Source organism: Ambystoma mexicanum, chromosome 5p, assembly GCF_040938575.1.
Source record: "Ambystoma mexicanum isolate Mex_15411 chromosome 5p, UKY_AmexF1_1, whole genome shotgun sequence".
NCBI lineage: Eukaryota > Metazoa > Chordata > Amphibia > Caudata > Ambystomatidae > Ambystoma > Ambystoma mexicanum.
In genome coordinates, this window is record NC_090930.1 from 257,935,826 (window position 1) to 258,007,914 (window position 72,089).

Genomic DNA, 72,089 nt, shown 5'->3' on the forward strand with positions numbered 1-72,089 from the left:
GGGCTTTAGAAGGGTAACATCTGTCAGCATGGCAATAGGAATGTATCTATTAAGCAACTCAAGGAAAAGCTTCAGGTCAGGAAAGAATGAGTTAAGAGGGGCAGGAAGTTGATAAAGAGCCAGAACAGTCAGAGGATTAGGGGGCAGGGGTTACATTGTGGCATATACAAAATAGGAAGAGGAAATGTTAGAGGGGGGTAGGGCTGCAGTGTTGAGGGTGTTCATAAGGAATCCCACACTGCCAGCCTTCCCAACCGTTCAAGTGGAGTGGGAGAAGGTAGCAGTTTCCATCTGGAGAGCTGCTACAATAGAAGAGTTAAAAGGAAAGATCAAAATGTTTGTTATAGCAAGAACTGAAAGTTTGCAGGTGATAAGAGTGAATGTGCCAGTGATGTAGAAAGACTTGTTGCAGAGGGACTGTTCCTTCCAGAGGCCAAGTACTTGGGGGAGAGGCACAGGTGTTCTGTGGTAGGCAAGTGGATTAAATGGGGTTGTGATACTAGAAGAACAAGAATATTATGTTTAAAGGGTGTGGGTGCAGGTAGGCAGAGGAAGGAGATGGGGAGGACAAAGAGTGATGTAGACATTAGACTGATTTGAGGCTGAGGGCCATGAGTGAAGGGAAAGAGAAGAGTGACTACAATGATGAAGAGAGCAATTTCACAATGCATGATTCAGGGTAGAGGAAATCGGCAAGTAATGACAGTGATGAAATTGTGCCGCCCAAGATAGCAAGAGGATAGGTTAGAGAACATTAATGGATGGTTTACCTCGTCATGCCATATTCATCGCTGTCCTTCATTATCCTTGCTCTAGCATAGCCCATCCTCATCGCAATATCCCATTACCCATGCCCCAACATTACCCCTCCTTTTCCCAGTACACAATTACCCTTACCCCAGCATCCTCCCTCTTTGTCATAGTCCCTTGTTACCCCACATCCCTTCTTGTCCCTCATTAACCTTACACCGGCATCCTTCTTCCTCATCAAAGTCCCTACTCTGCATTCTCTCCTTCTCATAACAGTCAATCATTACACTCATCCTGGCATCACTCCTCCTCTTCACAGTCCTTGGTTACGCTTTCCTAGAAATCCCTCCTCCTCATCACATGCCCTCATTGACCTCACTATATCACCCCTCCTCCTCGTCACAGTTGATTGTCACCCTTATCCAAGCATTTCTACTCCTCATCACATACCCTCATTATCCTTATGCGGACATCCTTCATCCCTGTCACAGTCCTTCATTTCTCTTACCTTGGTATCACTTCTCCTTGTCATAGTGCCTTGTTACCCTTACCCTGACAAGCCTCCTCCTTGTCAAATTCCCCCATTACCCTTTCCCAGACACACTCCTCATCACAGTCCCTGATTACCCTTACCCAAGCAACTCTCTGACTCATCACTGTTCCTCATTACTTTTACCCTGGCATCCCTCCTCCTTGCAACAGTTCTTTATTACCCTTACCCCCCTTACCCCCCCATCCACCATACTTGACACAGTCCCTAATTACATTGACTCTAGTGTCCTGTATCTTCATCATAGGCCCTCAATGTCCACAGTATCCCTCCACAAAATTCAGCATCACCCCTCCTTGTCACATCCCCTCATTCCCTTTACCTCGCATCCATTCTACTCATCACAGGCTTGTGCTATCCTTTTCATGGCATCTCTCTTGCTCATCAATTTATTTATTTGGTTTTATTTGTTTTCTTTATGTTTGTATAGCGCACACAAACCCTCAGGCATCAGGGCACTTGTGGAAACCAGTTACATGTGGCCCAGTGCAGGTTTGGTAAATATTCAAAAACATAGTAAATCTGCCAAAAAATCCTATTCCATCTGATTAAGAAGGCATAAGCATCAGAAAGAATACAATATCTGGAAATGTCCTGGGGGCTAATCCAGGGATGGAAATGACCACTCCAGAACTCCACTCAGGTATTCCATCAGGCCTCCTTGCTATGATCATTTCCCTTCATGACAACATGAGAGTTAAGGTCAGGATGAGCCAACACTGCAATATCACTGAGTAGTTTCCTACATCTAGAGGACTTAAACACGGTTGCAATTTGGCTCCTCCCACACTTTCTAACCTCTATCTTGCTGCTATGGATAAAGCCCTGCATAACTCTGCATCGATTCCACCAAAACTGGGTACCATAGCGCTGACATGGCTAGGCTACGCTGACGATATTGTCATTCTCGTTCTAACTCCGCGAGGCTTGCAGGCCACCTTGGACAACCTTAAGGCCTATACCGATCTTAACTCATTAAAAGTGAACACAATGAAGACCAAGATCATGATCTTCTGTCCAACTACAAGAAGTCAGAAGAAGGTTAAGTGGGAGATGGATGGTCAAACAATTGAATTGGTGAAAACATATAAATATCTGGGCCTCTTTGTTGATGATAAATTCCAAGGTACAGTTAATTTTGACCAAATTTGCAATAGAACAGCTAATTTAATTGGAATTATTCATTTGTTTGCAAAAAGAGGAGGAGGTTATTCGATTGACACACTGCTCAAAATTTATCAGGCAAAAGTGCCTTCCGTTATTCTCTATGGAGCTGAAACTTGGGCTATTCAAAATCTGGAAATGGTCTATAAACTGGAATGTACCTTGCTTAAGAGACTCCTCAGACTACCAAAACAAGCTTCAGTTGACTTGATCTACCTGGAGTTTAACATGCTACCTATAGCTGAAAATATCCAGCTTAGCAGTATGACCACTCCTTGGAAATTGGTCAACGTGCCAGCCCAGACCATAAGGCACTTATTACATACAGTAATGATAACGCATGCCACGACCATGCCACTGAGTCATCTTGCAAGTATGAATACACTCTTGAATCATTGGACACTGCAGGGTGCCTCTGCCTCTAGGATGATGCAGGCTACCTACAAGCCTCACTGAGGGAGAGTGCATATGAGCACTCTATGGCAAAACTCACTAATAAAAATCAGGCCCTGGAATTTCTCCAGTACATCCAGCATCAGTCTTTATCACCACCAAATGCACAGCAATTCATCGGCAACTCCCTGGTCTGGGATTATGTCAAACTAAAATATAACATTGTGAAAAACAGGGAAATTGTGGGAGCTTGAGAGGGTGTTCCAAGAGAAAACAGGAATGTCGTCTGTGTGGGGGGGGGCATTCATAGAAACAGTGAAACATCTACCCTTTGCTTGGGAGGCTCTGGAGTTATTAAGAGCCTGGACAAAATTGGCTGTGAATATATCAAGCGAAGACACATCGAGTGTAGGGTGGGACCTGTACCTGAGTGGAACGAGTGAATCATGTATCATTACTTCACCCTACTATGGAGGAAGATTTCTATGATATTGGACATTTGATGCCAAAAAATATTCTATTCGGAAAAACAGTAACTTTGTTGATCAGTTGCAGTTTGAAGTATCTGATTTAAAAAATGTTCCTTTCTTTGTAATTTCGTTTTTATCTTCTATTCTCTTTCTCTTTTAAATGCACTTTTTTATTTTTAGTTCTCTTTCTCTCTTTTGTGAAAAGTTTGTGTTAGTCAAAACTATACCACAATAAATAAATAATGAATAATAAAAAAACATAGTGTTACATATATCAGAAACAGTGCATGGGTTTATGGGATGTCTTTGAGCATGATCAGGTTTATGCAAACAGCCAAGTTTTGAGGGCTCTGCTAAAGGCCCAGTAGGATTCTTCTGCTCTCACTGTGGATGTGAGAGAGTTCTACTGTTTTGTGGCAGTGACTGGCAAGCTGGAACATCAAGCTCTAGCATGCTTGAATTTAGGTTGTGCAAGACTATGAGTGTAGGGGGTTCTGGTTGGCCTATTTGTTTGGTGCTTAACAAATACTTGGGACAAATAGGGAGGGGCAGATTTTGAGATGCACCTGCGTATGATGGTAAGTGTCTTGAATAGAATTCTTTGAAGGATAGGGAGCCAATGTACTGTTCTTGGGGCATCAGATATATGTTCTGACCTGGGCAGGTTCAGTGCAGCTTGAAGGGCGTTGTTTTGGATAGTTTGGAGTTGTTGTATGTTGTGTATCAATGTTCATCATTTTCCTTAACCTGTCATCGCTCCTCTTATTCACAGCCCCTATTGACCCTTACCTCTACCTCACTGCTCCTCATCACATTCCCTCATTACTTTTAGCCTGCCATGCCCCTTCTTTGTCAAAATCCATCATTACTCTTGTCCCCCTTCTCCTCGTCACAGTCTTTTGTTAACTTTACACAGCATTGCTCCTCATTGTAGTCCTTGTTACCTTAAACCCTGCCATCCCTCACCCTCATCACTGTCCATCATTACCCTTTGCAAATGTACTCTCATCAGCTATTACCACATCCTTCATTCACACCACAGTTCATTGCCACTGTGTCCATTAACCTTGTCACAGTCCTTCATTAATCGCACTTCCCCATCACTTTCCCCCGACCATATCCTCATCACTGTCTCTCTAATACGGTTCCATCTCCATCCATCCATCCAGTGCATCCCTGTCAGCATCCCTTGTGTGCTTCCCTTTCACTGTGGCTAGTTCGCTTCCCTGTCATCATCTCTCATATACTTCCACATCATTGTCCCTTGCCACAACATGGTCCCTTGTGTACATCCCTGTCACAGTCTTCACATGCATCTCTATCACCACCACTTGCATTCATCCATGTCAGTCACTCAAGCACATCCCTGTCACAGACGCACATGCTCATCCCCATTCAGTCCCTCACAGGCTTACCCATCACATTTCCTTGGGACCAACCCCATCAGAGACCCTTATGCACCAACCTGTCCTTTTGTTCATCACTGTCACAGTACCTTACACACATCCCCATCACACTCCCTAATGCACAACTCTATCATACTGTCTCACACGCATCCTCATCACAGCCCCTCATGTGAATCCCCATCAAAGACCCTTAAGAGCAGTCCTATCACAATCTCTTCCGCAGATCCCCATCACAGTATCTTGTGTGCAATCTCATCATAGTCCCTCTCATGAATCCTCATCACAATCCCACTTCCTCTTCATAGTCTTCATAGTCTCTCTTTCTCCTCCTAGTCCCTACGCCCTCTTAATCTTTCTTGTTTCACCTTCTTAGGTTTTACCTCATTGGGTGGCAAGGCAGGGCAAAGGGCACGATTGAAGTTTGGACCACAGGCAGAGCAACCAAAGGTCATGTTCAGATGCCAGAATCCGCGATGGGGGAAAATCAATGTTGTTTAGCTTAGAAACACAATTATAACATTGCATATTTCAGTTACATTATGAAAACAAACATATTTAGTACTACAGGTGGTGTTAAATATAATAAAACAAAAGGAATATTGTTAATTTCACATTATATTCAAGGGGTTCCAACGGACACAGATCGTACTTGCAAGTTGTTAAAAAGTGCTTGCTAGATATAACACAAATAATGCAGGTTTTTCCAGTCCCACCCATAGTTGGATCCAACAGGGTACAGGTAGGTTACAGCTTATCATGCTGTTCTCTATTCAAAGTATGCATATATGGTGACTTATTTGAGAAAATAGTGACAAATGTTGGGAGAAAAGATCACCAGACTATTAACTATACTTATATTTGAACTTGAATGAGCACATTATCTGCCCCTAGATTAATCACCTTGACGGAAGGCCAGTCACAACTTTCAATGGAAGGCCAGTCACAACGTTCATGGACGGCCAGTCGCAACTTCATTGTGTTTGACCATGTTTTTAATTTTAATAAATTTGCCTCATTCACTTGAATGATCCACCCAGAGTTATAACCCCCAAATGCATTCTCAATTATCCTATTCTTAAATATATTTCTATAGTTCTGTTTTTACTTCTTTTTGTATATGCATTCCATATCAGCACAATTAATTTACTGTGTCAAACATTTATTCTATTCCCGTTTTACAAATCTGGTCCTGTAGTGAAAGTGAAATGTAACTGTTTTAAATATTTAATGCCAAAACATTCCAGTAACCATTTACTACTGTAAAAGTCAAATTTGTGCTAGTTTCTGTTTTGCAGAATTGATGTACTGTAATAGAAAACATGTTTCAGTTTTAGCCAATCTTTAAATCATTTTCACGTACCATGTCCTATTTAGTTTATCAACTCTATTTCTTTGAAATGCATTACATCTTCTAAGATTATTGGACAAGCACATTAGCACAGTAGGCAAGCATCACAGAATACTAGCACATTGCTTCTCTCTTTGTTTTAAATAGTACTTAATAGGGATCATTTTATGTGAAGTGTACATTGCATGAAGGGGACCGAATATGTTAGCAATTCTTTTCAAAACAAAGGAGTAAAATCAGAAGAAATTGCACTCATGTCTCATTAGTGCAATGTTTTTTGCAAAAAGTGTCAATTCCCCTGACATTTATTCAAGGCATGCAGGAATCCACCTGCTTTTTACCAGGTGCTAAAGATAGACCATTTCAGAGGGAATCTTTTGGTTTTTACCCCAGCACAGCAATCTAATTTTGGTATATAATTAGGAGGCAGTTGAAGGTGGGAAAGAAAGTACAGTTTAAATGTTAACTCTGTTTCATAGCTAATAATTGTAAGAAATAAATTGCTCATGCCTTGCGTTTACACCATACCTTTTCCTTTTGTGGCTAACAAAATGATCCAAAAAATGTGCATATAACATAATTGACAAAATTTGGTTTAAAGAATGTCCAATTAAAAGGTGTTGTTGGCCACAGTTTAATTTTGTAAGGAAAATGTGGTTCACTAATCTTTATATATATATATATATATATACCTAAACAACTTATTATCTGAGGGTGTCAATGAGGATGAGGATGTTGATATTGAGAAAGACATGTCCACCATCGAGATTGCAGGAAGGAACATAGAAATGGTGATAGAATCTGGTGCCTGCTATGCGTTGATTCCCAAGACTGTTTGTGATGCAAAGATGCAAGGGGGCATTACTCTGAACAAGAAAGACATCAAACCTTTAGCGTATGGTGGCAAACTAATTGAGTTGGTGGGATGTTTCTGCAATTTAAAGACAGATCAGCTAAAGGAAAAGTATACATCTCATAAAGAGAAGGTTATCCACTTTTAAGCTGGTCTCATCAAAAAAGGCTAAACATAATATTTGATCCGAATGCTGAGGAAACAGTCTATGTTGTGGATAGTATGAGCGATAACTTGCCTGGAAAATGTACGCATCATGCAGTTTTCTGAGAAGCAGGAGAGGCTACATGCACAGAATGAGAATGAAGTCTATTCAGTTTAGGTTGTACAGAAAATAAGGAGGCTACTGTCAGTTCTCAGATCTACTGTGAAAGAAGAGCTTGAACTGATGGAGAAGCAGGGAGTTGTAGAGAGAGTTGAATCCTCTGAAAGGCTTTTTCATCGGGTGATTGTGCATAAACCGAATGGGAGATTGAGACTGTGCATCGACTTTAGATCTGTGTATCGTTGCATACTACCAGACAGACACCCATTGCCCAATATAACAGAGATGTCAAGCACTATTAGTGGAGCAAAGATTATGAGTATTTTGGATGTTTAAGTCTGCTTACCATCAGATTGTATTGCATCCGTCCACCAAGAACATTACAGCCTTCATCACTCCAGAAGGCATATTTCAATGCAAACAGATGCCTTTTGGTTTGGTATCTTCTGCAGCAGTATTTCGGTGTGCCATGTATCAGCTTTTTCATGACAAAAAAGGGGTGTTGTGTTTCCAGAGTGATATGTTGGTGTATGGAAAAACTGTTGAGGAACATGATGCAAGGCTGAGAAGGGTGTTGGATATATTCAAATATGCTGGTCTAATGCTTAGTAGAGATACATGCGCATTTCAGGAATCTGTTATACAATATCATGGGACATGAGATTTCAGAACAGGGTATTCAACCAAAAATGGATTTGGTGAATAGTATTCTGAATTTTCCTAGTCCCACTGATAAAGAAAAGATTGCATCGTGTCTTGGAATGGTCAAATATTATTCCAAATTCATTCCAGATTCGGCTATCATATCTGTTAACATAAGGAAAAAAGGGGTGAGGTTCCAATGGAACAGTGAGTGTGAGCAAGAGTTTCAAGGGATTAAGTTAGCTTTGAGCAAAGCTCAAACTTTAAGCAACGTTGATCCTAGTAAGAATCGTGTGTAGACAACAGATGGCAGTAATCAGGAATTAGGTGCAGTTCTGTCTCAGAAGGACGAGGGAAAGGATTGTCCCATTGCATTTGCTTCCAGGGTGTTGAAGGATATAGGAAGACCTGATTCCATGATTCAAAAGGAGTTATTAGTGATCAAATGAGCCATTGATATGTTTTGCCCTTTTTGTGGGGTGTGAGGTTCATTGTTAGGTCAGACCACAAGCCTTTGAGGGAAATATTAACCACAAAATGATTGGGCACAGTTTCTTCGAGGATTCGTAATGGGTTGTGAGTTTGCAGGATTATAATTGGGAAGTAGAATATGTGCCAGGAGTAAAGAATGAAGCAGCAGATTGTATTTCAAGGTTAACTAATGTGGTTGAAGATGAAGAAGAGGGTGATGGGAAAGAGGATCACGTACTAGGAATTACTCAAAAAGTAGTAGCAGAAAGGGAATGGTAGGAGGCAATGTTGACAGATGTTGTTTTGAAGACTGTCAAGGAGTGACTTGAGTATGGTGTCAAAAGTAGTCAGATTAGTAAAAGATGCTTTCCTGATGCTGTAAGGCATGTATTTGACAAACTTCCCAGTAAAGATGGCATGGTTCTAAGGGGAGGGGGCAAGTTGTTTCCTCTAGGTGGAGTTAGAGGAAACATTTTGGATATGGTGCTTGAGGGTCATCAGGGCATGACTAAGACCAAACAATTGATAAGATATGATTACTGGAGGCCTCATAATGATTTGCAAGTTGAAAATCTCATCAGGGATTGTCCAGTGAGTGAGGATGCTGCCAAAGGGTGTGTCACAAGAGTAGAACCAATGACTCTAATTTCTACTCCCTAAGTGCCTTGGGAGCAAGTAGGTTTAGATATTGTAGGGTCAGTAAGAAGTCAAGGAACATTGAGGTATTGTATTGTACTTGTGGATATGTTGTCCCATTGAGTGGTGACATCTTGGATACAGAATATCTGTATCAAGGATGTTATCAAATATTTGGATGGGATATTCAAGAGAGAAGGGTATCCTTCTGTCATTTTTATAGACAATATTTTTCAACTTGTATCAGAGGAAATTGATATGTTTTAAAAGTGGAATGGCATAGAGCACAGAATCAGTTAAATGTATCATCCAGAAACCAATGGTATTGTCGAAATGTTTACTAGGGTCATTAAAAATAGCATTATATCTGCCATTTCAGAAGGTGGAGATGCTGCTGAAGACACAGTGGTAACTTACAGGTTTACCCCTCATTCTATGACAAGGGTTTCACTGTTTGAAATGCTTACAGGAAGAAAACCCAATAGCAGGGCTTGTCCTCCTTAGTTGGGCATAGCGTGCCAGAAGGACATTGATCTGCAATCAGTCAAGGAGAGTATCAATAAGAAGATGATGGGTAATACGATTCACTTTGATGTTTGGAATGCCACGAAGGAACATGTGGTTGAGAAGGGGGAATGGGTGTGCATTAAACTTCCTCAAGGTAGGTGCGATAGGGCATTGAACTAGCCTGAGTCTATGAAAGTTGTGGAGAAGTTACATGCAGCGCTCAAAAATTGATGGGAGAGTTTGGAATATCACTAGGATTTGCAGGTTTGTTAGTGTAAAGTCTGTTGGTGATCATTCTGCAAAGGCGAAGTCTGAGGAGAAATGAGGAGTGCTCGTGAGGACAATTGATTAGGTATGTTGTAGCAAGGTTGTTCCATGGCACATACCAAAAAGACTGTGGTATATCTTTATATTTGAGGGACTATACTGAGTAGACATGCATATGTTCTATTTAGTTCTACAGCAGGTTTAGTAAGTTCTCAGAGTTAGGTTTGGTTCCTGCTGTCATGCATTGTTTTACAGTAAGTTCAATTACAGTAATTTGGTTCACTGTTTAGGATATGTCCGTTATTTCGGTTGTTATGCATAGTTCTTCAGTAGTTCTTGTGAATATGAATTCCTTCTAACTATATTACTTTCATAGTATTCATTTTATTTGTGTGCTTTTATATAGTTTGTTCCATGGTTGTTTTGCAGTTTTGTAAAGAAGGGAGGTGTGTAGCATTCTGTAGGATGTAGTATGAAAATGTCGAATGTGGAGTGTGGAATGGCTTAGGAAAGATGTAGAATAGAAGGGCAGTTAGAGAGAGAATTGTGAGCTGCCAATGAAGTTGTTGGGGCATTACATACATTGTGTAATAAAGACACTTTATAATCTTATCAGGATCTTCCATAATTTCACAATGATTATGCAATTTTGCTGTTTTGTTAGTTCAGTGCCAATGGGAAAACTGGATGTCGTTAATTTCATGTAGTCAGTATTAACCCCTTAAGTGCAGAGGACAAGGTAACTCATCCTTGGGATTACCTCCCTGTTGGCAAGGATGAGATACCTCGTCCTTGGCACTTAAGGGTTTAATGAAAGAGAAAATGTTAGAAGGCATTGAATGTCGAAATACCGAAATCACCAAAAAAGGCCGTGGCAATGGGGGGAAAACCCATGGCAGTTCACAAAAACAACACTGATTAACTGTGCAGAATTCATAACACTTTGAGTGTGAGAGTAGTAAAGGCCTCCGAGCAGACTCAGGTGTCAATAACCATTGGCTTGTCGTATGTTTTCGACTACACTTCCCAGACTCCCTTCCCATTGAATATGCTGTCTAGGATTAATGGGCCTTGGAGTCCAAAACATGAGGATTGCAGAATGTTGCAGACCCGGGATGTACAGGCACGAACGTCATTTCACAAAAATGCCAGGGGTAGCAGAAGTGATATCACATTAAGCCTTGACTCCCTGATGACATCACAGGAAGTGATGTCATTTGACCCTGCCCCCAAGTGACATCACAGGAACTGATGGCACCCAACCTTGAGATTTTTCAGGTGCGTCTAGCACCATTGTTTCCAGGTGCTCTCATTTCAGCCAGATATAAGCACAGAGGCACAGAGGGAGGCATTATTTGTCCACGATTACACATTTGGGGAATGTAATTTGCCATATTCAATGTGGGGTCTATATGGCTGAAATCTCTAACTCAGGCCACAGCTAGTGTATGAAACATCTATAGATCAATGGACACAGAAGAACGTGTCATCTGTGGCATTGCTTTGTTAAACAAGCCAAAAAAGCAATGGCCTCGGGAGGCTTGTGCTGCTGTTTACCCAGGAGAAAAATGCTGCAGGAGCAAGGCCTGAAAATGTAATTATTGACCTGGATTTAGTATCAACAAAATTCCCTGGTTATAAATGTAGCTATGAGTCAGCTACCACTACGATAGAAGAAACCTATTAGACGGGTCTGCATATACAGAGGGGAGTGCACCTGATAATATTATCTTGGCTGCAGTATAATACCTGGGAGAGGTTCTTTCAATATACCCAAGAACCTCCATATTTTTTATAATCTAAGCGTAATACTGGCTACCAGATCGGACTTTAAAAAAAAACATGTAATGCAATATCATTGCTGCACACATAAATCAATGGCACCACACAGTTATTTTAAACGGAAAACACCCATGAGTTGCTTCTCACTGGCAGACTTCAAAGTGTGCACTGAACATTAACCCTTTGCCAGGCCCAGTGGTGCCCAATGGCGTAGCACAATATTTACCAAAAAATTAGAGAGGAACCCCGGGGAGCACTCATAAAGCAAATATCTGAGTGTGGTCGCTATCTGCTATCTATTTCTGGGTGGGGTTAGTTATTAACAATCATGAGATAGAGACCAATCTGACAGCTTAGAACACTGAAAAGATTAAGCAAATAGATCTTTCAGTATCATTAAAAGCAATTCAATCATCAAAATAATAATTCATACAAAAATTCAACACGTGATTTACTAAAACACAAACACCAGGTGTTAATCGCTAGTCTTGTCGTGTACACTTTCCACAGGGCTGACCTGGGCAGCAAAACATACAAGAAATGTAGGTCATTTTTCTAACATGGTTGTCTTGTAGTTCATAATAAAGAAGAACCAGAATGAATACACATGCCTAGTACTTGTATTGATCTCTTGAGACTGTGTGTTGGTTCATAGGTTGTGCTCTCAACATGTTTCAGTTCTTATGTACATAACTGTCGAACATTCTTCAGGAGTAGATCACCCAGTAATTTATAAGACCAGTAATGCACTACAGTGTTTGCAAGTGTTCACACATTGTTTCTCTAAAACATATTCTTAACCGGTCAGATAAAACAAACATAGATAGAGTAAGCTGCTATTGCTAAATGTCTATTGATGCGCTTCATATGAGCTGGAAACATAAGTGGGTTAATGATCACCTGCATCAGTTTCTTTGAGGGCGAACACACTGAGATTAGTGGTTTTCAGGACTAATGCATGTGTCCTTCCTTTGTAGGGATCTAATCCTTTCACCTTGCTCGCAGCATCTCGAAGACGCCATTAGAGGCACGGAATGCGTTTCTCTGTGCATTTTTAAGCACAAACATTTGGTATCAAAGAATATTCGCAATTTTGCATCTACCAGACGAGTTTTTACTCTGTGCCCACACCAAAGGAGATCTATCTCCAAAATTTAATCTGGTTAATTCTGGTCAATTGTGACCAATACATCTGCACTTTGCTACTCGACAGACGCTCTTTGTTATTCCTGACAACAACATCATATGGTATTTACTCTCCATTCCTGACATCAGGGTTCCCAGGAATGCATTGTTAAATTTACCATACCAGGAAAAGTATGTTGAGACTTCCCTCGGAATAAGAGCATTGTATGAAAATCCATCTGCAGGGATCTACAGGGATGGGGCCTCTTGATAACAGTCAAGGGATACTGAAGTAAAATTGACAGACAACACACAAGTGAGTGCTAGTCTACAAACAGCCCTGATGAAAGTGGGACACTAACGTTTCACCACTGAAACCAGTAGGCTATTGCTCTGTGCCCTGGCATACAGAAGCGAGGAAACAAGAAATTGCCAAACAGGTCACAGACTGTTCCTCTCTAAAGAACCAAGAGAAAGAACTATGAATTCACTTACTTTGGGAATAGAGTCAAAGAAACATCCGAAAACTCTTCACCCCAAAGCACAGGAGTCTTGTCCGAGTCAACTCGGTCAAGTGACTTTGTAACTGTGGTCTCTGCAAATCATACCACTTTTAAAGAAAAAGCTGCATTCCATAGATACGGAATAAAATTGGTCTAAGTTTCATTCGGAAAGCAACTAGTATTTGGGAAAAGGGGCAAAAGGAACCACAAACACTTAAAAAGCCAAATTATCCACAAAAAACACAACAATATTCTTCAACTGGGTGAACTCACTCAACCCTCATCTCAAATTTACCATGACAGTTAATAACCAAGCCACCACTTCTGAACCTCACCATTTATCACCAAGAAGGAAAACTCATAGTGAAACCATATCATAAACCTACGGACATGAATTAATTGTTGGATTATAAGATACGTGAGTTTCCCCTGCGCTATATGGCACTTAGTGGCCTTGATAGTGAGGTTAGCCCTTCTCAAGGCCTGCAACACTTTATCCAAGTGAGTCAAATGATCCTCCCAAGTGAAACTGTAGATGACGATGTTGTCTAAGCAGGCCACACAAAAGGCCTCCAGCCCACTGAGTGCATGATTGACTAAACGTTGGAAAGTGGCAGGTGCATTTTTCAACCCAAACGGCATGACTCTAAACTAGTAGAGCCCCTCAGGTGTTGAGAATGCAGTCTTTTCCTTGGCATGATCCGTCAGAGCTATTTGCCAATAGCCTGTGGTAAGGTCAAAGGTGCTCACAAATTTGGCAGCACCTATGGTGTCCACAAGCTCATCAGCCCTGGACAATGGGTGCGTGTCAGTCTTGGTGATGGCATTGACTCCTCTGTAGTCCACACAGAACCTCCAATCCTTGGTACTGGCCTGGGAGCTTGCCTTGGGGACAAGGACCACTGGACTGCAACAGGGACGGGTTGAGGGTTCAATAACACCCAGATCCAACATCTTGGCGACTTGAGCCTGGATGGCGTTCTTAACTATATCTGACATATGGTAGCACCTGCTTTTTACAGGCACATTGTCACCAGTGTCAATGTCGTGCCTACACCACAGTGTAAGGCCTGGCGTCATTGAGAACAGAGAGGCTCACTGCTGGAGCAAAGCCCTGCAGGCCCTCTGCTGCTCTGTCGTCACATCTGGAGAGAGATGCACTCCCTCCACTGAGCTATACTGAGGGTTGCTATGCAGCAAATCAGGAGGGCCTCACTCTCATCCTCTTCTTGCTCTGAAGCCAGCAAGAGACATGAGACTTCGGCTCGCCTATGTAAAAGCTTGAGCTTGTTAACATGGAATACCGGAGGGACTCCCATGTCAACCAGATAATTGACTTTGCCCATCTTGGAGATGATCCTGAAGGTTCCAGTCCACTTATCTGCCAAAGCTCGAGGCTTCGTAGACTCCATCACAAGGATCTCATGTCATGGAGTCCAATCCACTTGCGAGGCTTTAAGGTCATGCCAGTACTTGTTAAATTCCTGGCTCGCTTTTAGATTTGCTGTTTCCTGACCCATCATTTGTGTCATCCTCCGTCTGAAGCCTAACACATAGTCCCTCACTTGCTTGTCAGTACCTGGAGGGGTGGCTTCCGAACCTTCTATGATCAAGGCAAGTGGCCCCCGTACGGGATGTCCAAAGAGTAACTCAAAGGGGCTGAAACCAACACCCTCTTAAGGTACCTCTCTAATACGAACAGCAGGCACAGCAGGAGGAGATCCCATTTCTCCTTCGGGGCTCTTCCAAAGCACCTAGCATGCCCATGAGTGATGTATTAAATCTCTCAACCAGACCATTGGTCTGCGGATGGTGAGAGGTGGAGAACTTGTAGGTTACCCCGCACTCTTTCCAAATGGTTTTTATGTAGATCAACATGAAGTTGGATCCTCTGTCAGAGACCACCTCCTTAGGGAATCCAACATGGGTGAAAATGCCCAGGAGAGCCCTGGCAAACACCTTGACAGTAATAGTCTGAAGGGGTATAGCCTCAGGGTACCTGGTAGTATGATCAACCAACACCAGGATGAACCAATGTACACCTGAAGTGGGAGGGTCAAGGGGGCCAACAATGTCAATGCCCACCCTCTCAAACGGTGTGCCAACCACTGGCAATGGCTGCAGTGGGGCAATGTTTTATCAGATACAAATGAGCAAGTTCTTGGAAACCCAAAAAAAACAAACACTAACTCCTGACAGTTAGTAAGCAAACACATAGTGACGTTGACTGCTACTTTTGATTTTGATTTAATACATAAGAAGCATGTGTTATATATACATAAGAAAACATAGGATACTCAATAAAATACATGGAACGGTCATAACATAGTACATAGATACATATCCCAAATTAAACTCTTTGGGTAAGAATTTGCAGCAATTACATTCACTATGTTCCCTTGTGAGAGATAACATGAGCAACGACAGTGTAATCACGGTACAAGATGTGCAGGTGTACTGAATTGTGTGATGGTGGAGTTTTGTGACACAGAAAAATAGGTCAACACAACTGTGTTTCGGCCTCGAAGCTGTACTTGTGTATCTGTCATTTGGTCGGCAATCATCAGGATGGGGGAATCTGTACACATGAGGTATCCTATGTGATCTGTCAGAAAAATAGACAGAACAGGAGGTCAGGAGTGTGTCGGGTTCAAATGAAATGAGATAATTTACAGAGCAGCAAATGCAATACTTGTAAGTCTCTCAGGGGAGACTGTGTGATCATGGATCTTACCGTAATAAGTTGCACAGGGGCAAACAATCTGAAGGTCCACATCATCAGATGAGAACAGGAAAAAATTCCCAGAACAAGTAAAGTCTGTAAATAATGACCAAGAGAAGAGTGCATGAGATACTAAGTTGATCTGTTTAAATAATGAGCAGGAGGGATGTCTCTTACCAGCTGTAGGCCTGTACACCGGATAAATCGGAGAAAGTAGGCCAAAGGTGGTGGTTCACCCGGAGGTGGACAGCATGTAGGAATCCAATCAGGACTGTGGAAAGGAACGGGGTGGTTGATTAATCTAATGCCCGCTATCCAGTGCACATCATTAGTAAGTCTGAGAAGTAACTGCTGCAGGCTATGAAGAGGGGCAAAATTGCTCCATACTGCAGACTGGAAGTGCCTTTTAGAAGTGCAGCACCGCAAGAAAATGCTGTGTGGTGTGGAGTAGCCCGGTATGGTTCCTATGCATGCGTTTGTTTGAAAACTCAGGTGCGCTATTGCCGAGAAATCACACGATATGATAACTAAGCCCACAAGTACAGTATAAATCCCAATGGGCGCGTCTGCTGAATCCAAACAAATGTATGATCTGTTGACTGAATCCACGTGTGTTTAGCAATCCCACATAGTGCCCTATTTAAAATAGTCAGCTCCTACGAGTACATGTGCCGAGTTCTCATATACCATCATGACATTGCCCACGAGTATTGGGTGGTTTCTTACGTACACGTCTGCTGACCCAAAACATAACACAATGTGGTGACTATGTCAGCGTGCATACATTGTATGGTAGTGATCCCACCGAGTGTGCTCTTCATAACGATCCGACCCCCCTGTGCTAATATGTCAGGGTGTACGATTACCTGGCGCGGCTCTGTGCGAGACCAGAGGCCCGCGGGAGCATCAAACAGCCTCTCATCCTCCATGCAAGTGCAGCGTGCGGTTACTATGGGAATGCAGAGTATTACTAGCAGTGGCCATTTTGAGATGCATACGTGGCAGTCAGTGACTGCGTAACCAAAAATGGATTAATGCCGTCATGATGAGCATTTTTGAACCTCGTAAAACAAAATAGAGGCTTAAATGCACAGTCGCGAAAATTGTAAAGCCAAAATACATAGTTGTTAGGAAGGTTGTCATGGTAACCGATGCTTGAAGTGTGAAGTGTGACCTAGCGGGGCAACCTACATATTAGTACAGCTGGTCCTCTGGTAAATAGGATCCATGGGGACCGTCGTGGGAGTTCGGCTGCCATATGGTGCTAGTGTATAAGCGGGTAATGGGTGTAAGGCAATAACATTGACATGTTTGTTATACAGCCATGATGTAACACCAGGGTGTAACGTCATTTCGTAGGTACCAAAGGAGGTCCTCATGTATAGGTAAGTGATAATGGGCCTCATTACGACTCAGGCGGTAAGGGGTTTACGGCGGCGTAAACAGCGCCGACCCTTACCGCCTGATTCCGAGGTCCCTTAGCGCCATGGAGCTTTTAACACCTGCAGGTGTTAAAATCCATGGCGCTAAGGGACCTTGATGTTAATTACACCACCGTAATTTACGGTGGCGTAATTAACGCCTTCCCCACTCCCATTATGCCCTATGGGGCAAAAATGGGAATGGGGAAGGGTAAATGGGGATTGGGGACTTACCGCCCCGCCAACCTCGGAATGGGGCGGTAAGTCCGCCAACCACCATGGCGTAAACGTAGTTTACGCCATGGTGGTAAAGGTACGACCCAGGCGGTAACTTACCGCCTGGGTCGTAATGAGGCCCAATGTAGTGTGCATACTGCCCCCTTGTTGACGGATCGTCCCTAGTACTTTGGAATGACCGGATCACAAATTATTATACTGGCAACAGTGGCATGTGTTAATGAAACATCGCAAAGTAGTTGGTAATTAACATCACATAAAAAACCGTAGGCACATTCACATTAGTTCTAAGGAGGAGCCTTAGTAATAAATCATGGCATTTGTGAATGACTAAATCTAGAAATCTTATGTACAATGGAACACGTTACATTAAATGCGCTGTGTGCAAGACATGTTACCTAACAAGCCATTGTGTGGTGTGGCTTGTTCAGATGGTCATTCCAGTGGGGCAATGACACTGCCTCCAGTCTTGCCAGACAACTGGCAAGTTGGGCAGGTCCTGCAGTGGGACTCCACTTCTACTCTCATCCAAGGCCAGTAGAAATGGGCAGAGAACCTCTGCTTAGTCTTCTTGGTATCGAGATGACCAGCCAGGGGAACCTCATGCACCAACTGCAGCAGGAAGGGCCTGTAAACCTGGGGTATTACCAACCACTTGAGGGAACAAGGTTCAGGCTTAGTGGGCTCACTAACAAGGAGCTCACCCTCCCAATAGATCCGGAATGTCATAGGCACTTCTCCCTCTGCCTGGGACAGGGCCTGTTTCCTCAGACCCTCGAGAGAGTGGCACTCTCTCTGTCCCCTACAGACGTCCGCCCGGGAGGGTCCCCCTTCAGCCAACAGGCATTGAAGGTCGGAGTGGTCCTCCGGGTTGAGCACCTCTCCTGCAGGAAGGTCTTCTGCCTAGCCTCCCTCAGGCGTTGAGTTTGGGTTTACCACTGGACCCAGCCCATCCATAGCATGAATCCCAATGGGTGCTGTAGAAACAGCAGGAACAGAAGGAGCCCCCTTCACAGAGGTGGCCTCTGGTTCTTCCGTCTTCTTGCCTTAGGTCTCGCGTTTCGCTCGGGTACCTGACTCACAGCCAGACCCGGTGTGACCTGTGATTGGGTGACTGCCGCAGCAGCCATGGGTAGACCATCCGAGATCAGCCCCATTTCCACCAAATTATTTCCTAAAAAAATGTTAGCAGGCACGTTGTCCTGAACCAGGAAAGGAAGTTTTGCTGTCTTGTCTCCAATCGTGATGTTGACTAAGGCTTCAGGCGATAATTTGGGAGGCCCACCAACTAACCTGGTAATTCTCAGAGGAGCACCTACATAGTCCTCTGGCTTGAGCAGGGTCCTGTCCACCATTGTCATGCTCCCCCCAGTGTCTCTCAAACCAGTAGAAGGCTGGCCATTCAAGAGGACACTTCTCATAAACCTACGGGTGTTCTATGGGATGGTCGACAGTACTTCTGCATACTGGTCCCAGGCCCCAAGGGACACTAGAGAAATCTCAACAGGAGCACCAAATGTGATTCCTGTAAAGGAGGGAGTGGCCTCCACCTCAGGCATGGGGTAAGGGTAGGCCAGGCTGACAGCATGGACTCCAAATGCCTTACCTTTACATTTGGGGTCACCCTTTTTGTGATCCAGATCCCCACAATCCCAACAAGTGCCAGGAATGTGGGGTACGGTACTGGAACCACTGGGAGCCTGCTTTGCAGCAGGTGGACCACTACTCAGACTCCCAACCACATACACCTTATCCCCACTAGATGTTTGGGTCTTAGGAGAGGAAGGTTTTGGCTTATTCGACTGTGATTGCTTCTGGGACTCCTCAGCCTTCTGAGAGGTCCCCTTTTCTTTGTCCTTGTCCTTCCCACTGGAGTACTTAGGGGACACCCAGTGGGAGACCCACTTGTCAGCCAGCCTGGCCAGCTTAAAGGGATCCAAAATGTTCTGGTCAGCAACATACTGATGCAGCTCCGGTGAGCAGGCTTCTGAAAAATGGTGTGACAATTCAACAAACGTTTTCACTTTGTAACCATCAATCCACCCCAGCATGTTCATGTGCGCAGTCAACCCAAGACACATTCTCTTGTTTCTTAAATTCCCTGAACCTTTTAAGGTATTGGGTCGGTGTCTTGCCAAACTTGGCAATCAAAGCAGACTTCATGCACTCATACTGAATCCTTTCTTCCACACTCAGTTTCCGAATAAAGTCATATCCACTCTGAAGCACTCCGCTTAACAAACACTTAGCTCAATCTCTTTTATCAACCTCATGAATTGCACAAGCCATCTCAAACGCTTCAATCCATTGGAGGATATCAGAAATTTCTGCATACACACCCACCAAATATTTCATAAACTTGGTGGCTGGGGACGTGACATTCTCAACTGGTTTTGCTGAAGTCTCAACTCTAGCTTTCTTCAGCTCAAGTTTCTGGTGCTCAGTGTCCGTATCCTTGAGTATCACTCTTTCTTCAATTCAGCTTCTCTTGCCAACGTTTTGTATTGAAAGACTAACTGTTCCCATTGTAGCTCCAGTTTTAAAAGTTCAATCTTCAGGGCTTACCCCTGACGAGCAGTGCTGGTGTTGGGAACAGAGGCAGCAGGAATGAAGGCGTTCCCAGAATCAGATTCAGTAACAACCACAGGAGCAGAGTCCTCATTGGTTGCCTTCTGTCAGGTTTTCTGCTATCCGGAGGTCTCTGAGGAGGCAAGGCATTGCCCGAAATGTCATCACCTCAAAACACTGAGTTGCTAGAATGACTACTGCGCTCAGAGAATCACGTTCCCGTCCTGGTCACAACTCGGCAGATGCCGTTCTCTTCCAGTTCACCAAGAAAAAACAAGGGCTACCGCCTTTGTATACACTGGACTCCGTGGACAGAATGCCTGGAGGTTGCCATGGCGACTATGGCATCTGTTGCGGTCACTGAGCAACGTTCAACGCTTTGGAGGCGGATCCACTGGTTACCATGGAAATGCTACTTAAACTTCCGGCTTCCAGAGAATGGCGCTTCTGATTCTGAATTCTGCAAGAACCTACGAAGACCTTAGTGCTTTTGTCTCTTGTCCTTGCCCTTGACCCTTTCCTAGTATCCTATCTTCTGTTCTGTTATTACGATTTGCCTTCCTCAATTCTACGACCATGTAACGAAGACTGCCACGCTGCTTATGCCGCCATTGCTCTTGATTTCTCCATGCACGGTAAACAGACCCGGACTGCTGCTTTGACTTTCCGAACTCTTCCTGATTTTGTCCTCATACTTCCATGCACAGTAAACAGACCTGGATGTTGATCTGACTTACCTGGATTCTTGTGCACTTCACAACAAATCCATCAACTTGCCCGGAATATCTGTTGTTCCTCTCCTGCACCTGGAATCGCCCGATATACACCCATGTGTGTTGCCCAAAAAAAACAGCGCAGGAACTCTAGGTCTTCCACCCATGGCACTGGAACATTGTTAGGCGTCCGCGTTTCGTTGTGACAGGTGGTCCCTGGGGACTAGAGACTGTTGACCACAACCGAATTAGGTGTCCTCGTGCCAGGCGGGATAGTCTCGTTTGCGGGCTAGGCACACTGGGTGTGGTATCTGGATTGCACTACGAAAGTTCCATGCTTGGGTAAGAAACTCTCTGTCATCTCTTGTTTGACTTGTTTAGTTGGGGTTTCTTGTTTCTTACTTTCTTGTTATTTCTTAGGATATCCTCCAAGCCAATTAGGAACATCGGACTAGGAGGGGATTTTCTACCAGTAGGATCCTAAGTGTTGCATGCACAGGTTAGCCCACTTACAGTGTCATCCTTTTCTGATCGTCCCTCTTCCATTCTGTTATTGATCATCCTTGTATTTGTTACAGTATTCCGGAGCTGCTGGTCTCCTCATCACCTTACCATCGTTTCCTGGGGTGCAGCGGGTGTCCATCTCTCTCAACTAATAGATCTCTCTGCATATATAGTCCATACAGAGAGTTACATTGGTAGGGAGAATTCTTCGCCTACACTACGAAGGGCAAGATCTCTCATCTATAACACAAGACCATATCAGGTATCTGACACCTTTCCCCCTTCAAGAGCTTCACAATCAGTCTAGTAGTCCACCATGGCAGCTATCAGCTCAGCCCTAGACTTATCCACAAAGTCTAACTCCATGGCTTTACAAGCACTCTGGAGAGCCTCTAAGCTCATCTGAGTCAATTTACCATTCACAACAGATTCCATTGCTTGTAATTTAGTTATCTCATACACAACTAAACCGAGCTATTTTTTAAGTGGCAAGGTTACACACTGATTCTTAAAACCATAAGCATCCCACCGCTGCCACCAGTGTAAAGCAACCGGAAGGGGGTGTTTGTATTCCTGCTCTCTATATGGCAGAGGAGGGGCACAGAGGACCCCAGCCAAGATTCTATATAGGGTAGCTATGGTCGAGCAGTCAAGGCCTAGCTTCTCAAGAGGTGATTTGGGCTGGTTCTTAAGTACAGTGTAGTCCTCAGGCACCCAAAAAGGAATGTCCACACACTATGTTAGTTAAAACACAGTCTTTATATAAATAAGGTTCAAGGTTATATATACAATCATGATAATACACTTTGTGCTCCGACAATTCTAAAATGGTAATTATATACAGTTCTAGGTGGTACCACGATTATTCTGATTCCATTCAAATGCATCAACTGTACTCAGTTCAAATAACATACAAATCAACACATCAAAACGTATCAACCATAGATTTAGGAGGAAGACAAGTTGGTTAGACAATTGGCAGAATACTGGCCCCTACCACTAGGTACAGTTCTGTATGAGGATCCCCCCACCTGGGCAACCTGTAAATGAATATGCACTACAAACCCAGTCCATATATTGTCTATTAGAGTCTTATTTTCTTCTATAGTTCTGCAACCCATATGTACCTTGTGTTGTAGAGTTCTTTGTCAGGGAATCGACAGGCCCTTCTTGAGTGCACTCCCTTTCAGGCAGGAGCCATGGGTCATCAAAATTCTGATATGAAGAAAAGGTGAACATTGTCATTGAGGCAGCAGCTTCAGTCCTTGCGGTGCTCGTTGATGATCAGTCAAAAACGTCCTGCAACAGGGGATGCGTGCAGTGCACCGCGACGACGATGGTTCGTTGGTGCAAAGAGTCAGTGAAGAACTTTGGCCCAGCAAGGGCGTCGAATCATCAGCGTCTGGAGTTGGCAAACGGGACGTGACCACGGCTGGCTTCAGTGGCTTCGTCTGCGTCTCTGAGGTGTTCGGGAGGCGGGAAACCCACCGGCGGATTCTCCTTGGTCTTCGGCGGCCTTGACTTTCTCTGGCAGGACGAAAGCGGTCGACGAAGATGAACAAGGGAGTCCTTGGATCAAATGTTCTTAGGCAAAGGGAGCACAGCGGCTCCAATCGGTGACGGCGGTCGTCGACGGTGGACGGCTGTCCGATTCTTCTCTTCGTTCTCCTAGGTGGTCCCTTCTGCGGTCGGCAGCCTTTCTGTAGGTCTGTCTACCAGGGAGCTTTGGCAAAGATCAGCTGGTGCATGATGGTCCCTCGTAGCTCAGGAAGAGGTGTCCTAGCCAGGTCCTCTCTTGGATCAGTTCTTGAAGGCACAGCAGCTTTCAGATTGCAAGGAAGGGAACAGCGGTTCACCTTCTTCTTTCACCTCGGCTTCGAGAGTAAGCGTCAAGCTTCAACTTCAGCTTCTAAATGATTTCGAGCAGAGAGAAGCCCCCAGATATACTGTTGATCTCCCATTCATTCTGCTGGGTCACACTCAGGCAACCAATCACTCAGATGGGTATTCAGGCAGCCAGGCAGCCAATTGGCTCACAGTGCATTCAGGCCATTTTTCTCCATCCACACACTTACAACACAGAATGTGGATTTGCACAAGCACTTGGCCATACTGCACAACACACTGCATTCATACCAGTTTCGGGCAGGGCTGTCTCAGTCATTGTGTCAAACACCAGATACTAGACACCCATAACACAGAATGCGTATTCGTCACACACTCCATTTGCCCAGGTCCCACCCCACTGGCGTACCCACAACATACAGTCATTGGGAAGGCTCCAGCCAGTCTGGCCTGGACTTCCCCACAACACCATATATGGAACTTCCACCCAACAGCCAGTCAGGGGGAAGGGACAGAGTCAAGGCTTCGCAAGACTTCAGGAAAAGTAAGGTAACAGGTGATAGAAAGCAAGAGGCCACAGGGGCCAGGGCATCCCAAAAAGGAGGATGCACAGGGCACCTGTCAATGCAGCATGAAGCTGCCACCAGCCCATCCCCTGCTTTGTGGGCCAAACAGAGGTGCCAAAAATAACATACACTAGAAGTAGAGGGTTATACTCCCACCCGTGGGTGCCATAAGGGTATCCAAAGGGTCTGTTCACCAAACCACATTCAGGAAGAGCCGCACCGCCAGGAGAAATTGAGTGGCACGACTTTGAGCCAACTTTGAGGCAACTTTCTAGCTTATCTTTTTTGCCAGATGGCTTTAAAAAAAAAAATACTGAACATATACTGCCCGATTCATGGAATAATCTGCACGCAAAAAGGGGTACTTGCTCATGAAAACACGTACAAGCCCATGTTTACCGATTCATGGAACACATTGCACGTGGCTTACCTGAGACGTGCACGGAATCGGCACAGGCTCAACACATCAGCGCAAAAGCCTTGCGCGAGACACCCAGCAAAGGCGCATACCGCCTAGCGCAGTCAACTTAAAAGGGGGCGGCACACGTGGAATGGAGAACAACAAGCGTAAATGTGGGCATTTCGTGGGAAGAACCACAGCAAAATACTTGCGCTTACAACATGTATTCATGGAATCAAACAGGATTCACCGGCGCGCAGGAAAAGACATGCTAATCCGGAAAGACGTCCGCCAAGCAAAAGCTGGCGTAAGCATCACCGCGCACAAATACAATGCATAAATAGACACGCAAAACACACAGAGGATAGCCTGGGCCTGAATTTTTTTACCGAGGACCAGCCTTTTTGGGATGCCTGATGACCAGTTCTATGGCAGGTATAGGTTTCCACCTCATTTCATCTTAGATCTGGTCAAGGAGTGGGAAGATGACCTCACATCTCCCACCCTGTACTCCCAAGCACTGAACCCCTTGGAAAAGGTGCTCAATGTACTGCAGTTTTTGGCCACTGAGTCATTTCAGCTGACAACTGCCATTGTGCGGGGAATTTCACAGGCCACACAATCACGCTGCCTACACCAGGTGTTGGCAAACATGACTGAGTCTGCAGGCATATACACATGCCCAGAACACCTGCAGAAAGGCAGGCCGTGGTCAAGGACTTACGGGGTGGCACACTTCCCAAAAGTGCTTGGTGCCATTGATTACACACATGTGGCCCTATGTCCACCTAGGGCCACTGAGCACATCTATCGGAATTGCAAGGACTGGAATTCCATCAACGTGCAAGTTGCCTTTGATGCCAAGGGACACATCACCTCTGTATATGCTAACTATCCAGGGTCGACCGACGATAGTTACATATACAGAATGTTACCCCTACACCGGGCCCTGGAAGCTGGGAGGCATGGCAACACATGGCTCATTGGTGAGTACAAATGGCCCTGCAAATGCATGCATGTATCACACAGATTAAAACACACCACTGACAAAACATCTCACCTCCACAGTGGACAGTGCCTACCCACTGAGCACCTACATGATGGCGCCAATACAGAACCCCACCACACCACCCCAGGTAAGATACAACGCAGCCCATATTACAACTAGGGGCATAGTGGAGCGCAGATTCAGAGTGCTAAAGTCACGCTTCTGCTCCCTTTACCACTCTGGTGGAGAGCTACTATATGCATCACCAGTAGTGTGCAGGATCATTGTGGCAGCATGTGTCCTGCACAACATTGCAACACAGCGGGGTGTACCGGTGGAAATAGTGGTGCCCCCACATCCCCAACCACATGCATGGCTGCTGTGCATGGGAGGGGAAAGGGCACGGGGCGAGGCTGCCCGTACCCAGCTTGTGGCAGAATTGTTCACCTAAAATCAAACCCATGGGGAGGGCACACAGGCCTGGCACATTCCAGGTGACAATCGATGATGACAAAGGGACAATCATCTGTCACAAACCTACCACCCTGAGAACCTGTCCTTGGAAGTGCTACATCATGTGCATCCCTTACAACTAAAACAAAACCAATCTGTGTGCACAAAAGGCACACATTGAAGATGCAGTAGGCCACCAACCCCATGGAAGAATACACATCCAAAAGATGGTATGTCACCTAAAGCCTCCCAAACTTCATGTCACCTGTTTGGCACACCATGCCAAGCAACGTCAATAGTGATACATAAATGGCCAATGCATAACAGTACTTTCAAAAAGCGCTGAACGATAAACTGAACCAGTACTGAAATAACTCACTCTCACACATCAAAACCATCATGTACACAGGAACATCAATTAGCCAGTATGACATACCACAAACACAGGACACGATAGTTAATATGACTGACAGTCAACAATCAGAATACCACAAGTTTCTCAATGTGCCCTAACTAACACATGGCACCCTACAATTAGTCGTGTTGGCCTGCCAAATAAAGGTGGCATGGAAGCGCATACATCAGGAAGTCCAACAACAATGGAGAGGAGCAAGAAAATATGAATATGAAGAAGCAACATGAACAAAGGATGTATCTTAATGTCAAAACAAAAATGCATGCCATCCATGCACTGGAAAAACAATCATGAATCCCACTAGGGGTGTATACACATTTTGGACTTGAGACTGCCCACAGATGAAACAGAACCCCAAAGCCTCTGTGTAAGTTACTTTTATGCGCTGCACTCCTTGCAAGCCCATGGAAAGCGAAAGCAGGAGTCGCATATGTGTCTCGACCCTAAGGCACAAACAAGGAGTGTACCAACACGAGACACGCCTGTATGGGCCTAGCTGGAACCTACAGTGGATTCACTTGGATGCCACACAAAGCCACACACTGTTACATAAATGCACAATAGACCAAAAATATAAAAACAAATCAAAAATGCCCATGGTGGACCGGGGGACCGGGGAAAGGGGGTGCTACCCAGGAGGGTGGAGGGGCAGGGTGCACCTCAACACCCACATGTGTTGATGTTGAGAAAAAAAAAACCTCCATGGGTCCGTGATCCACACAGCCATCATGGATTGGGAGAGCTGGCGCTGCTGTCGCCATCCTCTGGTGTAGCAAAAAAGGTGGCTGTGGTAAGGGAGGCATACCAAATGTAGCCTTGGCCTGCTCCTCCATGGCAGCAGCCATGTGGGACTGAGATGTGCACATCTGTAACGTGATGGTACGGAGGTCTGCATGCAACACCTCATGGGATGCATGCAGTTCTGCTTGCAACACCTGACGGGTTGCTCGCATTTCCTCAGAGATGGTGCGTGTGAACAGTTGCTTGTGCTCTTCTGCATGTCTACTACGTGCTGCCTCAAGTGCAGTCAGTATAAATCGCAGTGACCTAGCCTCATCGACAGGGCAGCCCTGTGGGCCCGACCCTCTGCAGCCATGGCTGAGCGCAGAGACCACATTTCTGCCCATCGGCACCTGTTGCTGGCCTTCATGTGGAGACTGTGTGACCGGTATTGGGACCGCAATGCCTGCAGCCGGAGCTCAATCTGTCGTTCAGGGAGAAAGTGAGCTGCTGGGGGAAGGAGGTGAAGGGTAGGATACCTCTGAGGAGGTACAGCTGGCAGGGTGACCTCTTCCAGACATCAAGAGATGAGACAAAACAATACAAGTGTGCATAGGAAGATCATCCCAGGCAATATGCCATAACAGGTTCTAGCTGGAAGAGGGGCAAGTGAGGCTGAACAGAGAATAACATGGAATGAGTGAGCAGGAATGGTGATGAGCATTGACCTACTGTGCAGCACATTGTCCATATGCAGTCTGCTTGACAACAAGCACATATCAGTCCACCATGACACAGTCAACACATGGCAGTCATGTATACCTAGACATAACTGCAAATCAATCATGATACTTCATCAAAGCAACATACACATATCCCAGACACACAGGCCTCACCACTCACCGGCCGATCCCTCATAAATTGGTAGGTCTCGCACATCTTGTATCTGCCCCACATCAATGAGATCACTGACAATCTCTTCATGTGGAGAGAGTTCCTCCTCCTCTGGCTGTGTCCCACCTCCAGTCACCAGAGTAGAAGCGTAGCTGGCACCCAGCTTATCCTTGGTTCTGTGTTTGAGGTCATTCCAATGCTTCATCACCTCCTGAGCTGTGTGCATCTCATGACCCATGGCATTTATACGATCTGTGACGTGCTGCCAGTGTGCCATACGCTGAGCATGTGTATGTGCGCTCCCTGCACTCACAAGCATGTCATGTCTGTGCTCCAACATGTAGTCCACGAGGATGTCAAGTTCCTCATTACAGTAGCTCTTCTTCCTCAATGTGTGGGGCTCCGGTGCCATGCCTTGGGTTGGAGCCTGTACCCCTACTGCACGCTTTTGCTTCTTGCAAGGTGGTGCAGACCAGGAGTGTCTGGAAACATTTAGGTCAGTAGGGGCTGTAGTAGTGGTGGACTGGGCCATAATACCAGCCACTGATGGAACGACAGTAGACTGGCTTTCAGGCAACCGTACCAGGGTGCTGGTGCCAGTGGCTTCTCTGCACATCCCTTGCCCTTATGGACAGGAACATCTGCACCTGAGTCACTCTGAGCCTGGGCTGGGACCACTACAGTCCGGGCTGGGTGACCCTGAGCCTGGGTGGTGGTAGCCTCAGCTGCCTCCTCAGCTTGCACACCCTGGCTGCCCTGGACAGCAGATGACACTGCTGGTCCGGGACCCCGGGTGCTGGGGACATGAGCATCAGCTGCATCTCCCTGACCCTGTTGGGTGAGTGGCATAGCTCGACCTGCACAGGCCTGGACACCTCAGACACCTTGCCTACCTTGCCCACCTCGCCCACCTCTGCCACCTTGGCCACCTTGGCCACCTCAGCCACCTCACCCACCTTGGCCACCTATGCCAGGTCACCCACCTTTGCCTTCCTTCCCACTTGTTGCCCTCCCAGTCATGGCACTGATGGACTAGTGTAATGGGAGGTGCAGCTAACAATAGTCTTGGACAATTGGAGTGAGGGGGCAGGGACGTGATGGAAAACGTACCACTGTGCTTCAGCAAGGCTCTGTGTAACCCATGGGGAAAGTATAATGGGTCGCGTAACGCTCAGGCACCCCAAAAACAAAAATTAACGTGTACGCGACCCCTCGGTAGCCCACGTGTGAAGAAAAAACTTCACACAGTACGCTGTTGCAGCCAGCAACACAGAAAATGCGTACGCAAGGAACACATAGGGTACTATGACCTCGAAAATGGGGTATGTGAAACACATAGGCAATCACAGTATGAAAAAAGTATGCGTGACTCACTGTCTGCCTCGTAAAAAAGAAAGAATTAAACGTGCGTGTGCACATAGATAACTCCCCTGCCAAAAGAAGAAGTACGCACTCGAACAGTAGTGAACAATTCACGTGGGACCCCAAAATACTCCAAAGTCCACACGTCCGTCCACAACAAAATTCACGTACATTGTAATGTTGTCCTATGCAGACCTTTAACCCGATACTGGACGGCAACGCCCAACGTTCAGCATGTGTCATGTAACTTACATTCTTAGGGCCTTTCCCCTGATTACACACTAACACGCTGTTTCCTCACGTGCAGAGTCACTCTGTTTCAAGCTGGCCTTGTGAAGAACACGGAAGACCCACACTCCTGCCTACCAGCCAATGTACCTGCCTCCAACTGCCTCCTATGAGACAACTGCTGTTGCCAGTCTACTCTGTGTGCCTGATGCCCACGTGCCTTGCATTTTTGTGCCTGCTCATCAGCCATTGCCAGTTATCCTGTAATCGTGACCACCTCTGCTGATCCTGAAGACTCCCGACTGTCATACCACCGCTCCACAGCCCAGCCCCAGGACCACCTTGCCCACCCACACCTGCCTCGGGGGTTGCCATGTCTGACCCAACACCATCTGAGGCAAGTGGCGACCCCCCGGCAGAGAGACAGAGGGCTGTCAGCTTCTCACCCAGGGAAGTTGGCATCCTGGTGGAGCAAGTCCTGGGGCATCGTGATGCCCTCTTCCTGGACCATCGAAAGTCAGCAATGAAGGACGGAAGAAGATATGGGTGGACATCGTGGGTGCCATCAACACAGAGGGGGTGGCACCCCGTGACTACCAACATATCCATAAGCGCTGGGAAGACTATATGTCCAGGACCCACAACAAGGCCCAGCGCCTCATCAAGCCTGGTGATGACCAAAGGGGGCGCTGGGGCCGGTTGACCACTGATGAGATGCAGGCCTGGAGTGCATCAACCCAGCACTGCACTCCAAGGTATCCGGTATCATGGGGTGGGTAGACTCAGTTTGTGATGATGTGCAGGCTTCCTATCAGGCGCTTGCATGTCGTCACGAGGAGGTCTGCCGTCTCGTGAACTGGCTGGCACATTTCCTGGTATTGCAATGGGTGCATGGATTGGCCACTTATGTGACCCCCTCCTCGTCTGCCTCCTTTGTGCACCAGTAGTCCTCCCTGCTGTCTTCCAGCCCAGATACCACCCGGGCCCCCTGTGCACCTGTCCTAACCCCGGCGGCCAGTCTGGTGGAGACCACATCCCTGCCAGGAATGGGAGTCGACAGAGGATCAACAGAGGTGGTCACCACCAAGATCCATCTGGCAACAGGACATGTGGCAATGGTGGATGATCAGGCAACAAGCCGCAGGGCACATGCCCGACAGCCCCGGGGGTTGTCATCATCCTGGAGACTGTCCCAGAGGTGTAGGCACTGGGATTTTTGGCAGTGGCAGGCTCGGCATAGGAGACGACAGGACTCTGGCCTCCAATGGAGGTGAGGCAGGTATCGACCATCGGGCAGGAGGCACACGTGGACCTTTCTACAAGGATGTCTTCCGTGTTGGGGTGACTTGGCCAGCAGATCGCAGCACAGTGGCAGCGGACCCAGGGGGCACGACTCACCATCGCCAGGGTGGAGAATTGCCTGAATTGGGCAGAGAGGCGGGCAGAGTTCCTAGAGGAGACTTGCAGGGAGTTTGAGAGGACTACGTTGGAGTCCCTGCAAGCCCTTGAGGGGAGGGCACAAGCCCGCCTAGGGGAAATTGACGCAGAGTTAGATTGAGTCCTGGCCGAGACTTTGGGGGGAAATGGTGAGTCACAGGACTAGCCCACTGCCACTGTACATGGTTGTTTAGGTTTAAGTTTCCTTTTGTTATTTTTTTGTTTTCTTCTTCTCCATATTTGGACATGGTTTCGGACAATGGATACTGGCTTTTTGTAAATAGTTCTCTTTTTGATGCATATTTTTCATTTCACCATGGAGTAATGTTTAACTTTTATTTGTGATTTAATTTTGACTTACTTTATGAACATGGACCACATCTTTGCTTTCATCTTAACTTGTTTGCCTTGGAATTATATTTTCATTATGAGTTTATTTTATTTATTTGCTCATTTGATGATGATTTACTTAATTTGTTTGATATGAGTATGACTTGAATACTGTTATTAATACATATTTTTTTTAATTCAAAAGTGGTGTCTGGTCTCGATGGTTTAGAGCAAGTTTCACACTTTCTTACTCTGATCTGTGTCCATGATGCTGGCCTATGTTGTTTATGTGTGTCCAATGGCATGTGGCATGTTGTGCTGTGCATGAACAATGGATGGGTGTTTAAAGTGCACTTGGAGGGTGCAGTGTGTGGTGGCATTCCATTTCGCATCTGCAGAATTGATGTCTATTGGTCCACAGTGTGTTGGGGGTGTCCCATGAGGCGGGGACTGCCTGCAGGTTGCCGTCACTGGTGGTGTTGGGGGACATGAGGTGGGGCCTGCCTGCAGGTTGCCGTCAGTGGTGGTGGTGGGGGACATGAGCCAGAGCCTGCATGCAGATTGTCGTCACTGGTGGTGGTGGGGGACATGAGGCGGGGCCTGCCTGCAGGTTGCCGTCCCGGGTGGTGGTGGGGAACACAAGCCAGGGCCTGCCTGCAGGTTGCTGTCACAGGTGGGGGGTGGGGACATGAGGAAGGGCATGCCTGCGGGGTATGGTCACAGGTGATGGGGGTCCCATGTGGTGTGGGCTACCTGCAGGGTATGGTCATGGGTGATGGGGGGTCCCATGTGGTGTGGACTGCCTGTGGGGTATGGTCACAGGTGATTGGGGGTTCCCATGTGGTGTGGGCTGCCTGCAGGGTATGGTCACGGGTGATGGGGGTGTCCCATGTGGTGGGGTCTGCCTGCAGGGTGTGGTCACGGGTAATGGGGCGTCCCATGTGGTGTGGGCTGCCTGCAGGGTATGGTCCACTGCTGGGGTCTGGCTGTCCCGTGAGGAGGCGTCTGCTTCCAGGTGAGTTGTGCGTGTATTGCGTGGTATGTGCAGGCCTTTCCACACAATTTAGCTGTTGCGAGTGGGGTACGCGATTTGGCTGGGGTGCGGATGGGGTATGCGCTGGACTTTCCATGCAATTTGGCTGTTGCGAATGTGGTACGTGATTTTGCTGAGGTGCGGACGCGGTACGCGCAGGCCTTTCCACGCAATTTGGCTAGTGCCAGCAGGGTATGCGATTACGCCGGGGTGCGGATGGGGTATGCGCGGGCCTTTCCACATGATTTGGCTGGTGCGAGCGGGGTCCGCGATTTTGCTGGGGTGCGGACGGGCTACGCGTGGGACTTTCCACGCGATTTGGTTGGTGCAAGTGGGGTACGCAATTTGGCTGGGGTCCGGACAGGGTACGTGCTGGCCTTTCCATGCGATTTGGCTGTTGCAAGCGGGGTATGTGATTTTGCTGGGGTGCGGACCAGGTTCGCACAGGCCTTGCTACGCGATTTGGCTGTTGCGAGGGGGGTACGTGATTTCGCTGGGGTGCTGACGGGGTATGCGCAGGCCTTTCCACACAATTTGGCTGTTGCGAGTGGGTATCAAATTTTGCTGAGGTGGGCGTGGGGGACGTTACCGACACTGCTTTGTGTGCATTGCGCCAAGGCTACTGATGCCTTGGAAAATCCATGAATACACGTGCCGCGCAATTGCTGGTTTCCGCCACGGCTGGCGCACGCATAGCAAAGGCTCCTTCTTGTCGCGTGGTGCTTGCGCTACTTCTGTGCTCGATTCTTTGAATTGCTCCCATTGTGTTATAACATGTTCACAAACATGTACATTTTTCTCAATTTCCTTGTCCTGGTCTTCGTCATCCTGTCGAAAGGAACAATGTCACTGTCAACATTGATAGTGAAGGGCTTGTTCATACCCGAGTCACTTTGATTCTAGTAGGCACCCAGCAAGGATTTAGCCTGTGAGTGCTCATCAGCTTAGAGTCTTACAAGCTGATTGTCGCAGAGTCACAGAGCCAAAAGCTGAACAGTTGCAGATGAAATAGTCGAAAGCTAAAGGAGAAGGTTAAGGATGCAGTACATTGCTAAATTCTCGTGCGTGGAAAGCTCTTGATGATCCTCTGACTGGAGCGCGCAGGACCATACTGTGCTGTATTCCTTTATGCAGACTTTGTGTGGACCTGACAATGTTCCTGAAGGGCCTAAAGGCTGTAACCATCTAACAATCCAATGTCATTTCACATGTACTGATACTTGAACACTGCCATCTCTATTGTTCTGTCTGTCAGCAAACTGGATATTCAGACCATTCTGAAACTGAGTTGAGGGTATGGTGTTTTGTTCAAATATTGTTTTGGTTATTGTGATATGGTTTGTACAAGAAAACCTGACACAAATAACTCAGAAGATATTTTTAACACCATTAAGAAAATAATCTCATCACACATGCATTTCATTTTTCATTGATGACAAACATATCTATAAAACAAACAGAGAACCCTAAAATGTCAGCTCGATACTAAAGCAAGTAACTTTCCAGGCCGAAAGCCGACAAAACCCATACATTTACACTTGTTAGACTTCAGAAAACTCCAAAGGATTACTTAATTCCCTCTACTTTTAATTATTATTTTAGCTAATTTGGAAAGCGGCATCATTTCTATTGAGAAGTTCATAGGCAAAACTTCTGTCCATCTATTCAACCATCACATCTGTTTTTCCCTTTTCTTCCAACAGCAAAAATATTTCTTTTAGGAAGGCAACTTACGGAATGTTCAGAGAAAGTTGCCTTTCATTCATAAGTCGAAGCCAAAGCATATTAGACCACTCCCTTTCTCCCGAATAAATAACATTTTAATCGAAAAATAATAATCTTACATACAGTGGTTTACAATGGAGCATTAGGTGTCAGACCGTTTCTAGTTTATTAGAACATATGAAGTATTCTATCTTTGCATTGTATAAGTGCCACCAAAATCAATCCAGTTAAACAAAATTATGGAGTGCACCATGTGCAAGGAAAAAACGGCTTTGTTTACTTTATTCTGCAAAAGTAACGGCTAGGAGAAAGACCAAACAACTATTTCTCAACCCGCCCACATCGAGTCAAAGAATACAAAGCGGAAAACCACATGATTTACATAATTACAAAAAGCAACATTTCATAAAAGTCTAATGTCCTTGGCTACTCTAATCAAGATTGTATAGAACCCTATACATTGGAATCTGCATTGGCTAATCCACTATCTCCAGAACCATCCAAGTTCAACCCACCAGCTATACCATCATCACCATGAACATCATTAACTCATTAATCACTCATCATTAACTCACTGTTTGATTGGCTTGCAGGTTTCATGCTGATAGTGATTTAAAAAAGTATCTGTGCCATTGGTTGGCACTTGTTAGGCTGGCCTTGGATGTTGCATTCCTCCGAATTAGCAATTAATGTGAACAGAGAGATTACAATTTGCCTTCAAGAAAAACAGATACTCCCATCTCACCTCCCATGGTCAAACCTCAATTATGCCAGACTGTACCCTAACCTTGAATAGTTCATAAAGCAACTCCTGTCATGATGCATGTTGCCAATGCAGGTGCACAGTCTTCTAATTAGGTCATGGGATGAATAGCTGTTTTAGAAAAAACATGGTGTGCAGAAATGCATCTCTCGTATATATTGATCTAATCGATACATTGTACCACAGGTGCAATAGCACAATCTAGTCAATCAGGCCACTGTGAACGCAGCTTAGTTTTGAATTATTGGCAGTGCTACTACATGGATCATCATGCATCTGGCGATGACAGCTTTGTGTATTCATGTATCTATCGTCTGGAAGAAAAATAATTGTTGCATATCTAGTTTTGAGTCCTGTGAACAGCCAAGTCTCAGCTAACACCATCATTTTCTCCCTCTATTCCTAGCCTTGGTTGCCTGGTGTTCTTCAGCCGGAAGTGAAAAGAAAAGCTTTTAATACAACTAATACATTGTGCCGCTTTCACTAGGGCCATGTATGCAAGTGGCGATACTTTTGCTCAATGTTACTAACACAATTCAGCAAAACTAATGTTCTAATATATACCCTATCGCATATGTATTCATCAACCTAAGAAGTGCAGCAGAACTAGTTTCCTGAAGTGTGGCAAAACTAACTGTATTCTACTTGTGTCCATAACCTACAAAACAACATGACAGCTATTAAAACTACAAAGGCCTAAACAAACTTCACTAAAGGAGTTTTCTAATTGTATATGTCCACTCTTTCTTGGGGGCGCAAGGGGGTGGTGTGTGACGTTGCATCTGCCCTTTCTGCACCATCACAACAGTGTGGGCATTCTGTTTATTAAAAGTGATGAAATAATAAATATTTTTTTTTTGCGTGTCACACATACACTTCTTGAGTGAGTGGACGATACTTATCTGAGACCACATTCTGCAGCAACTGGTGGTGGACCTCAATGGCACATGAATACAGATATTCCTTCCAACACTGAGGCACCACTGAAACAGCACTGAAATTAGACCGTGCAGGGTATTGCTAACTTTATCCCTGCACTGGAAGTGCCAACCATAATGACAGAATTACCTTTTATGACAATCACAAAAAAAGCTGTTCATTAATATCTAGAAACAGGAACACCTCGCATGTCAGATTTAATGACCATCCAGAGTCATGATTTGGAATTACCTGAAGGTGCTTCTTGCAGTCACATAATACTTCATAGATAATCCATCTCTGTTAGTTTTCTCTGGGTTTAGTTATTATTACAGTCAGCTTGTGAACACAAACCATAGCTTGTCGAGTAGGACTGATGAAGTTGGCAGTATGTGGCTTGTCCTGCTTAATGTGATCTTTCAACTTCATGACCGATTGCTGAGGCAATATCTGCCAGTCTAATTTCATTGTTTGTTGTGCTTCTTTATCTTTAGCCAATGGCACATTTTCCATGTGTGTTTGCTGCGCTTTCCCTCATGCGCACAAGCACAGTGTGGTCTGGTGTGGGGCGCAGTCAAATAGTTCAGAAGGCTTGCCCTTACCATTAAACAACAAACTACAGTTAATACATCTTTGGCATTGTCACCTGGGAAACCATGAGGTTATGGTACTAGGGACATGTATAGTCATATATGGAAGTTGCACTTTGTAAAGGTTTGAGTCTTCATTATACGATACTAATCTCCTGTATGTCTAAGTATGTCTGTGCGCCGGCTCATCCTGTTATTCTAACATTCTGAATCAAATGGATCACAATTGACATATGCCACAGCCGTTTTACACTCACATCCTCATCCTGAGACTATTCAAATACGCATATGTTGTTCATATTTTTGAACTCTGAATTCTTAGTGTTAGTGTTTGGAACAATTAAATGAACACCAAGCCCAGTTTGAATGTGATACTTGCAATTTAAGTATACAACCCTTTTATCACAGGTATTTGTGTCATGTAGAAGTATCTGTGGTTATTCTTCTGTTCACAAAATACTCTTTGACTGTATGCAAAGCAGATATCATCATGGACCTCATTTGGGGGTAACCAGGGGTAGCTGCTAATAGCCCTGGCTTTTAGCTCGCAACCTCTGTTCAATCGGCTGCTACCCCTGTCCAGTCCTCCAATCAGGACGCTGCACAGGGGCATGGTTAATTCAAAATTACTGCGCGCGAGGGGGGCACGTAATTGGCATAGTCCGCTTTGAGCTCCCTCCATTTTGTTTGCAGCCAGGCAGAAGCACGACTGTGTGTCTGTGAGCAGTATAGAAGCCAAAGCGAGCTGTAGGAGAGAGAGGGGGAGGAGGAGGACGAGGACGGAGAGGTCCACCATCGATCAATCAGTCCGGTTTATTAGAATGAGTGATGTTGTTGCTGCTTTTGTTGGTTTCGGTCCCTGGACCAGTCCCTGTGGTCCGGTCTGTGCTGGCTGGCTTGCTACAATGGTCTAGTGGCCTGCATGCAGGCAGGCCCAACGATAATGGCATGCATCCTGCCATTATTTCTATTTCTAGTGCACTGTAAAGTACAGAGTGTGTCAGGCCATCAGGAAATTGCAAACACGCTTGTTGTCCAAGAGACGAGAGACAATGCTCCAAAGTTCCAACAGAAAGGTCTGGCTGCGGCCTTTAGGCACTCATTTTGTTTGTGTGTGTGTGATGTGATATGATGTTCTTTGTTACATAAATATGTGACAGTGGATGGGGAGGCAGAGAATAGGCCTTCCCAACTTCCTCAACAATTATATCGTTTTACAAAAGCTCAAAAGCTAGTTTGCTCACTTGGGAACGTGTCAATCTTCTCTCCCAATGTGCCACCACCGTTACATAGGAAATGCATTAAGAAGGAGCATTAGACATGTTATAGAATGTGGAAAGGTATTGCACTTTTATGGCCAGTTACTTCTGCTCATTGTCTTCTTTATAATAAAAGCAAACACAACTAAGTATCTTGACAAGTTGGCGAACTCCACAAGTGTTTTTATTTTTGGTATTAACTTTTTTTTTAATTGAACTGATCCATTTGTGTGTTTTGGAGTAGAAGTCAGTTCAACACTTCCCAAGTGGTTTGTACTGAAATGAGCACTGCTGTTTTGTGAACACTTTGTTTAAGTCTCTCAACCAACAATCATTGTGTGCACAGTCAGCACAAAAGAGTGGGGTGGGGATGCGAATCAGAAGCAGATAGTGCGGGTGCTGAAAGCAGCCACTCAAGTCATTCATAACCCCCTTCGGCGTCTTCACCCCGCTGTCCATATTCACATTTTGGATAACATTAGACTAGTGTCAAATAGCATTTTAGCACCCACAGAGCACAGAAAACAAACTGTAAGACTGTTCTCTATAAAGGGAATTGAGTTTTCTCCAGTGCCTGCCTAGTATTTGATATGATATGATATGATATATGTTATGAAATGGTATGGCATGTATAACGTGCCTATGCATACGTGTTTCAAGGCATGAGATATTTGTGTGTGATGTTGACAAAGACATACAAAAACCACAATTTGCATACAGATTAACATCAAAACTAACATAACATGTAAGTACACTACAGGAAGTGGCACTCCTTCATACTCAGTACTTTATCACGGTTAGTGATTTTAAAAAGTTGCCATGAGTAAGCCTAGAGAGAGAACTTTGTGGTGTGAAATATATGAATGGTCACTATGATTACATATGGAGCAACTCTATAGTCTGGTAAACTATGAACTAAATTACTTGTAGGACAGATCCATCATGCCACATGATGCCAACTCCAACTGCTAGCGTGCAGGAGCAGGGTCTGCTCACGCGATGCCACGCCAGCCTTGCCTTGGGCTCCCACGCCCTGCCTGTATTCTACTACTCAATATCATGTTTTCTGTCTATTTGTGTTCTCAGACAGAAATACATGATTGCACTCACCTCTGCCCACTGCATTCAGGCGGGATGGGTTTCCATGCAACACTGGGCCCTATTCAACCTCTCAACCCACTTGATTAAGTCCGTTCATGTGCCCATTGGGCGCCCACCGATTCTGGCCAACTCCATTTTCAAGGCATTTGGACTTCAGGTTGTTGGCCACCAGAAATGACAACACATGCGTGTGATTCGCAGGATGCAATCACAAGCACTGCCCAAACAGTAAGTCCCCTATGGCCCATCTATCCCGCTAGTCCCTTGCTTTTCTTGCTCCCTGCTATTGGAAGTCTGCTGCATTATACGAAGATAGCCATGGAAAAGACCTTCAAGACTGCTCTCAAACCCCAGCTCTTGTTCAGGGAGCACCATCCATCCCACCTAACCTCCAACGCGGCCCCTCATGGCCCTGGAGTGCAAGAGATTGGATGGGAGGAATTATATTGTGTGCTATGCGTCTAATGAGACGTTTTCCTCCATCCTCCCTCAATAGTCACCAACCACCAATGTGAAGCTGCCTATCTAGGGTTTGCTTCTGCAGCAATTAATACACACACATATAAATCTGGAAGAGTCCCTGACTACTATTAAGTTTTGTGTGAATCTTACTTGCAAGGGAAACTAAGTGAGAGAGTAAAACTCTGTATGGGGGCGGGGGAGGAGTAGGAAACTGAGAAAAATGCTCGCCTACACCTCCATGAATTAGCTCCCTGTTAGACCTGTTGTTTTTTTCACTGTCACCCCCTAATTTCCCCAACCCAATTTAATCATCTCCCTCACCCTAATGTCCTTCACTAAAGCATGTTGTTGTTTATACTTTAAAGTATAGAAGCTGGGCGGTGTAACAATGATACTATAGAATGTGTACACCTACATTCACATTAGGCAAGCCAGAGAGGCAACTTTGGTCGGCCCTCTCTCCGAGCATGACATTGTATCTCATCTCTCAGAGCATGAAAACTGAATTCCCAACTAAATCAGCTGTACCAGTTTCCGTGACGCTCTGCCAGTAGCGTGGGATTTTGTGTTGCAGGGAAGCACTTTAGACAGTTTATCAATTGTATCTTTGCTTACGATGTGTGGGTTTGGGTGCACGCAAAGTCAGTTGCTAGTGCTGGGTGTGGGATGGTTCAAAATGAATCTTGACCTGGTGGGATAACACAACATTGCACTTTGGCTATGTTTCATGACACATCTAAATTAGCTGTACATTCACATAATTCATCTTACAGCAGCATTAAATGTCGATTAACGGATAGAAGTTGTTTTTCGCATCGTTTCCAATAATTCAAACTTTTGCAGCACATGTGCGTGCTGTTTCTCTGGCTTCTTTTCCCCAGCAACATCACAGGGAGGCAGTCGTGAGCGATGGACTCAGTGGCAGGCAACGCAGCTTCATGTTCAACCAATGAGTGACTTTCGGAGTTCTGGCTGATAACTGCTTGTAACATTCAAGCTGCACTAGAATAGTAACATTAGAAAGGGTAAAGAAGTGGATACCGATGCCCCCACACAAGTATCTTTGTCTCTGAAGTTAGTGTCTCACCCAACATTTTGAGGTTTGGCCCAACCCCCGAAATGTTACCCTAGGAGCATGTGGTAACATTTTAGATAAAGCATTGGCAGGAGCAGCCGAGAAGCTCCAGATTAACGCTGGAAAGTTATATCGGCCTCTGTACAGCTGAACAATGAAAGCCAACCAGCAGGGAGTGGCAACCCGGAACGACCACTTAAAAAGTTATATTAGCTTTCATTGCCAGAGTCACACAGTGCACTAGCCCATTTCATTGGGTGTGTATGTGGGCCGCTAACAACCACCCACATGGAATTAAAGTCCACTTCGACCCCCCTTGCCTGTGGCCCACCCTCCCGGGTCAGTGAGTCTAGGGGTGCATGGTGCTATGTGTGTTTTAGCCAGGAGATTACACAGGGATCTAGAAAGGAGGGCACACAAAGCAACTGACACCCAGGAGTTGCTTCCTGCCCCCTGCCTAATAATAATCAAACTTTTCACCAACCGTTTCATCTGATTTTTTTCTGTTGTTCACTTGGCCCCCTTAAATTGGGGGTTCTTCAGTCCTTTGTGCATGAAATGAATATGGTGTGGTGTCGCACAAATGATACTTCCATTCTGATGTTTTGTTTTTATTTTCAGACCTGCATCTTCCAGACCTGGATTTTCTCGTGGGAGTTCCTTCCTTGCTGTGTTTTCAGACTTCAGTAAACAGTACCACCATTGAGCAGTTAACATCCAGCCATATCTGTGACCACTCTGGGAAGTAAATGAACATGAAGCAAGTTATTGAAAATGAAAAATCTATGTTAATGTTCTGTTAGTCCTTATCTATTTCTGCATTGCAACCTTGTCCTAGGTGTTCCAACATTAAGGATTGCTGTGTCTCTTCCAATATCTCTGAGAATGCCACAAAATTAACTTCAAAGTGTTCATCCCTCAAATCTAAACTATAACTCTGACAGATAGGACTGGCCTAAAAGTGAGCTACCAAAAGAAAACACTTGAAAGCACTGCTTAGGTGTATACTATTGAAACATAAATATGTCCTTGCATTTAAATTGTGTTTCATACATGCTTGAAGCCAGAGAGGTAAGCTAATGGCCGGCATGAGCTAATGGCCGGCATGACTACCCATACAGAATCCCTTTTGCTTAACTTCTGTAAAAAACTCAGACCCCTGTTTGTCACAAGCTGTCTTATATGTCAGATAATTTGTGCTTCCTGTTGGCGTTCATGCTTTTCAAACTTCTGTTTGCTATCATACACCAAACCAGAACACAAGAGGTGATGGCTGGAAGGTTTAGAATTACTCTTAACATCTGGCATTGCTCTTGGCAATCCTCCAAACCATTCTTTTTCACCTGACAATCATCACCTCTTTGTTTTTGAGCTATCATACACCCCCACTTTTCAGATGTGGGTATTGCCATTGATAGATAGTAAAGCAAACTCATTTGTGAAATACTGCATTCTCACCAATAAATACATTCATGAATGTTAGTTGTAAGCCAAAAAAAACATTTCCAGATGTGTCTCCTCTTATGTGACATGCAGCAGAAGTGGTCTCCCAACGAAGAGTGAAGAACACCCAGGAATCCATCATTTGCTAGAATAATAGCTTCTGATTTAGCAGTACTAACAGTAAGAACATGTCTACACCTACAGAAAAACCCAAGGATCCAAAACAGAGGTCAATACTTGAGCTATTTGCTCAAAGACCAAAAAGAGCTGATACTACTACAGGCTTGGGTACAAACAAGTGAAAGAGGTTGTCATCTGATGATACTGCAAGTGGCAGTACAAGCACTGCTGTACTTGTTTCCCAACCATCGGCCAGTAGTACATCAACTCATGCTGGAAGCAGAGCTGCTACTTTAGGTGCATCAACATCTACATGTGCTGACATTGGGCCGAGATCTTCCAATGCTGACGCTTTGCCTGGAGCTCCTCCTTCCTTGGCTGCCATACCTTCTCCTTTATTTGTAGTGGACAGTGAAGTCTCTTGTTCACATGCAGACATTAGCGTGATGGTTTCATGTGATGCTGACCTAAGCAATATTTCATCTTCCTGGATAACACAGAATATTCTTTCCATCCTGATATTGACGATTGTTCTTCCCGTCTTCTCATGTTTGAGGATCCCTGCTCTGTTGCTTGTTCTCCCGACATTGTATTCCTCTGGGAGAGCACAGGCAGCTGTTGGTTGCAGAGCTATGAGAGTATTTAGATGCATAAATCTGAGCAGGACATTCAGAGATGATCTTTAGCTCCCAATTTAGATGACAGTGTGGCGACTGATCTGTCACCAAATCAATGCAGTGCCCCTGTACAGTCAACACTTCCTGCATACCCTGTAACTGGTGGCCATAAGTTTAATGGAGACTACAAAACATCTAGTTAGTTGCAGTATTCAGTTCTGAAAGATAAAGTATACTGCTTTGCATGCAGACATGTTGGTGCTACTTTAGGAGGAGGGGGACGCATGCGTGGCAATGCTCCATTTGTTGACATTGGCTTCAGTAAATGGTAAAAGACAGGTCATGTTTAAAAAAAAAAACAATCCGAGTCTGAAAAGCATACATTTTCAGTTGTATCTTGGACATACTTTAAGCATGTAGAGCAGACTACAAACCCTCAACAGTCCATTGCTTCCATGCTAGAAAAGGTTGGAGACCAAGAGATTGAAGAGATTCGCCAACATGTGTTGCAGTTACTAAAGGTTGTATGTCAATGGCTTGCATTCTGAGCCACAGATTAATCACATCATTCCCACAATAACTTCACTGAAATATTGAAAATGGTGTGTGACAATAATCAACTTCCTAAAACCAAAATGGCTGGAAGAAATGGGCACTGCACATCTCCCAAGTATCAGAATGGCATCATCTCACGTGTGGCAAACCTTGTACATGATAACAATTTTAGGAAAGTGTCAAAGCACTTTGTAGTATTAGTTGATGAAACCAAGTACATTTCACATAAATAACAGCTGCGCTTTGCGATCTGGCTTGCAGATAAAATGGGAACATTCAGGAAAAAGCCCTGGGATGTTACCACATGGAAAATTTGGATGCCTGAAGTTTATCTGCATCCATTGACGATTCTGTACGCAAAGCTGGCCTTGACCGGAAGAACTATGTGGCACAATGCTATGATGGAACATCAGTTATGAATGGCTGTTTCAATTAATGGTACGCCATAATCAAACAAATTGCTCCACAGTCTATTTATAATCACTGTCCTGCACATCGTCTAAACCTTGAGCTAGTGCAAACTATCAGTAACATACTATTACTATTACTATTATTTATGTATTCCTTTCCTCGACACAAACGCTTTGTAAAAATTCAAAAAGAAAATGGCTTTATTGGTACGCTAGTGTTGGAAAAATAAAGGTTCGATTTGAGGCCACTATTGTTCTCAAAGCAATAGAATCACAACAGTGTGACAAGAGGTCTAGTTCAGAAGCCAGAGGGCTTCTCCGAAATATTAAAGAGCTTTGACATTTTGCTAACTTTGGTAAGTATGAAAGTGATTCTTAGAAAGGTGAATGTGTTATCTGAGGAACTTCAGAGAAAGGATCTTGATTTGCCAAATGCAAGTGAACTAATTCAAGTGATGAGAACGAAACTCGTCGACTTTCAAAAAGAATGCCATTGGATGCAAATCGTCAATGAGGCAAAAGAATTGGCAGAAAAATGTGCTATTGAAACAGTTGAATACCACAACCGAAGAGCTTTATCAATAAGGAAGCACCAACTGAGAAACAAACTAACAGAATGCTTCGTTAGTACCACTGTAGGGAAGAGGCAAAGCCATTATGAGCACCCTGAGGATAAAAGCCCACATACTGAACGGTTAGAGCAAGAGGTATTTTTCTCCACCTTAGGTAGGTTTGTAAGTGAGTTGGATGCTTGTTTTACAGATAACATGGGTTTTATCAAGGCTGCCGGAATGTTCAATCCAAGGGCTGCACATTACTTTTACTCCTCATCTGCATATGTTCTTGCTGCGCATTACGTAGCGGCCCAAGTAGATTACGTGACATTGCATGAAGGCCTTGACCTGGCAAAGACATTTTTATCTAACAAGAATATGGCAGGCATTCACTCTGTCAGGTACCATCGCCTTACTTCATCATTAGAAGGATTTTCAGAGGTCCTAAACCTGTTGCATCTGGTCCTTGCATTGCCAATTACAACTGCAACAAATGAGAGGTTCTTCTCCTGTTTGAAAAGCGTTATGTGGAGACAAGAGACTTAGTGATTTGTTGGTAATAGCATGTGAACATATGGAGGTTGACGAAATAAATTTGAGTGATGCCATTGACAGATTTGCTGACATGCGGCAGAGGAGGTAACCCCTAAAAAGATTAACCATTATCTTCTTTGACACTGCTAGGTTATAGCTCACTTTCCAGTTACACCCTTCTTTTCAAGTCAAGCAGACCTAATCAGCACCTCATACAGTCTTGAAAACCATCCGCCACCGTCCTACATTACCAGCATTTTCTCATCTTGAAGTCAGACATGCGTCATCGCTGATGCACTGCAACCAGTTTTGTCTCTTATCACAAAACACTTTCTGCTATGCTGTTGAGTTTTTTCAGCATCCTATTATTTACCAGTGGGCTAAGCAACAATAGACCATTACATCAGAAAGATCTCAAGTAAGAAAGGGAACAAATAGACTTACAGCCGGCCTTGAGTGCCCTCAAAATGGCAACACCTGCCACACTCCCAACCTCCTATTGATTTTCAGTCCAAGCAACAGCGAGACATCCAATCAGTATTTTCCCGTCAAGGCAGCCAGGCACCACTAGCAGCACAGCCAAAAGCATCTGCCAAACTCTTAGAATTTCCAGACACCCAAGGAATGAGTAGCCTCCATCAGCATCTTCTTGCCAAGTCAGCCACAAGCTGCACCACAGCCAGAGTTTTGTGTCATGAAAACATTTGCTATCACGCCTGCCTCTTCTTGATTTCCAGTCAATGAAACATTTTTGTGAATTTAGTTTAATCCATTAAAACTTTAAGCACTTGAAGCAATGATCAACCATCTAAGCAGCATCTTCCCTTTAAGCCAGTGACCAGTTGCCCCACGGCTAGAGTTCTGTCATCAAATTAGTATCTTCCACGCTGTCAGCACCTTTTTGATTTGTAGTCAACCAAGCAATATTGAGATACACCCAGTCAGTGTCTTCCGTTCAAACCAGCCAGGCATAATCAGCAGCACAGCCAGTGTTCTATGACAGTGCTCAAAGCCTGGATATGTGTTGCATTATCCTGAAATGACCAATAAAATCACAATTCACTTCCCAAACCTATATACTCCATACAGTGCCGGATGCAATCTCAGCGATCCCGACCTCCCAGCACTTGAAGGTGCCAGCCTCTTTTGAGGTGACACAGACCTCACACACAGCTCACCAGCAATCAGCAATCACTTCTCCACTGTGTCTCTGGAGGTAAGGCAGAGCTGTGTACCGTGCTTGGCCACTTATATTTTTTGATAAAACCTTGAGCAAGAGTGCAGTGCATGGTCTTCTGAGGTCGGATTTCTGCTGAAACTTTGTTCGACTCCTGCTGGACCACCAGAGGCACGATTCAGATCTTCAAAGTACCCTCACCAGAATGCGGGAGCGGATTGGTGAAGAGAACCCGACCGGATATATCCTATTCTTTACAGAGCCACGATCGAAGCAGAAGTAAGTATAACACACCACTACACTGACAGCTGGCATGGCTACCCACACACATCAGTATACAACAAGGACTATGACAAAATGTGGCTGTGCTGTCCACATAAGCTCTCCATACACATACACTATGCCGCAACACATCAGAGAGCAGAATGCAGCACAGACCTATGCAATTTTGGGAATGCTGAACACATAGCAAGTCTCTAGCACTGATGCCACCTCCTCTCAGCATTCATCCACTTGCCTGACCATGTGGGTTGCTGTACAGGAGCCTGACCAGCCCTGCTAATCCTTTGCTGGCTAAATGCACACACGCTTCATAATCATGCCCATGACCTCCAACACTCTGGACTTCAGTCCCCCAGGAGCGTTCCCACTAACAGCACATTGAAACTGTAATAATGGTATACTGGTGCTATGCAAATGACAAGTACATCAAAACAGCACCTGGCATACTGGCAGTCTCTTCTCTGCCAAACACCTGAAGCTCCCCTACTAGAGTTCTGTGTCTTAATCTGTTGCCATTGAACACTCACAGTGCTCCTCTGTGGTTTCCGGTCACCTAAGCAACAACCTGCCTTCAAGTCAGAATTGTCACCTTACATGATATGATATGATATGATAGTTTATTTATATAGCGCCTATAAACAATGTGTTTCAAAGCGCTGCAAGGGAGGGAACAAGGGAAAATACAATGACATTCTTACAGGCCATGAACAGTAAGGATGTGTAATTAACTATCGTACTCGGCCTGAGTAGATTTCAGTGCAAGAGCTAAGACATAGATAAGGGAGGGAGGGGGAAGTTGGGAAGGAAATGGAAACAGACAGGCGACTACCGTACTAGGCCTGATGACATTTCTGGTTGAGCCAGAGAAAAAGAAAAGGTGAGGGAGTGGGGTGCAGAAAGGGAGGGATGGAACAAAACAAGCGACGTTCGTACTTGGCCTGAGGACATTTCAGATAGTGCTGGAGGGGGGGGGGAGTAAGGGAGGGTGGAGGAGACAGATGAGGTTGCTATCATACAATTCTGATAGAGTAAGTGCATAGAAGAAAGTAAGGGGAGGAGGGAAGGAGATAGGAAAAGGGAGAAAAGGGAGAGGAGGAGAGAACAGAGAGTAAACAATCAAAGAGAGTGGCAAATCAAAAGGGGAGAGTGAATACAATTGCAAAGTCATTAGTAACACATAACGTTGCAAGCCAGGATACAAGATGAAGATGGGAACAGCATGATTCAGGGCCACTATGAGTACAGGATGCAAAGGAAGTCCAGCATGAGAGTTGAGAAAGGGTGACGCACCATGAATCAATTAAGTCCATAAAAGTCAAGTCCAGCATTGGCCACAAGACGGTGATGTGGAGACCAGCATGTGTCAGGACAGACTCCTGCAGAAGTAGGCCGGAGGGGGAAGGGCAAGCAGGGTAGAAGAATCAAGCAAAACAGGCAACAACTGTGTGCGAGAAGGGAGGGGGGCACAAGGGAATATCACAGGGGAGAAGATGGGGTGGGGATGGTCTGTGGGGACAGAGGGAGTAAACGCATGTTGGTGCATGCTTACCTGCTGTCTGAGCATAGGGTCGGGCCCTGGGTCCTCTTGGTCCGAACAGGTATTGGCCTTTTCTTCATCAGCCCTACACTTCAGATGTCTGGACGAGAGATGCTCTTGATCTAACAGTTAAAGCCAGGAAGGAAGAGGAAGAGACATGAAGAAATGCATGCACCATTTGTTCCACAGCCCAACCCTTTTGCCATTGAAACAGCAGCACCAGACAAGTCTGTCATACCATAGTTCTGCTCAGTCTGGTAAGAAACTACATTTTAAGTATTATGATCAGAACACTGAAGGAAGAGCAACTGTTGGGCATTACTCAAACACCTATACAATAGTGCTTATTGTTGGAATGTGTACCTCTATTGAGAGGGTCGGGTGTAGAGGATAAAGAACATGTACACACAGAAACCTAGGCATATAACATGTGTTGGTGAGTGTGGGAGTGATGAAAATTGCAGCCAGGAATTTTGTTTTGTAAAGTATTGGAATATATGAGGCTTTTGGTACTGAAATTGTCATCACTCAGTGGTGCAATGTACGTCTTTAACACTTTTTGAACTATTCTGTTTGCAGCCAAAATCACACAAGAACACGTGTTATACCAGAAGCCTTGCGAGAATACAAGAATGAAGATGGAGTCTGGATCTTTGTTTTCCAGATGTGAGTATAATACCTACCCATCCTTCAAATGTGTGCTGGGCACGGCAGGTTTGCATGCAGAGTACTGCAAGTACACTCCTTTTCAGATTTTGCATTAGGATGCAGCACTACAATGGCAATGCAGAAGCCCTCCATAAGTGCAATAGCAGGTTTTCAAATTTGGCAATCAGGATTTGTAATACACTAAACGTCTACAGACTTTGTATGGCAGGATGCGGACATGAAACAAAAAAATGATACTTGTTTGAAAGTGTGAGAGCACGATACTAGTAATGTATAGACATATACATAATATAAATGTTTTGCTAAACTTGAGTTATGCTAGCACTTTCAAGAGATACAGGAAGATGATCTGGTGGCAGTATTTGCCAATGCACCAATGAAACACATTTTAAACTTAGCTGTAGGTTCTGAAGGAGATGAATATCAGAGACGTATGGCTTTATTGTGCAGGAATAATGAAGTCCATGAAACAACTGCAACCCACACAACACATCCACCTGAGAGGTAACATTGAAGTGCCAAAATCATTGAAGACTGTGGAGGCCATTGACTATAAGAACATATGTTTCCTGGTGAAATATTCTCCATCTTCCCTTCTATCCTGGCTTTCCCCTATCCCTATGTTCGCCTATCTGCCCATGTCCCCCCAGAATGTGATTTTGCTTTGTATTCATGTTGAAATTACAATGCAGATCCACATAAAGAGGGGGTTCATACACTTCCCGTAGTAACAAGTGCCTTGACACACTGCTACATATTATGATCCATTCTTGTATGAAATGTATGTCGTATTATGTACTGAGGGATAATGCTTTATGATGCTTCTTCCTGTGATGTCATGGGTGGAGTCAAATTACACCACTTACTGTGGTGTCACTAGAGGGTGGGGTCAAATGGCATCACTGCCTGCGATGTCAATTGGGGTGGGGTCAAACGACATTGCTTCCTGTGATGTCACTCGGGGGGGGGGGCGTATGATGTCACTTGCGTTACTTCTGGCCTTTTGGTAAAATGACGTCCCTAGTATCATTGATGCTGTATGATCCCTGTCTCTTTCTCATACGGGTATTGCAAAGGAGTAAAATGCAACAGACTGTCCATCTTATAATAATAACCTTCTATCAGAAAGTTACTCTATGTTTTGATAATGAGCATTGTTCCTTCAAACGTATACTACTAAGAAATATATTTAAAGCAATCATAGAAATTAAACTTGCGACATTTTTAAAAGAGTCACTTTCTTTTATTACACTCAATAGTGCCACCTTTAATAGCTTTTGGCAAGAATGTTCACTATGTTGTCTGTCAAATTGTCATTCTTTCTTCTAAGGGGCATGACCAGATTTAAACCAATGATCGTTTTCGAGTGTGAAGACCAAGGCAGTGTTTCATTTCACATGACTGGCTGTTTGGTAGTGTTATTAAACCTACACATTTGATGCAGGATGTACAAACACTAAACATTTACCAAAAACTAGAAACATCAAGCACTTTGTCAAGCCATGCAGCCTTATTCGCTGGCCCTTTACAATTGTCTGTCAGAATTCCAGCATCCCCGCAGAGCCTCTATGCACTCAAACCACCACACCCCCCCTATGGCAGGGGTCTGCAACCTGTGGCTTTCCAAATGTTTTTGACTACACCTCTCTCAATCTCTCACAATTGACTATGCTGGCTCGTGCTGATGGGTGTTGTTGTCCAAAAGATCTGTCAAAATAAAGGTTGCAGATACCAAGCCTACGGTGTGCCCCAAGTGTAATGGTGACATTCCTGCAGGGCACACACAATCGCAATTCACGTCTCTAAATACCAGGCTGATTCCCAACTTTGGTGATGCCTATGTCACTACCACACACAATCTACTATTACACATAAACAGCTCCATCAAGATATTTTTCTTCTCAGATAGGGATGTTGTCAGCAATAGGTTGAGTGTCTGCAGCAATGTTGAACATGACAATGGGGCTCTTACTTACAAAGAGAAAGTCATAGGCATAGCGAGAAACAGAGGGGCACAGAGAAAGACAATGGGCCTCATTACGAGTGTGCTGTTCCGGTAACAACGGTGCCGCTAAGCCTACTAGCACCATTGTTATAAGACTAGCACAGTATGACTCTGCAGGTGGGTGCCGTCCCTCCCGCCAGGGTCAGACCTGGGGGCGGAACGGCAGCCACCCACAGAGTTTCACGGAAGCACCAGCACCGTTATTAACGGTGCTGGTGCTTCCGTGGTCCCCATTCCCATTGAGTCAGCTGGGGCTGTAATACCCCGGTGTTACCGGCAAGCCAGGCGCTGGTAAATATTGCAAGTCTAGCGGCAACCCGTCGGTAGATCTGGCAGGGTTACCGCTGGACTTGCAATGAGGTCCAATGACTGAAGCATAGCAGAGAGGAAGAGTGAGAGCACTAGAATAGCATATCATAGACTAGTGTTCTATATCAATCCATTTGTATGGCATCAAAGAAGCCCAAACATCATTGTCAGAGATTGTTAAAATTATGAGGTTGTTTGTAGGTGAGGTATTCTCGAGTGGTGCATATAGTACATTGAATGGCCATACTACTACAGAACTGCACTACTTGTAAAGTACTTCACCGTTGACAATAAAGGCACACCCGAAACAGTGTTGACCCTGTTTACAATCTGTTTGGGATGATATGATAGGTTATTTATAATGCGCTTAATACCCAGAGATTTCTAAGCACGGACCCGGGGATTAAACCCGTGGTGCCCCGTGCCGCCTTGCTTCCAAGGTGAGCACATTGTCCCCTGAGCTATCCTCCTGAGACAAACTTTCCAGATGCATATATATGGAAGCTAATCAACGCATATATTTTATTTTTAAATGTACCTAATCTGATTACGTGTGGTGAATGACTAAAGAATGACTGAAAACCTGCCTATACGTATTTTGTTGATATATGGTTTAGTTTGTATTTGGAGATGTGCACACACTCCTAAAATTGATTTTTCACATTACTCCGTCCCTTTTTGCAAATTGATCGTGATTAGATGATTAACGAATTAGGAATCCTGATCACTGAAACCTGTATAGGTGCCATAGTGATACTACATCACCCACTACTTATCACAATATTGGCAAATAGTTTGGAGGCAACATTGCCAGTACTTGACTGGGCAGACCAAGCTAGATCTGTAAAGTTGAGGGTATAATTGTTTAATACAAGGAATTACAGAAATTTATTTAGTGCATCATGCATTTTGCCAGACAGTAATGTAGCCATGCCTTGGTGTCAGAGAATGTGTTCAGTAGAGGCATATTTGCACTTATGTTGAAAAAGACTGTTGAATGACATGCATTGTGTGCCTCTACAGCCTTATTTGGGCTGTGCTCCTCCAAAGAATGCCGGGTTGCTAATGGTACCTTTTCTTTTATTTATTTATCTATTTATTTATTTTAATTATTTTTATTGTTATGGTTTAATGATATAACCTTTCAATTACAATATAGAAGTCAGAATATAAAACAGAACTGAATTTGCGCATTACAATATGTTAAAAACAAAAAAGAATTTTAAAAAAATATGTTTTTTCCTTTTTTTTTCCTTTAAAGGGCAAACTAATTGCTTTCTAAAGTTTGAATTATTTCAACAACATTTAAGTCTATCATATGATTACATCAAAGTTGTTTAATAACTATTCAAGATTTAAGAAGACAATGGGGGGGTAATTCATGGAATAAGTGTGCATCGAAATCAGTGGTGCAAGCAGGAGCAAGTATGAAAAAGCCAGCGCACGCGTGAGAATCGCACGAGTGCAATTCATGGAAGGACCTGCGCGTATAATTTCCGGGATGTGCACCAAATCCGCGCGTGGTGCACACCGGCGCACGCGTCATTTCCACATTCTGAACGCCGTGCGCAACGCGTACAGCGAAAGCGCACAACGTCAGCACACACATCAAAAAGGGGGCAGAACAAGGGGTGGAACACGCGGAATGGGGAACAACGCGTGAAAATAAGGGCGTAACAGGGGAAGTACCACTGGGAAGTACACGGAACGCCCACACGCACGCAAACTGCACATATTCATGGAATCGAATAGGGGAAACCAGCGCACGTCAAAACACACGCACATGCACAATTACGTCCTCGCAGCAGTGATCGTGGGACACCGCAGGAGGAGGAGAATAGCCAGGCCCTGCATTTTTTTGCTCAGGACCAGCCTTTCTGGGATGCCTGATGACCAGGTCTATGGTATAGGTTTCCACCTCACATCATCCTAGAGCTGGTCAGGGAGTGGGAGGATGAACTCACATCGCCCACCCTGTGCTCCCAAGCATTGAGTCCCTTGAAGAAGGTGCTCAATGTACTGCATTTTTTGGCCACTGGGTCATTTCAGCGGACAACTGCCATAGTGGAGGGGGGGGTCTCACAGGTGTTGGAAATCATGACTGCACGCCCCTCAGTCCGCAGGCACATATACATGCCCAGAACACCCGCAGAAAGGCAGTCCATGGTCCTGGACTTCTACAGAATGGCACACTTCCCCAAAGTGCTCGGTGCCATAGATTGCACCCATGTGGCCCTACGCTCTGGTGGACAGCTACTATATGCACCCCCAGTAGTGTGCAGGATCATTGTGGCAGCATGTGTCCTGCACAACGACAACGTTGCAACATGGCATGGCGTACTGGTGGACATGGTGGTGCCCCCACATCCCCAACCACACGCACGGCCGCTGCACATGGGAGGGGAAAGGGCATGTGGCGAGGCAGCCCGTACCCAGCTTGTGGCCACATTTTTCACCTAAACTCCAACCCCTGCAGAGTACACACAGGCCTGGCACATACCAGGTCACAATCGATGATGACAAAGGGACAGTTAACTGTCACTACCTTACCACCCTGAGAATGTGTCCATGGAAGTGCCACATTGTTTGCATCACTAGCTACTTAAACACAACCAAACCCATGTGACCAAAGGGAACACATTCAAGGCATTCCCCGCCCCCCTTGCTAAACAGGGCATGAAAGGACTGGCATGCCACCCAAACCCTCTCAACACTCCTCAACCCTGACTGCCACACCATACCATGGCATGCAATGTGAAAACATCCAACCCTATGCACAACACATGACACAATAGTCATGAAGTTCCATGTGAGAAAGGTAAATAGTCACCAGTCAATTATACCCCACATGGAATCAGAAGAAAGGAGTGATCAACATCTCACACCCTGAAAATGGTGCCACAAATGCATGCCACCAGTCGTTCAAGCAACAAAAGTCTGAATACCTTTTGCCATGCACACTAGACAATAGCAAATTGCCATATCAAACACTGCACACTGCACAGCACAGTGAGTGTGCATTGCATTGGTGAAAACCCCTCTGCATCATTTCAAAAAATGGCATACAACCAAATATCACCCTGTCATGCATGTACACGAATAATGACTCAGAAGTGAACATGGATTGTCGTGACACAGCATGCATGAGAAGGCAATCTGGGTGCAATGTATTTGGTGCGGTGTTGTCTAAGCGTATTCGTCCATATGGACATATCTAGAATACATGCATGTGAAATGAAGTGAATGCCAGTGTCCCATAGACAGCACATATGAACATAGCACCAAGGACCCACTGTGTCTCAAACCACACCCATCCCCTGACACGTCAAAAGAAATCACTACATTGCATCAGCCATTGACCAGCAGAACATATCATGTACAGAGTACACCACATCGGCAATGGCAGACAGTGACCCATCACGGATTCATAGTAATCTAATGAATGAACAACACACAAACTTCATCAAAGCGCATCAATGAGGGAGTGAATATGGGAGAAAAACAGTACATTTCTACATGTCCTTCAAACAGTCCACAGTCTGAGAATGAACTAGAAAAGCAAAGTACACATTATAAATGCCAGGACCAATAAGGGAGAGCCTAGGGTAAGAATTTAGGATGACATAACTAGCATCAACATTCCTATGCCTGACGGGAATAGTCGCAGTGCAGGAGTCACATAAGGAGGGGAGTGACGGAAGAGGATGGAAGAGGTGAGGAGAGTAACAAAACAAGTGACAAACTGTGGTAGGTCTACAAAGAATCAACATAATGCTGGCAATGCAGAGAATAAAGACAGAAGAGAAAGGGGGAAGAGATGACCTGTAATCAGTGGTGGTGGGACTAATGATCAAATCAACTGTCAAAATAATACTTAAAATAGTGAAGGTGGGGTGTGGAAGGACTGAGACAGAAGGGCAAATGTCTGCATATCACTATGGTCCATGGCACTTAGGCTAGTGGTTGAAAGTGACAGCCAAAGTACAATGAGGAGGCCAAAGGGTGGTGGAGAGGGAGAGGGAGGTGAGAAGGGAGGAGGGGGCCAAGCTCAAAATGACCAATGGGGAAGATGGTGAAAGAAATCACACACAGGGGGCAGAGGGAAACCTGCCGGTAAGGAGAGTAGGGGATGTGATGATGAAGGGGGGGGACACAGAGGGACACTGACAGGGGCAGGGGAGACAGGGGAGTCTTCAAGTGACTGAAATGGCATGTGGACAGGTCTAGACAGGGGCACCTTAGTGGGCCTTTGATAGTGGTGGCAGGCTCAAGCATCCTGGTTGGCCGGATTGTCACAAGGGCCAAGTGCAAACAGTGGGAGGGGGGAGTAGGTCCAGGACACAATCTGAGAAATCAAATGGCAAACAATGTAGTCATAACTCGGATGTCACATCCAACACCATCCAGGGCTGGGAATTGTCCAAAGTGGTGCTAGCAAGGAATGGGTGGTTGTTGAAATGCGTGGTTACAGGGGTAACTCACCGTGCAGCCTTCATGTGGCATATCAAAATCACTGTGGGAAAACTGTCCCAATTCCACATTCTCAGCACATGGACCCCTCCCACAATCAGTGTGTTGTATGCAGCCAAAGGGTGCATGGTACCAGTTACAGCAGGAAGTGCATCAACATAGAGATTCAATACATAACAAACATCTCAAGCAACATGATGAAGTGCACAGTCAGCTTAATACTCACCAAAGTGAAGTGCAGACATGCATTGGAGAACCCATCTGGAATACCTACTAGGGGTGTACACACAAGCAGAACTGCAGGCTGGCCAGAGATATGACGGAAGCCCAATGCCCATGTGTGATATGCTGTTACACCGATCCATCCTTGCGAGCCCATGGAAATGGGAAGCAGGAGTAGCATATGTGTCAGGACCCCAAGCAAAACACATACACAAGACAAGCCTGAATGGGCCCAGCAGGAACATACAGTGGATGCCTTCCAATGCCACAAAGCACCACACTGTCACATGTATGCACAATAGACAAAATACAATTGAAAAAATATAGAATTCTAAAGAAAATACAAATAAAATCAAATAATCAGTTGAAATAAATGAAATGAAAAGAGTAATGAATGAAGCAAAATCAATAAAATAGAACAAAACCTGAAAAAAACATAACAAACAAAAAGCGAAGTGAAATCATTGAAAAAGAACAGCAAAATAACTGAAAAATTAAATCAAATGAAAAATTAAAATGAAAAGATAACATACTTACCAAAAACCATACAATGTTGATGAAAAATCAGAAATATTTTCAGATTAAAAACTGCTGGAAAAAAGAAAAAATTGCAGGAAAAAAATAATAATAAAAAATGGACATATATGACCTAGGGGTTGGGGGGCACCCAGGAGGGGAGCGGTACAGGGTGCACATCTACACCCACATGTGTAGATGTCGAGGTAAAAAAACAACACCTCACTGGGCTAAGCGCCTGCATGGCCCGACCTATTTGTTTATTTATTTATTTATTTAGTTAATGTGATACAGTCTATTTAATAAACTTTACACATATGATTGCTAAATACATAGATAACAAATATTTGACAAACAAGATAAAAATGATATATCAATATAATAAGAACAAACCATTTACAAAAGAAACCAATCTAAGAGCTCAAGTAGCATATAGGCAAGAAGAAACGAAGCAGTACACAATGTCCCGTATACCCCATACTAATATACGGACAGCAATTCAAAGGAGAAAGCAGGGCTTAAACCATTTCTAACAACTAGTGGTGAGCACAGTGAATATTTAGAGTGTGAGTACTGGGTTCAAATCTGTATCTCCAATATTTCTTCTATCCTGGACCATATATTGAAGAGAGCTAACATCACTCGCATACTCTCAGAGTTCATGCAGTGATGCCAGAATAATAATGTTCCAATTGATGCCAGATTGTGGGCGAACATCCCCAAGTAATATTGGATTACATGGATCATAGTACCACATTCAGTCAGTACATGTCTTGCTGACTCTAGAACATTGTATCCTTTACACAACCGACAGGTGCGTTGTTCCACTGGTAACTGTAGTCTTCTACCCGTAACCAATAGGATAGGAAGTTGGTCCAACCTTAATAGTAGAATAAATCGCCGCAGTTTTTTGGAGGGGCAGAGATTGAGGTACCCTTGTGGTTGCATAAATGAATACAATCTATATTGTACAAATGCATAACTTTTCAGCGAGCTAAGGTGAGCAAAATTCTCCAGCCAATCCCACATTTCCACCCGCTTGTCAAGTGCATTTTGAGCTTGTTTAGAGTATGGCCCTTCTCGCCAGGTCCAGCCAATAGTGGCAAGATGTTTTAGCATCATCGTATATGGAGACGGAGAATTTTGTTTCTTGCATAATTCTTGGAGGATAGTGGTCAGAAGAGGGTTAGCTGTTACACTACGCATTTTCAAGAAGTGCCCCAGTCTCCTTTTCCAGACAATAGCCTTCATAGAGGGAAGTCCCAGTTCCAATCGGATAATTGCCATCGGAACTCCCGGACCCAGGCCCAGTATACGACGCCAGAATTTCCCCTCGATGACTTGTAGCCAACTAAGATCTAGGTCTAATAGTGATTCTAGGCCATATGTCATCATAGGGATAAATACCTGCGTATACAGTTTGCGCGTGCCCCACAGGGTGAATCCTCCTTGATTATTTGAGAAGTTGGCTATAAGAGATGTTACTTGCGCCGCTCGCGTTGTACGTGAGAGCTTAAGTGCCACATAATCCCCGTTGGGCTCAAAGTCAATACCTAGGTAACGATAGAGTGGAGCGTATGGAATCAGATTATGGTTTACCATAAGATTCACACGGGACACTCTTTTACTGGAAAATCTCAATACCTTAGTTTTGTCTAAGTTAATGATGAGGCCATTGGATTCGGCATACTCCCATAATGATATGGCTGATCTACGTAACCCACCAATAGTATGATCGAAGATGACCAAATCGTCTGCATATGCCATAACGGTACACACAGATTCCCCGATTTTAGGGGGGCAATTGCGGGCAGACGTTAGAGCAAGAGGAATATCATGTACATAGAGATTATAAACTAGGGGGGCAGTCACGCAACCCTGTTTGACCCCCCTGTTTTGATGTACTTTACTAGTCAGATGTCCCTCCTGGTCTAGTTTCAGCCTGACCGACGTATTGTGGTGTAGCAATCTGAGGAAATACAGTGTGCCGGCAGGGCAGCCTAGAGTAGCGAGTTTAGACCAGAGACGTTCTCTAGGAACCAGGTCAAAAGCTGCTTTAAAATCGATATAGAGTGCATACAGTGGTGGCTCGTTTCTTTTACGGGCTCTAGATCTCAGCAGGTTCATTACCATCAGATTGTGCCCAGTGGAGTAGCCTTTTCTAAAGCCACATTGGAATTTGGATAATATATTGGCCTCGTCTACCCATGTCTGAAGGTCCTTGAGCAACAGGGAGGCAAACAGTTTGCCTGTCGTATCCAGCATCGAAAGGAGTCTATAATTGTTCCCATCCAGCCGATTCCCCTTTTTAAATATCGGAATCAAGACGGCTGTTTGCCATGATTTAGGTATCACCCCCTGGTTCAAAATTTTCTCAAACATAATTGCCAACAACCCTGCCCAAAACTCAGGTTGGGCTTTAATAACTGTATTGGCAAGGCCATTCGGGCCTGGAGCTCTAGATGATTTTAGGGTTTTTATCTTAGATAATATCGCCGTGTATGACATATCAGATGGTACGCTAGCTCTCGGAGGTGGCGACGGGGACCTTTCCTCTATCTGTGAGATGGCATTACGTTTCTGCAGGAAGTGCTCCCATTCCTTTGCACCGATGGGATTAACCAGTTGCCCCTTGACTGTTTCCCTGGCTTCACCCAAAAGTGCCCAGATGCTACGTGTGTTCTTAGAGCAAATTGTATGTATCAGTTTCTGATATGCCAGAGTTCTTTCGGCGAGCCGTAGTTTTTTAATATTGGCTCTATATTTGTTTTTGCTTTTTCTAATAGCCACCCTAAGATTTTCTATAGGTTCGCACCTTTGCTTGATCGTGCGGAGCTCCCTTCTCAATTCCCTCTTAGTGTCTCTGATCTTTTTATTAAACGGGAGTGTCCCACCCTCTGGTCTAATCATGCTCCACTTGGGAGCGGAGGCATGAGTAATAGAGAAAGTACTGATCCAAGTTTCTATGGCATCAATAGACATTACATTGAAATTGGGTATTTGGGACCAATTTTCAATGTTTAGTGCTTCCGATGCCAAATGTATACTCTTAGCAGTCCATCTAATACCAGTGCCCGCTTTGTTTGCCCGAATTATACCCATATTGCTCTTATCTGGTGTAGTGTGGGATATATTTAATAGACACTGGAGGGCGGCGTGGTCACTCCATTCATTTAAAGAAACCTTCAGATCAGCAACACACAACAACATATTAGGGCACACAAATATGTAGTCAATTATGCTGGAGGAAGATCCGTTAGCCCACGTTTGTTTGCCTGGATGGTCACTAGTCGTGTAACCATTCAGCATCTCCAAATCCCAATCGTCGAATAGATGACGCCACTGAGGTCCTTCAGTATCCTCTTTAGTGTGCGTGAGTAACCGCTTGTTTCTTAGCCTCGGATTTTGAGGATGTAGCCCTCCACCCCCCGGTATTCGGCAGTTGAAATCACCAGCTACCATTACCGCTCCGTTGCCCCGAGTGGCTAACCAGGATGCCAACAGCTCATGAAGGGCTGCTTGGAGTGGCTCACTTATCCGGGCATGATTAGAATTATATAAGTTTATCAACAAGACATTTCCTCCTTTGCCCTTGGGCCCATATTCAACTTCCACTGCCAACAGATTATTATCTTGGCTACAGGGAATCTGCTTCGAGGGGAGAAAACTGGCCACCCCTGTGAGCATCCCACCAAATGGTCTTCCCTTCTCCCCCCTGTTCGCGAAGGATTGATAAATCCTATATCCATCCAATATTAATGGGTCCATGGCCCAGGTCTCTTGAAGACATATTAACTCATGCTTGGCGACAAAGTTTACAGATCCCGCTGAGGACAGCAGATGCGCAAAACCTCTGCAATTCCATGATAATAATGACCAGGTTCAATGGTTGGATAACGCTTCGGGGAGCGATTCAGCCAGCCATTTTAACACGTGCTGGATGTCAGTCACTTCCACTTTCTTTCCCTTAGGTACAATCGGACAAGCATCAAGATCAGTCGGCCCCCTTGTTTCACTGTTGTTGACGCAGGGGTCAAGTTCATCCAAGTCTGCATCTATCTCCACGTCCACAGCCCATAGTTCGTCTCGGTATTTCCTAATCAGCTGTGCAGTGGATAAAAACTTGCAATGTAGGGCAGATACATACGAATTCCGCCCCTTCAATGGCTCCACAAACTGGAAGTCATCAGATTGCAGCACACGCAGTTCAGGGACGGAGTATAGTCGAGTTAGGAACTCCGACCTGGACAACCATCTGCGATTGCCGTCTTTATACAGATTCTTAATCCGGCATATCCTACTGAGAGATTTGCCTGGTTCAACCTCTATAGATATGGTGGGAGGGTGGCCGATTTTAGCCATAGGGAGTGGAGGCTGGGGCGATTTCTCCGGGGATCCACATAGCCTCTCCTCCATCAACTGGTCGTCAATTTCAAGTTGTTCCCACTCTCCATCCTGCTCCTCCAATTCGCCCAAGGTCAGGGGGCCTTTAGCCTCAGCACCCTCCACCTCACTTGCCGGCGTTAATCGCTCCTTTGACTGTTCCTTGCTCTGATCTTGGTCCGTAATCAGCCAGCTGGTCAGACAGCCAACTCCCGTGTTGTTCTTTTTCTTAGCTCGGGCAGCCCTTTTTTTTGCTTTTTTTGAGCGGCCACCGATGTTCACACATTCTTCAACAGAGGAGCACGCTAACAATTTTTTCTTATTTTGTTGAGCCTTCTTGGCCAATTTGCGCTGTTTACGCGAGAAAAAGACAGACTCACTCTGATCCACGATTGTGGGGGATTCCTTAGTTGACATAGCATTTATCTCCTCAGCTAAGTCAATGGCCTCCGCTAAGTTAATTTCTGCCTCAGCATCCACAGGATTTTCATAAATCTGGGGCATAGTCGGTGCGGAGGTGTTGGCTAAAATACGCCCGGTCATTTGGAGCAGAATTTTTAAGGCAAACTGAAGAGAAGCTACAGAGGATTGTATCTCAGCTAGTTCTTTTGCTCCGGGAAACGGAGTAGATAAGTCCAATTCCTCGTTGTCCGGAACGTCTTCCATAGAGACCATTACCAGGTTGGGGGAGGCAGACAGTCTGCCCGTCGACTCTGAGTGGCCCGAGGTAATGACAGGAGGGGCCGCAGGATTCGTTCCCTGTGTCAGTTCTTTATCATCCTGCCTCCTAGGCATCAGGGGAGTCATCCCTCGTTGAATACTCAGGCATAGATCCAATAAAGAGTTGTTGTCAATGTCATCGAAGGTTGAAGTACTCAGACAGTTCCCCCGTCCCCCTCCAGTATATACTGGTTCCTCTATAGTAGTAGAATTAGTTTCAGGTATCGGGTTAGGAGGAAAGAAACCAGTAATCACTCCTTGACCTGGGAGGGTGGGCTTTTTGAGCTTCTTCATGATAATTTCCTTGGGACTTCCCGTCTCCTCGCTCTGCCGTGCCTCAGCTTCTCGAGCTTTCTTCGTTTTACGTAGATTGTATTTATTTTGTGCTGGCTTTTGTCCCGGAGGCATTTTGAGTTGTTACACTGGGCAGATGATTCGAGGTAGGGTGGTATTTATGACGCCACCAACCAATCTCACCCCCAGGTAAAATACAGGCTCAAAAGAGAAGAAGCAGGGAGGGGGGGAGAAGAAGAAAGGAGGGGGGGGAGAAAAAGAAAGAAAGGAGGGGGGGTCCAATAAGCCACTTCCGCTAGGGATACTTCCTAAAAAAGAGAAACCACCCCCAATAGAATGGTTATCAATGGCACATCAGCCGCACCTCAGCCGCAGTCCTGGGGCCTCTCCTGCACCACCGGTGCAGCTTACTTTTGTGTACCACTGAAGGGACAGGAACACCGTAGGGCACCCGACAGGAAGCCCACAGCACTTACTTGAGGTACTGCAGTCCCAGCGACTGCCTCCCGGGACGCCTTGCACACCTTGCACTCTGACAGGAACCCCAGGAGGAGACGGTCAATATTTTCAGGCACAAGCAACAGAGCCGATCGTCCGCCGCAGCCCCCACGGGCCCCCAGCAGCGGCGCACTCCCGCTACTTAGCCGGGGCCTCTCAGGTCCCGACAGCGCCCAGACAGCCCAAAACAGTGCCTCAGTATTCGCGCCTGGTCAGCGCACGGCACCGTACTCTGAGGGCTGGAGGACTGGAGGACTAGAGAAAAGGACCTTGCAGAGCGAACGGATAGACTGTCAAGCCGCACCGCAGTGACAAACTCTCCCAATCTGACTCGCGGATAGAGATTGAGCGGCCGCTTCCGACAGCTTCCTTCCTTCCCTTCCCCGACCTATTTGGGAGATAGGTTTTCATCGTCACCCTCTGGATCTGAATCAGAAGGTGGAGGTGGTGCAGTTGACTCACCATGCCTAGCCACGCCTTGCCCCTCAATGGCAGCAAGTATGCAGGTCTGGTAAGCCAGGTCCTGGCGGGCAATGAGACTGAGGTCAGCATGCATTACCTCCCGTGTCACACGTGCTTCCTCCTGCAGGGACTGACGTGTGAGATGGAGTTCTGCTTGCATGGCCTCAGATGACAAACGCAGTGACTCCCGGCTTGCACGGAGTTCAGCCGAGATGTTTCTTTCAAGCTGTTCAAACCTGTCTTCTGTCCGCCTACTCTGATCCATCATGAGGTCAGCCAGAGTAGATCGCAGGGCTTGTTGTTCCACCCTCAGGGCCTCACGGTGTGCCTCTGCTTGAGCAATAAGTGTTTCACGCAGAGCCACCATTTCAGCCCGGCGCGCCCTGTCATACGCCGTCATGCCCAGCCTGAGTGAGTGGCACGTGGAATGCATAGCCCGCTGATGGAGCACAATTTTCCTAACAGAGGGGAGGATGGAATGGGCCACACTTTCCATACCTTGAGCAATCATCTCAATTGCTCACAACATTAACAGACAAATAATGCAACAGCCATGTCACAGGCAAATCAAACCCCAACATTTATCCAGTAGCATTGCAATGCAGGACCATCCAAAAAGCAGTAAAGGATGTGTGCAAAATATGAATGCAAGACATGTATTGCATGTTGCACATCACCTGCATCACACACAACCTCTAGAGGGCATATATGCAATTCAAAAATGAGAGATGGTAACAAATAGTCGGCACCTAGCATAAGCATGTGTTACCACACAGATAGACACAGCTAGAAATGTAACCGGACACACCATGATGCATGTAACATGCATGTTCATGTGCAGCACTCAACTACAATCAACTATGCACAGTACATGTGTCATAGGAGGCATCTACGCTAGTGCATTTCCAAACTGTGACGGGAGGGACATGGGTACATACATTTCAGGTCAACATCACACAGCACCATCATGATTGCACGTTGAAGGGCTTAACTTGGCACAGGAGTTGGTGTGTGTGTTTCAGTGCATGTGTAGCCCCTCAACTTACAACATCAAGATGTATGTAGTGATGACAATATTCAAACATTATGGCAGTGTAACGGCAATTGCAGCCATCATGTGCAAATGGCATGCACCAGGTAGCATGGTTTCCATGAAACACTCGCCCTATGGCCAATAGCATGGTGGTACTGCATGGCAATGTCATGTTCCACGCAGAAGGGTGCATTGCCAGACAGTGTAGGCGTGCGTTTATTGCATTTCGTCAGTCAAATGTCTCTACAGCCAATGAGAAGTGGACATGATGGAGGAGAGTTGAGGAAACATCCATAGTACATCCATGCACGTAGGAGACAACACCAGTTGAAAAATGGTCATGGGCCTGTAACTGGGGGGCCATGGCCATGAAACAGATGTGCACAGCTCAAAGATGTGCATAATGACACACAGACCTACAGCGAGCATGACATGGCTGTCGTAATGAGATGACACTCAGATCATCCTGGAAATATACAACAATTAGCAGATGGTGAAGGACACCTAGGGGCATACATGGAATGCGCATGTAACATGTTTCTGCACATATGTGCATGGGGAGCCACTGCCATCAGCAAACTTAGAGTGATCCACACTGCACCAAGGACAAAGGATGCGTATGACATGATGTGACATCTCATCAAGATTGCTCACGTACACAAGTGGCTCAGAGTGCAAACAAGCAAAGGGAGGGGAACAAGGTAGAAAAGGAATTCAAAACAACTATCATACTGGGCACAGTGACATACAGAACACGCTAGTGCATGGAGAAGGGATAAAGGGTTGAAGACCCAGGAAGGGGGAGAAGGGGAACGTGCCAAACAGAACAGACCAAAGAAGGAAAATGAAGTACAGTTATAGAATGTCCATTCAAATAGTGGTAGTGCAGCCAGCAAGTGGCAAGTGCAAGATGATTTGGACAGGGCAAATCTGATGAGTGCGGACAAAGAGTGCTGGACTGTATGGGGACAAGCACTGGACCCATTGATATGGGAGGCCTGTAGGCAGTGCAGCAGGGAGGCAGGGTGAGCAGGTACCTGATCCGATGGACAGAGTGTGTGCAGGGACACAGTGCCAACAGAGGAAACTGTTCAGCTGAGTAGAAGAGGGGCTAATGCAGGAGCAAGAAGGAAGGTGTTGAGCTGCTACCAGAAGCAGGTATATCTCCCCTCAAGATTCAACGTGGCCAGTTGGCTGTTCAAAAGTGATCTCCCAGCTGTACACACAAATCTGCTCCTACCTCATTTATTAAACTAATGACTGACCTTGAGGGAGTGTGGGGTAGAGGAGCAAAAGACTCAAGGGGGAGGAATTGGTAGAGGGATTGGCGAAGGTATTTTCTACCCAGTCCCAAAGAAACCTTGTGCACAATGCAGAGGGTCTGAAGCAACATCCTTGCATCCACTGGTAACCAGTTGAGGGTTGAGGGGATGCATAGCTGGAAAGATGGGATCCCAGGACTTGTGGCCAAGGACAGGTCTTGCAGTCCTGTACCGGATTAGTGGTGGAGGGTGGAGGCAGGTTGAATATTGAATGAGACTGTCACAGTACCCCAACCTTGAATTAACCACAGCTTGACAGACTGTGAGCATGTAGGAGAATGTTAGGGAGGGCAGAGTACCCTAGAGGTGGCAGAGCAAGAAGTTAATCCATTCCAAGATACATCACAAATGTGTCTGTAAAAGGGATGTGTTGAGTTAAAGGTGACCCAGAGGTTCATGCCCTTGCAGGTGGAGGCAGGAGGAGGGCCAAGTGGGGCTGGCCAGAGATTGATTGCAAATGATGGTAAAGGTGCATCAATGAGGAGGATGTCAGTCTTGCTGGCATTCAGACAGAGACTTTTGGTAGTACACCAAAAGAAAATGGCAATGAGGCTATCGGAAATAAGGGAGGGACAAGAGGTGGCCAAGGGCAGCCAGGAAATGAGTTGGTTGTCATCAGCATAGCACCAGAACACGTACAAAGAAATGATAATGCAGTAGTTAAGAGCTGCCAGGTGCTCTTGGTGAATTGAGGCAGAAAGTTCAGACCCCTGGTGGACAACACAGGTGGAGAGGGAGATTGAAGATAGCTAAGAGCCAACTTGTAGCTGGGCGGGTCACACATGCCAAACACACATGTCATTGAGTTACATGCATCAATACTCACCAGATGATGCATCATAGACCATCCTCTCTCCCACTCCACGGATTTGTTCCTCCAGGATGAACTCTGAAGCGATCTCCTCATGCTGAGTGAGTTCATCCTCCTCTGGTGGTGGCCCACCACCAGTCACCAGAGACATGAAGTAATTGGAGGCATGCTTTTGCTTAGCACTGTGTCTGAGGTCATTCCAGCGCTTGTAGCAGTCCTGAGCTGTGCGCACCTGGAATCACATGGATGTCACACCATCCGCAACATGCTGCCAGTGGACCCAATGCTGGTGATGTTTTGTTTGGCACTGTGGGCCCACAAGCATATCGCGTTGGTGTTCTGACACATAGCCCACAAGGAAGTCCAGTTCCTGATTGCAGAAAGGCTTCTTCGTTGATGTGCCGGAGGCTGGAGCCATGTCTGGGGTCCCAGCCTCTTGTGCAGGAGCACGCTTCCTCCTTTTGGCCGCTGGTACTGACCGTGGCGAGGCAGCCCGGACCCAGCTTGTGGCCAAATTTTTCATCTAAACTCCCACCCCTGCGGAGTGCACACAGGCCTGGCACATTCCAGGTGACAATCAATGATGACAAAGAGACAGTCAACGGTCACAACCTTAACACCCTAGGAATGTTTCCACGGAAGTGCTACATTGTGTGCATCCCTAGCTACTTAAACATAACCAATCCGGTGTGACCAAAAGGAACACACGCAAGATGCATTTCACACCACCCCCCTGCAAAATAGGCCAAGAAAATCACTGGTATGTCACCCAAACTCTTCCAACCCCCATCACCTTTGTCAGCCACACCATGACATGGCATGCAACACCAAACGAGCAAACCAAAAGCACAACACATGACAAATTAGAAACAAAGTGCCACGTGATAAATCGAAAGAGGCCTGAGACAATCACACCTCACATGGAATCAGATGAAATGACTGACCAACATCCTCCCACACATACAAAGCCATATACGAATGCATGCCACCAGTGGTACCATCAACAAAAGACAGAATGCCTGTTGGAATGCACATTGGCCAATCCGCAAATCCCAAAACCGTGTGCTGTGTACATCCCCTGCAACACACCAGTCAGCGCAAAGCACAGTGAACGGCCATTGTGTTGGGGATACACCTTTAGCATCATATAAAAAAGGACAGGCAACAAAAATGACCCAGTGATGCATGTACACAATGGTAAGTGATCATGCGCTGCAGGGACACAGCATGGCAGAGAAGGCACTCTGTGTGCACATGTGGGCATGGATGGATGGTTGTATGTGTTGTGGTGCATTGTGTAAGTGTGTGTGCCAATAGGGACATGCACTCAAAACATATATGCATGTGAAATGAAGTGACCCTCAGTGTCCTGTATACATCACATGTGAACATTGCCCATGTGGACACCCCAGTGTGTCAAACCACACCAGTCCCCTGACACCTCAAAAGTAAACCCAACAAAGGAACAGCCATTGACCAGCATAACACATCATGTACATAGTACCCCACATTTACAATTTCAGAGAGTGCCCATCACTGCAGGCCATGCGTACTGTCCAACAACAAAAGCCCCTCCCCCATTTCCTCATGACCTTGACCTTCAGAAGAACTGTCTCTGGGGTCTGTCAGCTTCTTCCTTCCAGTCTACCTGGCTTCCCCTTGGTTTCCTTGTTCTTCCTTTCATGTAATTAGGGTCTAGCTCCCTCACAGTCCACCTTGATCAGTAAAAATACCAAATCGCAGAGAACTCCAAGGAGCCAAACCCTCAAACCAGGGAAAAAGCCACTAGGCACCACATAACCCTGGAAGAGCCTCCAGTAAATTACTTGAAGTCACAGAATATGGCCAAGTACATATCCGAGCTGAATGATATAATAACTTCTAAGGTTGCACAGTTGCACAGTTGTACAATGGTTTAACAGGATGGGTAGGAATTTCAGTACACAAAAATGAATGAGCATGCCACAAATGATGGGTAGAGCTGAAACTTGAGTAGAAAATCACCAAGGAGGCTGGCACAACTGGATGGTTGAGCTGAAACCCAATCAATCCTTGATAGCGTGAACGAAGAAAGGCAGAGACAGCACAAGTCTGGAAAAGGCACAGTGAATGCGATATAGCTGGAAACAGCTGACAGTTAAGTGCCAGAACAGTTGAATAACATTGGTAAAAGGCCAAAGTCAACATAAAGGTATGGATGTAATAAATGAAAGACAGGAGGAGCGAGAGAGACAGATGCTGTGGTACAGAAGTGTAACGAGGCAAACCGAGGCAGTGTAAGAGCATGTTGAAATAACTGCCCGAGAGAAAGGCGGACATATCTGCAACAAGGACAGTAACAGGAAGCAAAACAGGGACTAAAGGCACCAGAGTGTGAAACACAAGTAAAAGAGTTGTAGTCCAGTAGGAAAACTGTACCGTTATGCAGCAGCGAAGTCCAAGAGGGAAGACAGATACAACTTGCTGTCCAAATGGAATGGAGCGGAGAAGAAGTCTAGGCGGACATCTCAGGTGAGGACTGGGCAGTGAGTTGTGGTTCTTTGGTCACATTCCTAATGTTTCCTCCTTTGCCACAATTACCAGGGGCTGAACTTAACACGTACCAACTTGACACTGTCACCACGTGGCCCCCTCCCACCATCAGTGTGACAGCTAAAGGGTGCAGGCTACCGTCTACAGCATGAAGTGCATCAAGCACGTACACAGATAAGAAATGAAAAAACATCACACTCAACTTCAATAAATGCACAGTACAAAAATGTACTCACAAAAATTGATTGCTGACATGCCGTGGAGAAAACATCCATCAGAAGACTGACCACATATATGATGAGTGGCATATGTCCCTGGACCCCAAGCCACAAACATACACAAGACAAGCTTGAATGGGCCCAGCTGGAACAGACAGTGGATGCTTTCAAAAGCCACAAAGCACCACACTGTCACATGAATGCACAATAGGCAAACAATATTATTAAAATAAAAATGGCCACATACGATCTGGGCGGGGGCACACGGGAGGGGGGAGGTACAGGGTGCCCCTCAACACCCACAAGCGATGATGTTGAGATAAAAAAAAAACTCCATGGGCTCAACTCCTGTACGGCTGACCTGTGTGGGAGAGGAATCATCGTCCTGCTCAACCTCTGGATGGAAAAGAGGAGGAGGATGTGGCACAGTTCCCCGACCATGCCTATGCTCAGCTTGCCCCTTGACAGCAGCAAGCCCGCAGGTCTGGTAAGCTTGGTCCTGTGTGGCGATGGCACCTAGGTCAGCATGCAGCACCTCATGTGATACGTGTGCTTCCTCTTGCAAGGTGGCATGTGTAACACAGAGTTCTACCTGTATGGCCTCACATGACATCTGGAGCACATCCCGGCATGCACATAGCTCAGCCGAGATGGTATTCTCAAGCTGCTCCAACCTCTCCTCTGTCCGCTGCCTCTGGGACATGTTGAGCACACCCAGAGTAGATCTGAGGGATTGATGGTCATCCCTCAGGGCCTCCATGTGTGCCTCTGCATGAGCAGCAAGTGCTTGATGCAGAGACACCATTTCAGCCCAGCGTGCCCTGTCTGAGGCCGCCATGCCCAGCCTGAGTGAATGGCCCGTGGACTGCGCTGCCTACTGCTGGAGCTCCACCTGCCTAGCAGGGGGGGGCATGGATTGGGCCACACGTTCCATGCTCTGAGCGATCTTATCAATAGCTGCCCCCTGTTGCTCTGAACTGTCATACATGGATTGCTCCCACTCAGTATACCCCGGTGGTTCACAGCCACCACGTTGCCGGACATGACACCCGCGGGGCCCAAGGAGCCGTGGTCCTCACTGGATTGGCACCACCCACAGCTGCAGGACTACATCCCTCCGTTGACATGATGCCGCAGCCACATCAGCAACTGGTGTGGAGTGTGACCGTGCGTCCTGATTCGCCACAGGCAGAGGTTCCAAAACTGTCTGGCCCCTCAGTGCAGGTGTTGTGGACAGAAGATCATCCACATCAGGATCACTGACCGGCGAGGAATGGACATGACGCGCATCCAACTCAACATTGTGCTCAGAGTGATCATCAGAGCTTGACTGATTGCCAGCCCTGGACATGATGGTCTGGAGTACAAGTGGGTTCTCGTGGTCTACCACCCCACGACCCCCACTTGTGCCGGTTTGCTGATCAAATAGCAACCCTGTGTCTGGAATGACATCGCCATCCTCTGGCTGAGTAAACATGTCAAAAGCACATAACCTACACACACACAGACATCACTTCGACAGCCAACACATGAAGCAGACATGTCACACACAACTGAAATTCCGGCATGCATCCAGTGGCATTGATATGCAATGGCATCCTGAAAGCAGACATGGATGTGTGTAAATTGCGAAGCCTACACAGGTCCTGAATGTAGTATATCACCTCCATAACACACCACCTCTGTCAGGCACATATCACATGCAGAAATGACAGATGGCAACAAAGAGATACCATAGGCATGTCTGAACAGCCAAATGGCCACAGCTGCAAGTGAATCAGAACACACCATGACACACGTAATATCGTAATATGCATTTACACATGCATCACTAAATCATCATCACCAATATAGCTTCATCCATCTGCAGCTCAGCCGGTACGGGGCGTCATGGGCCATGTAGACATAGTGAATGTCCCGAGCAAAGCGAGGCCCTGCAACGAGGCATGAGGGACCATAACGCCCAGTACGGTCCGAGCTGCCAGTCCATGAAGCCTCCAGGAAAACCCCTCAGGGCCTGATTCAGCACATTGTGCATTGAACGTGCCCAAAAACATTATTCGGTGTGTCAAATCATCATGCCCAGGCTCCACCAGATTTGCTAAGTGTGCCTGGTCGTACATGTACTGCACGACAGTGCACCTTCAGGATTGTGACAGTTGAACATAACAGGCGCAATGCTGAAATCTCAGCAGCATTTACATTAAATAACAACATATTAGTCATTCAACAAAATAAATGCAGAGAACACGTGTAAATAAACACTTTCACACACACTTAAGTAAGTAGCTGCAATGTTGCACTACACAACTTTGAAGCTGCTTACATATGTATATGTGAAGTGTTCAAATACACCCTTGTTCATATACACCGTTATGGTGAATATGAACAGCATCCTATACAGCAAAGCAAGCAGCTAAAACGCTGCTTGCTTTTATGTTTCTGAAAGTGTACACATACACACGTGCAGGCAGCTCCACAGTCATTACAACCCGATTGGCAGGCTATAGTCAATCTGTGGCCTATACCAGTTAGAATAGGCCGCAGATTGACCAATAATCTTTGCTAAACACCCGCTAGGGTGTTCCAATACAGAGTAAATGTGTCACAGGATGCACCTGTGCATGTGCGTTTCACAAGAGTGAATGGATGACAATCTGAACATACATGCCAGGTCACTTTGATATTGCAGCAGTGGGTAGGCTTGTAGAACGGTGTAACATGGCTCAGAAGTGGGTGGGTGCAGTGCAGAACATGTGTATGTTACCAACTATCTACATCAACAAGTATGTTATGATGTCAATCAATAAACATGAAGGCAGATTAGGGCAAGTTCAGCCATCATGTGCAATGTGCATGCAATGGGTTGCATGGCTACAGGCAAACCCCCCCTTAGTGAAAATGCAGGGAGGCATTGCATGGCAATGAAAGGTTGACCAGAGAACTGTGTATGGGCAGACAGTGTTGACTAGCGTCAATTGCATCATCTCAGTCAACTGACACCACAGCAGATGAGAATGGGACAGTAAGCAGAACACATGATGAACCCTCAGTAGTACACCCATTTGTGCAGAAGGCACTACACGAGTTGAATATAGTCAGGGGGCCTGCAACAGTGGGAGACCTGTGCCCCACACAGATAATGACACCCTAAACATGTGCGTGATGCAGGATTGAGCCAGAGTGAGCATGGAATGGATGACCAAATGCCATGATACTTATGTCATCCTACTAAAATGATCATCCTGCCAAGGACACATATGGGCATGCATGTAATGCACATGGAGCATGAATGGGCGCTCATGTCCCCAAGAGGGGTTTGCAATCTACACAGTACAATTGAGGGACACCCTGCAGCATGGACAAAGGATATACCCCACAGTATGTGTCTGGCAGGATGACAAGGGGAAGTGTGCATGTACATAGGAGCATGGAACAGGCCATTGCAGTAGTTCAACATGTTACCCACCTGTGCCATGGTGAAATTGAGGTGTAGGGGTGGAGGGGCAAGGAACCATGCCCGTGTGGAGTACCCGCATGCAGGCTGAACACACATGCACGTCAGTCATGCGATAACATAGTCCAAGTGCTGAGTGGAAAGACACCTGAGGCTACATGCAGAAGGTTCAGTGTGCTAGAACATGGACCAGAGGGGTAGCAGGGTGACTAGCATGTGAGTAGGGTGCATGTGTAGTGATGAGGACAGTCCCTGTCTGCTTGACATGTCCAGCATGCATCACAACAGGCACGCAATACTGAAGCACTGCATGACTTGCATGTGAGAACTATGTACACATAGCATGTAGTAGCAGTTAAGCACAACGCATCACACAAGCAAACCACACATGGGCTGGACATAATGCAACAACACTCCCCGTATGGGGCATCATAATCGAGCATCTCTCCCACTCCTTCGACCAATTCTGCCAGGATGAACTCCGCAGAGATCACCTCGTGCAGAGTGAATTCTTCCTCCTCAGGTGTTGACCCACTGCCAGTCACCAGAGTCATGGCATAATTGGAGGCACGCTTTAGCTTAGCATAGCGTTGGAGGTCATCCCAGCACTTTTTGCAGTCCTGAGCGATGCGCACCTCATGTCCGAATGCACTAACACCCTCCGCAACATGCTTCCAGTGGTACCAACGCTGGGCATGTGTAGTGTGACAATTTGGGCCCACTAGCATATCACGTTCGTGTTCCGACACAAAGTCCACAAGGAAGTCCAGTCCCTGCTTGCCGAAATGTGCCGGAGGCCGGAGCCATGTCTGGGGTCCCAGCCTCTTGTGCAGGAGCAACCTTCCTCCTCTTGGGCAGTGGTCCAGACCCTGACTGGCAAATGCCCACCTGATCAGTAGGGGCAGTGGCACTGGTGGACTGGACCAAGGGAGTGGCAGGTGGAACTAGGATGGAAGCCCTGAGTTGCGTCAGTGGCTGCTGGGTGCTCTTGACTGGACCCAGCGCAGAAACAGGTGCTGTGCCAAGGTCTGTGACCAAGACTGTCCTGGCTGGCATACTCACAGCTGGGGTGGTGTTG